Source organism: Haliotis rubra, unplaced genomic scaffold (genome assembly GCF_003918875.1).
Source record: "Haliotis rubra isolate DU_JTF1 unplaced genomic scaffold, ASM391887v1 Scf634, whole genome shotgun sequence".
Taxonomy (NCBI): Eukaryota; Metazoa; Mollusca; class Gastropoda; order Lepetellida; family Haliotidae; genus Haliotis; species Haliotis rubra.
In genome coordinates this window covers 197,484-258,431 of record NW_025767340.1, presented here as the reverse complement: position 1 = coordinate 258,431, position 60,948 = coordinate 197,484, and the positions used below count along the sequence as shown (strand labels likewise).

General features: G+C 41.7%; 1 protein-coding gene across 2 annotated transcripts; it reads right to left on the bottom strand.

The window, feature by feature from the left end:
• Window positions 1-334: 334 nt before the first annotated feature.
• LOC124256673 (solute carrier family 46 member 3-like) lies at window positions 335-27,915 on the bottom strand. Of its 2 annotated transcripts, none has more exons than XM_046690644.1 (2): window positions 27,563-27,915; window positions 335-2,471 (listed from the first exon to the last, which is right to left on the bottom strand). In XM_046690644.1, exon 2 carries the CDS (start codon window positions 2,445-2,447, stop codon window positions 963-965), a length of 1,485 nt encoding a protein of 494 aa, XP_046546600.1. In that variant the 5' UTR covers window positions 2,448-2,471; window positions 27,563-27,915; the 3' UTR covers window positions 335-962. The 2 variants fall into 2 exon arrangements, with proteins under 2 accessions (XP_046546600.1, XP_046546602.1); XM_046690646.1 differs by lacking the exon at window positions 27,563-27,915 and adding an exon at window positions 3,875-4,017.
• Window positions 27,916-60,948: the final 33,033 nt, after the last annotated feature.

Below are 60,948 nucleotides of genomic sequence, written 5' to 3'. Positions count from 1 at the left end.
TACAGAGTGTACACATCCGTCCTTATGTAGTCCAGGTTCCACTGACCTGAGGTCCAGTAATGGTCAGTCCTACATCGATACAAAGTGAGTGTTGTTTGCAGTGTGCGAAACAGCCACTAGCCTGCCAGCCCGTGGCTAGTAAAAATCCAGTCGGTCCAGTAAATCTCACAGTCCTGGCCCGACTGGCTAGTGAATTTTCATGGGGTATGGAGTATTACTGTATGACTTATTTGAGTTATCTGAGAATAAACAAAATATTTCAGAAATTCAGACATCTGATTTCTTATTTGTTTTTAATGGTAATCTTTTGCTTAGTTTCTACATTTATATTTCGGGCTAGTGACTTACTTTGTGGGCTAGCAATATGTTGAAACTATTTCGCACACTGGATCTTTGTTGAGTCATCAAGCAGATGGCAGACCTGATGTGGAGGAGGCTGTACTGTATGTCCTGGTTCTGTATGTAGGGGCAACCCTACCTGCTGTAGGCTTTGTGAGAAGACACATTCTGTACGTATATGTTAGATGTGTCCAAACAATAACACTTAAACATTGCAGGTAGCTTTCTATTTCCCAACAGAATATAAGGCATCCTTGCTACAGATCAGTAAACGTTACAGATACGTTTCATTGCCAAATGAATCTCTTACATGAAGGATTAGCCTTAGTTGGTGGTGTGTGTGTATTTGTTCAGAATGTTATGGGGAACAGCAAATGGTCGGCTGCTGAGGTAACACCAGTAATATGCACATAGCAACATTATTATCGACTTACTTCATCCTGTGTGTGATATTCCTGTGTTTAATGTAGATGATATCGACTTACTTCATCATGTGTGTGATATGCCTGTGTTTAATGTAGATGATATCGAGTTACTTCATCCTGTGTTATATTCCTGTGTTTAATGTAGATGATATCGAGATGGTACTTCAGCGTACATCCTGTGTTTAATGTAGTTGTCGTCTACGGTGTACACGCCGGTAGCGGTTGTGGATGTTGCGGTTCGCTCTCAATTTCATCGACTTCCGGTTTTACCTCATTAATTGAGTTATACGATTTGTCTGTGGATTTCTCTCTCTTGTCTGCAAATGCTAGAAGTAGGTTATATGATCCAGACAGCTGTATTTCCTTATGAAGCCAAATTAGCATTAAGAACAAGATGAAATATATCATAGCTTCTACTAAATAAGCAAAACCCGGAAAGAAGAATACTGAAGCGGCGTAGATATTGGTAAACAGAATCGTTCCTATCAACTTGGAAGCAGTTTCTCCGCTAGCAACAAGTGAGAAAGTTTTACCAAGTTCGTCTTCACTCACATGCTTGCTCATGAGAGACCTAAGGGCTGACGTAATCATCCCAGCCAGTGCTCCTATGACAACTGAAGTATACACCATCCACGTCTCCGAGCAGAACCCCGCCCACACTGACCGGACAAGCTTACAGCCTATACCTATCATCACAATGAACACATCCGGGATCTTCATGATGGTTGACAGAACTGGGAGAAAGAGGAGGAGGCAGACTCCCATCACAGCGTAGTCCAGGGACAATAGATAACCATACCATGACTCTGGCCAGTACAGGGGACTCCTCTGGACAAACAGAACAGTCACGTCCATCTCACCCACCTTACACGTCTGGTTGATGATGGTGGCGATGAACAAGATGACGACGATGCAGCGAGTGTTATCTTTACGTTTCTTGAAAAGGACCATCAGTGAATCCTTGATGCCTGAGATGTTGAATAGTGTGCAGGACTGATGTGGGTCCACCGTGACCTTCACCGACTCCTCCATACAGAAGACGGTGGTGAGCACCGACGCGGCATGGAAGAAGGACACGGCGCAGAGAGTCACCTGGATGTTTGTGGTATCCTGAAGTGTCCCCGACAACAGGGACCCAGCAAACAAGCCGAAGAAGTTCATGGCCAGGAGCTTACCTAGTTTCCTCGTACGTTGATCTTTATCTGTGATATCAGCAGCATAGCTGTTCACAGCCATCGTAATGACAGAGCTTTTGCCAAAGATGCCTTGAACCGAAGCTCCTGTGAGGATGAGGACGACGGAGTAGTCGGGGTACTGGACACTGATGAGGTACAGGATCACAGCGAACACACTTCCAAGACTTGGAATCATCATTGGGATTTTGCGGCCGTATTCGTCACTCCAGGCTCCACAGAACAGCCCTAGAACAATAGCGGGGACGTTGACCAGGATCCGGTAGTACATCAAGTAGGAGGCGGCTCTACTCTGGATCTTGTCCTCGTGTTGGTGGAACAGACGGATCTCGGTACATACCGTGGTGTTCATGTGGAACATGTCTCTACACACTGCCTGAACGATGTACGGCCGGATAGTGGCGTCCAACATGGACTCGCCCGTCTTGTACAGGAAGAAAATGGTTTCCGCCATGAAGGTGGCGAATGTACACCACCCATACGTCATCATTGTGCCACTCTTCTATTTGTATATCTGAAACGTGTAAAGTCAATTAGTTAGTTTTCATCTCAATAAGGCCGTTATACAAATTACAATTATATAATACATAGTTATACATTAGACAGTTATACAATACACAGTTATACAATAGACACATATACAATACACAGTTATACAATATGCAGTTATACAATAGACATAAAATAAACCTGTATATTATACCTCAGTCACATAGCATACAAATCAGGCAACCGGATACGGCGCTTTCTTCCCTGACACAAGTGACCGGGTGGAAGCCTTATCATCAGTCTGTCAAAGCCGTGTCAGCTTCTAAATTTCCTTTTTAAATATCAGAAGGTTGTTCCATCATTAATAGGGTCGGACATATCCATAGTGAAAGCTTGCTGCGCCTTGTTAAACGCCGCACGCCAATAACATGCCCATGGTCAACAGTCTTGAAGAACCGTTGTACATCGGAACACACATAAGAGCGAGACTAATTCTTGCGAATGACAGTTCAACGCATTCTCTTCCCACAGAGGTTACTCCTGTCATATCTTCCTACGTAACCTCTGTTCTAATACGGCCATATTTCCCGGTTCTCTTAAAATCCCCTAGCGGCAAAAGATCGCAAAACGAATTATCTCCCTTCTTTCTATCCAATCAGAACACGTGTTACATCGACTTAGATTCAACTTGACTAACACAAGCAAATGTGAAGCCACAAATATCCCCCATCTGCCGGGGACTTGTGTTGATGTTACACACAAGACGTTTAATGGCTAGCTTGTCCGTTGTCAACGAGGGCGATGGAGACGCCACTGATCCGCCATAACATGACTGAGTTCTGTCTAGAGGAAACGTTTGCGCATCGCGCAGGGGAAGAGGTTTAGTTTTCTCGAAGTATACGGAAATTACCGAGACCTTGCGAATGATCACTTTTGAAACAACGTCGCTGATTGCACAACTAAATCTGATTGTCTCCAATCACGAGTCTTGAACGCTCACACCATGAAAGGGCCGTATTAGAACAGAGGTTACGTAGGAAGATATGACAAGAGTAACCTCTGTGGGAAGAGAATGAGTTCAACGGTAAACGTACTGACAAAGTCCTGCTATCCAACATTACGTTTATCATACTCAGCATTCAGATCATACTCAGCATTCAGATCAAATCTGAAAACGTATCTGTTTCAAAAAGCTGTTTCAAAAAGCCTACCCTACATGTTGAAGTGTATGAAATGAACTTATTTCAATCCTGTGCTGTGTACTTTGAACATTGGGCGCTTCGAGCATGCATTATGCGTGGAGAAATGCGCATTACAAATGGACTATTATTATTATTATTACGTCCAACCACGTGTAGACCACACCACATGTTATGGTGGAGTGGAGATCATGTTGGACCACATGAAACTACGTATGTAACTGGTTACCTTCTTCCACTGGTTAGTGTCACAAGCATCCTAAACTCAACACAAGCTTTCCATCAAACACATTCAACACGGTAGCAACCAAGCTTGTGTTCCTGAAACTGCGAAATGTTCAGATCACCAGGAGGCAACAGACTCCAAGTACTTCTGTCCGTCATGTGACTGTATGCTACACATTAACCGTGTAGACCCATACTGATTATTAGTATTACTGATTGTTGGCGACACAAGTTAGATGTACCAGTGCGACCTTTCCGCCTGTAGTGCTCAGGTCGGATTACGCAAAACATGTGAGATTACACAGATATGACGAAGCAGCTTAATGAACCGTTATTGTTGTACTTACTGTCGTGTTATAAACAAGGAACTCGGCGAACGGATTTTCTACACACAACATGTGTTTTGTTTGATATGACACAGGGAAGATGTATAACCTAGAGTAATCTGCCGGAAGACTTTAATGAATTTGTTTCTAAATACTGAAATCTTGGAAATGAGAATTTCAAATTATTTTTCATTCAAAAATGACTCGTGAGTTATGAAGTGTTTCACAGTTGTCTTAAAGGAATTAAACTTACTGAACCCTCAGAAGTCTCCTTGAACTGCCACGCCCTGGTGTAGTTTAGGCAGGAAGTGGCGATGGGCGATGGTTACTGAATGAGTTTTATCTGACTGTCGCTGTTAAACATCGTGAACAACAGCGGCTGTGTTGCAGACATAAATAACGTCCGCTAGCAATGGGTCCGAAGTGATCGTGCACGTGTTTCACACTTCAATGTAACGGAAGAGCTCCAAATAAACAAATAAAATGTACAAAGTAGGTTTTCGTTTCCTCAGTGTACAACTATACTACATCTATCATGAGTTGCATGTTTCCCACCAGTATTGATCCATCAATTGGCACATCCTCGAGGGTGGTAGTGTGTGTGTGTGCGTGCGTGATATAAGCACCCCACCTCGTTTTTGCGATATATTTTTTAGCAGATGTATAATCTTATTCCATCTGTTTACAGCACAGTCTATATGGGATCCCCATGCCAGTCTCTAGTCAACACATGCACCAAGACATTTATACCCGCGTACAATTTTAGTGATCTATTTTGTGATCACTAAGAATTAGCTCTATATCTGAAGCAATTTTAGTGATCTATTTTGTGATCACTAAGAATTAGTTCTATATCTGAAGCAATTTTACGCGTGTTAACATCATTGCAACAGATAAGGACTGGGAAACCTTCAATCCACAAGTAGAACGGCACACATTATTTTTGTCTAAGCATTTCTGAATCGATTCAATATCAAACTCGAAATTTCCGAAATAAACCATCATCTGCAAACTTACTGCGTTTACATTTAAAGGTAAAAATGTCATTTGTTATAATATTGAAAAGCACGGGACTGATAACACCACCTTGAGAGGTACTATACCCAGTCATTCAGTCAAACCAGAGACGTCTTGACCAGTACGGACTTGAGTAGTACTTTCAGAAAGAAACGAGTGAATCCATATGAACATGTTGCCATTTCACCCCAGAATCTGCAACTTGAAAAGAAGTCCTTTTCTCCAGATTATATGGTAAGCTTTCTCAATCTCGAGGAAGACGCACCACGTGCAGTCTTGACTGCATACATACAGTGTGCTGTTGTCTGGAAACATTCTTGATGTTGGGTACATGGACGTTCCTTCCTAAACCCTGACTGTATTGTTGACAGAGGCCTTAGCCTCTCCAGAAAACATTTCAATTGATTTGTGACTAATCTTTCCATAATTTCTTCAAAGATTTGGTCTGTATGAAGCAGGCATAGATGGATCCTTCCATGCTTGTAGTATTGGAACAATGATGGCATGTTTCCAGGCTTAAGGAATGGTACCAGAAAGCGAACAGATACTTAAAAGATTTTTGAATATTAAAAGAGTACGTAAGTATGGTTTTACGCCGCACTTAGCACTGTTCAAGTAATATCACGACTGGGGGCCACCAGAGAAGAATCGGGCATTTATTTAAACATCTTATAGCATAGGTGATCTGCTCAAGGAGAGGAACTGTTTGTCTTTTATATGACATCTTTGTGTACATTGAAAGAGAACTATTCAAGTCAGAGCTACTGTCCATTGTGGCACCAGAAATATGAGGTAAAACATTGGTTTCATCATCCGCCTCAACCAGATACAGGACAACGGCTATTATCCACAGGTACAGATTTAGGCCAAATGGAAGATAATGGAGTAAATATATTTATATCAGACAGTATCCTCGAATAATTGATTGTGTGACTATTTGAGTGTTTCTTTTACAGTAGATTGATAGGGAATGAAACAATTGAACTTGAACTTGCTATTATGTAGATCGTGTGACATTCCCCCGACATAGTTAAAAAAAACTTTTATAGGATTCATCTTTAATTTTTCTCTCATGTTACTTACCGTAATGAACTTTCTTTTGCTGTCCTTTATTGTTGTCAAAAACCGTTGGGAAAAAATACCGGAATTGTAATTGACCTGAACTGCGCATGTGTGATACTGATGTATTGGCGATAACTGTTCGCTAGCCAGTAGAGTTTCTTCCACATCCAGGTAACGAGAAAGTGACTATGACAAACCCTATTGCATTCTGTTTGTTCGCAATGTTTGCCTTTTCACATTCATCATTCCACTTTATGGATGAAAGTAGATCGCTTACTTGATATTTGAGTTTTGAAGTAATGTTATCATTTGAAATATTTGAAAACCCGACCAGTTTGCATGTTTAATTTTCAACAGGGAACATGTACACTCAAATATCTATGAGGACTGGCCTGAAATTCAGTAAATACTGGGAAGTGATCACTACCTAGAGCATGGTCTTGGACTACATCCCAGTTACATTTAGGGGCTAATGAGGGGGTAGAATTGAAAGGTCCAAGTCAGAAAACACCAATCTTCCTAAATCCAGTCTCAGTTTACCTTCATTTAAAATCACCATCTGTGATTCATCTAACATGTGGTCAACAACTGTTCCATGATAGTCTGTTTCATTAACACACTGTGACTATTAAAACCGCCACAGATGATATAGGGACCAGGCAAATCTCCATTAATTTCATAGAATCGTTTTACATTGGGTTTTCAAGTGTTGTAAACATTATCCACTGTGATAAATTTATTTTCGTCACAGTTTTAGGTAACTTATGCTCTTAAAGAACAAATCCCATTTTACAAATATTGCGCAGCCTCCCCTACCAGTCTTCGTGACATTTGGATTGCTCGTAATACTGGCGTAACTTGACATAACCATTAGTATTAGAATTGCTCTCTGGCCATAGGAATGTCTCCTGCGCACATTATGACGTCTGGGAGTTTGGAAATATTCTGTATAAATTGTTTGAGATTATCACCATGAGGTACCAGACTTTGGGCATTCCAGTGTAAAATAGTAAAGAAGAGAAGAGTTTTATTCAATCAATCAATCTTTATTAAGTACTTAAAAAGGCCACAGGCCTGTAGACATTTACAAATTCTTTTCTATAACAATCTGTTTTCTTAAATTCATAGCGAAAAAGATGTACATTGCCAGATTCTGTAATAATAATAATAATAATTTTCTTCTTTTTTTTTTTTTTACAAAATAAACTTTTTAGGCAACTTAAAACAAACGGTGATGGTGAGTATGATAAACGGCCTCCCATGGATGCCAATGAAAAGTTCTGGAAGCAGTTGTTGTCTGTACCCGGCGACTGTAACCTGGAGGCACCATGGGTCCGTGATTATGACCGTGCAATGCATGAGAAAGTAACTAGGTCGTTTGTCTGTTACATCTCACCAGATTGCCTGAAAAGTGTAATCAAAGAGTCCAAATCTAATACAGCTCCAGGGCCTGATGGCATTCGAAACCGGTATTGGAAACTGTTCCCCTGTGCCAAAACACCATTACTTCACTGCTTCAATTCTCTCGTGGACACAGGTGATGTTCCTCCATGGTTCTTCAAAGGTCGCACAATACTCCTTCCCAAAAAAGGAGACTTGACTGATCCCCAAAACCTCCGCCCTATTACATGTTTGAATACTCAGTATAAAATCTTCACAGGGTGTTTAACAAGTCTCGTGTCATCTTGCTGCTCTTCCAATGATATATTTTACAGAGAGCAGAAGGGGGCGAGAACGGGATGTTGGGGGTGCAAGGATAAACAACTTGTACAAAAAATGATTTTGGAAGAGGCTAAAACATATCACAGCAACCTCTCCATGTGTTGGATTGACTACAAAAAAGCATACGACTCTGTCCCTCACGAATGGATTCTGAAGTCTCTTCATTGTATTGACCTCCCGGAGCCACTACCTGATTAACTCAAGTCTTTAATGAGTGGCTGGTCGACTCAACTTGAAATGTACTCGCAAGGGCAGGTGCAGACTTGGAATCTATTCCACTCAGAAGGGAATTTTCCAGGGGGACTCCTTCAGTCCTTTACTTTTTTGTTTGTCTTTAAATCCTTTGAGCTTTCTGCTAAACAGAGACGAGGGTCCTTGCCAAAGGAGATACCAATTTGAAAGAGCAGGTTCTCCTTGTCGAGTCCTTTTCTAATGATATTGGCATGACATTTGGGCTCGACAAATGTAATCCTCTTCATTTGACACGCGGCAAGGTGATTAATGATGGATCGGTCAAGTTACAGGGGGGAAGAGTTATTGGGCATCTTTTGGAAGATCAGGCCTACACCTATCTTGGAATGCAAGTTCGAGACAAGCCCCAGAATGCCCAAATTCAAGAAAAACTTCGGGCCGAGTATAAATCTCGCTTAAAGAAAATCTGGAGCTCAGAGCTAAATGCTCGAAACAAGGTCAAAGCCACCAATACTTTTGCTGTGTCAGTCCTCTCCTATTCCTTTGGAGTAGTTGATTGGACAAAACAAGACATCCAGAGTCTTGACCGCCTGACCAGAAGGATCATGTCTGATAACAGAGCCTACCACCCTCGTTCCTCTCTTAATCGTTTATACATGCCAATCCATTCTGTAGGTCGGGGTTTGATTAATGTGGAGGCACTTCATGATAGAATTTTATTGTGTACTTTTGCACATATTTATTTATCGGATGATCCTCTGGTGATGCATGTGAAGACTCATGATGAAAACAAGGAATTCCACAGCTATTTTAAGCGTGCCAAGGTTGTTGGACAGAATCTGAAATTTGAGGTTGATTTTGTTGATTGCGTTGTACTGCTGGATGGTACAGCGATGGGAGTAAACCAGGTGAAGTCCTTCACCAAGTCTGCCCAGAGTCGGTCTTTTGTGGAGAAGCTTTCTGAGAAGTCATTGCATCGTGTGTACATGCAGTGTGTGGAACAGAATATCAATACCACCTACTTCTTCGCCTGAATGAAGTCGGCTGGTCTTGTATCCCAAGTACACTGTCGTCAGGCTCCCCATTGTTCTCGGTGCCCTTGGTTTGGTACTTCCTGATCTCTTGGCGCAACTCATGCTACACGTGCTGCTTCCAATGTCTGTGTGGATTATCTTTTCGTGTAAACCTCTTCCCACAGTCCAGACAGGTAGTCACTCCCATCATGATCCAATACAAGTGTCCCGATTACCAGGGTTCAAGCTTTCTTTCATACTGTTGACGTTTCAAGTCAGCTTCCGCTCGTTTCAAGTCAGCTTTTGCCCGATTCACTACAGCTTGCATCTCTGACATATATCGTATTTTCATGCGTTGGGGTGTTGTCTTCTGTCCCTTCTGGGTTGTCACCGTTTTCATTTTAGCTGTTACCTGTCTCTTCTTTGTACTTCAGCGTCGTCTTCTTGGGTGCTTGTGGTTTCTTTCTCTGTCGCGATTTTCTCAACGTGGTCTTTTAAAATATATCTCTAGGGTCAAGTCTAATCTCTGACGCTTTCATCATGAGAGTTAAACTGTTTGTCAGTCTACACTACCGTAGAGTTTATACTGTCTTACACGTGCAGGAGGGAATCTCAGAAGACACTCTTTTCTTCACAACACACTTGTGGCTATGCGTTAAAGAGCGATGGTATGTGTATTTTGATTTGGTCTTACAATACACACAGGTAAATAATCCTTGACGGTCTTCATCGTTGGCTTCCACGGGCAGCAGGCCAGAACATGCGTCACACAGGTAAGACATCTTGAACTGAACTGTAAGCAGTCTCAAAGGACATTGGCGCATGCGCAACAGATCACAAAAGCCTAAGGAGAGAGGGTTGGAGGGGCGGCAGGCTGATATTCATGTATAACCGTGGATACTTGAAAGGAGCCTTCAGAGGAATGGTTTATTCACAAGCTGATCTTGACTTGCTTATTTCTAAGAAGACTTAGGGACGGCAGGCTGGTTGAGAGGATGAGGAGACTATTGTAGACATGAAACACGTTGCTCGCCACTAACATTTCTTATAGACTGCTTCTGTCTCCTTCCCAACAAACCTAGCTCTGTGCTGTCACACTGCTACATGCACTAATCAGTTGTGTTAGTGAACCATGTGTATTTCCAACCATTAAATATCACGCTCGGAACTAAAACAGTATACATACTTTAGTTGACACGGTTAAAGTCAAACTTTTCATCACGTTACATTTAAAAGGAAAAGCTAGAGTGAAATACCATTTAAACATCGGGTTCAACTATCCAAGTCGGGACAGGGCTGAATAATTCAGCGCCTTCTTTACAAATGGTTAAAGGTCACATGCAACCAAAAAATCAAACATAATTAAAACACAATTATCACTTATTCATGACATATAATATACACTGCTGGTTATGAAAAAACATATAACAAAATTATAAGCGTACAATCGCAAATCAAAAGTGCAATATTTCGTACTTGGGTTTACTCCCCAAGAAACGAAGCAGCCGGGATACCGAACCCAGTCAGAGCGGGTGGGTGTGCACTCAAGTGTAACGGCTGGTTCATTAGCAGATGCTCTCACGGCTCATTGTGTGTGTATGTATATGTATAGAGATGTTGGGTTTTGTAAATACATGTTAATTTTTTTGTGTATTACATATTGCAATCAACAGACATCATAACATGTCATGTGTACTAGTATCACACCTGCCTGTCTGTGTAATTACATAATGTGACAGAGACCGAACTCGGGCCATAAATCAATGCGTTTTGTTTATGGTGTATAGCCTGATAGGTGTTAAGTTCAACTTGCATGTGGTCAGTGATCGAAGTTGTGTATTGAATATTGTCATTAGCAGACAGGCAGGCAGACACATAGGTGTCAATAAAAGAGACATTGAATTTTGTTTGTGACAACGACATATCTATATCACAGTTAGAAATTCTGTCAACGCTAAATAATGACATTGCTTTTAAGTATCGAACTGAGAAAGTGACTCGGTTTAGAAGAATGTGTGGTGAAATAGACAAATGAAATTATATATACAGTTAATCTACTACATATAAAAAGCTCGCGCCTGTGAAATATCAACAAAATATTAGAAAAATAGTTCACATCAAAGCCTTCACCCAGTATTCACAGGACAACCCGCTTCCAACCTGCGCGAACCTATTTCACTGCGCATGTGCTATGAGCGCAGCCCAGCTGTTGAATCAGTACCAATCAGTACTGATACAGTACGCCGATGATTTAACAACGGGAACCTCCATTGCCGTGGACCTTACCGTGGACCTATCCTCACCCTTCGTCATCGGCATGAACGTCTACAGTTTGCCCTACAACACCAAAACTGGCGATACAGGCAATGGAGAACTGTTCTGTTCACAGATGAGAGTCGGTACTGCGTATCAACTGCAAATGGCAGAACAGGAATATGGCGACGACGTGGCCAGCGTTACTCAGACCAATGTGTTATGGAAAGAGACTCATGGGGAGGTGCAAGCATCATGGTATAGGATGGAATAGGCCTGAACCAGAGAGTGGGTTCTGTGGTGTTCCAGAACCTTGGTCCAGGGAGAGGAGGCGGCATCACAGCGGTGCGCTACATCGACCAAGCTCTCAGACCCCACGTCATACCACATTTCGCACGTCACCGGAACAACATTTTCCGGCATGATAACGCCCGGGCCCATACTGCAAGAGCTACATGGGAATACCTACAGCAGAACGGTGTCAACATTATGCAGTGGCCAGCCCTTAGTCCTGATTTAAACCCAATTGAACATATTTGGGATGAAATTCAGAAGAGACTGAATAATGTCATACCAAGGCCTAACACGGCCGATTTATTGCGCCAGGCCTTTCTCAGAGTGTCGTTCAAGGTGCCAATGGCCTTCATCAATCGATTGGTGCACTCCATGCATAGACGCTGTGCTGCAGTTATTGCCGCTCGTGGTGGTCACACTAGATACTGAAGTCAAGGGTCTGAATTGACTGCAAACGTTCACGTAATGTCTTGAAATTGTGCTGAGTTATTCATTGATAGTCAAGATATTGTACACAAAAAGTGTTTTTGATCCGCTTATTATGTCCATTTCTGTAATGATTTGATTACAGTGCCTATCTAATTCTGAATTCGTACTGACGTTTTTTTTTTTGCTGCTGAGTATATTACATGTGTTCGGCTTTACGCCAAGATACCTTTTTTCATGCATATAAATGAACTATTTCAATACTATCATATTGCTGTAATCCCTATATTTTAGAGCCATATAGAAGTATTGGACTTATCTTCATATCGAATAATTTAAAGAATGTGTCTAAGGACATTTCACCTAAAGATTTCGCATTTCTACAAACACCGATTAAAACTTTCAAGGCGTGTACTGACGCTTGTTTTGTGTGTTTGGACCAGAAAATGTTATTAGAGAAATATATTTTAGTTTTATTCATTATTCCTTTTGAACATGGTTCTTTGCAAAATATTCAAAATATCATTTTTTTATTCATCATAGTGCACGTTTTAAAAAACGTCTCTGACTCAAGCTCTGACACACAACCATTAACACGGATGTCAAATATTATCGATAATCTTAGAGCCACCAACAGTTGAGCAAATGATGTGTAGTGTATCAGTATATCCCCTTTTTAATTTGTTCCATGAAATCAATTTCAACACATAGTTTCCCGTATGTCACGAGCCAACGAAATTGGACTTAAGTTTGTAAGCAGCCTCAATCTCGAGACAACAGGCGTACAAACTAACACAAACTTTATTGCAGCATCAGAAATGGAGTTGCTTTCACTTGTAGAAATGCTTGCATGTTTTATACCATTATATTATACTGTTTTGCAAACTCAGCGTCAGCAGATGTTTCTTCAAGGTCAAATATTTCCTCCTGCAACGACGGGACAGGAGACAACGTGTCTATCGACGTCGACACGAACGTTTCGCGTTCGACAGGTGGACAGATTTGATTTGGAAAGCGTCATGGTGAGTGAAGCCATGTCCTACACGGGTAGATTAGAGCCAGTGCTGGTTTAAAACAATCTTACAGCAAATCGCTTCATCGACCAAACCTGCGACCTCACCTCCTCTCACCTTTTAACCGCCAGAGGGAGCTGTTTCAACACGACAACTCACGACCCAAAACAGCTCGTGTAACTGCAGGTGCCATTATCTCCATTGCAAACGGCAATGTCCTTCCCTGGCCTTTCAAATAGCATCGCTGAGACAAACTTGATCGACGTGTGTGTAAGCGTCACCATCGCCCCAAACACTGGCAGAACTTGCCCACGCGTTGCAGGAGGAATGGCGAAGAATTTCCAAAGCAAACATCCGACGACTTGTGCAATCCCTTCCAAGGCGGTGTCGAGCAATGGCGGCTGCAAAGTGTGGTGTCACCAGGTACTGACCTGAACGCCCCCGTGTGTGCACACATGTGCAGTGAGTTGACTGAATTAATGCTGGCAAAGACAACAATACATATGGTCATCCGTGGGTCGAATTTACTTGGTCTATGTTCAAGCTTAATCGACTTCTGTACACTTAAATAAGTTTAATACATTTCCATATTTTTGATCTATAAAAATAAACCAAAAGTTTATAAAAAAAATTGATTAGTTTCAGATAGCACAAATGGAATTTCTGAGATACTTCAGTGCAGGGATCCAGTTACAGATGGCAGGATGTCACGTTTAGCTTACTAAATGGCAAATGGTGTTGAGAGCCTTTGATAAACAATCAAGCAGAGGAACAATTCTGCGCAACCGCTGGCTGTTGTTAGATGTTATAGGTACATAGATTATAGGCCCTGTCACAACTCTGGCTGTTGTTAGATGTTATAGGTACATAGATTATAGGCCCTGTCACAATTCTGGCTGTTGTTAGATGTTATAGGTACATAGATTATAGGCCCTGTCACACCGCTGGCTGTTGTTAGATGTTATAGGTACATAGATTATAGGCCCTGTCACAACTCTGGCTGTTGTTAGATGTTATAGGTACATAGATTATAGGCCCTGTCACACCGCTGGCTGTTGTTAGATGTTATAGGTACATAGATTATAGGCCCTGTCACAACTCTGGCTGTTGTTAGATGTTATAGGTACATAGATTATAGGCCCTGTCACAACTCTGGCTGTTGTTAGATGTTATAGGTACATAGATTATAGGCCCTGTCACACCTCTGGCTGTTGTTAGATGTTATAGGTACATAGATTATAGGCCCTGTCACAACTCTGGCTGTTGTTAGATGTTATAGGTACATAGATAGATTACACCTAGATGTTATAGGTACATAGATTATAGGCCCTGTCACAACTCTGGCTGTTGTTAGATGTTATAGGTACATAGATTATAGGCCCTGTCACAACTCTGGCTGTTGTTAGATGTTATAGGTACATAGATTATAGGCCCTGTCACACCTCTGGCTGTTGTTAGATGTTATAGGTACATAGATTATAGGCCCTGTCACACCTCTGGCTGTTGTTAGATGTTATAGGTACATAGATTATAGGCCCTGTCACAATAGGCTGTTGTTAGATGTTATAGGTACATAGATTGGCCCTTTCTGGCTGTTGTTAGATGTTATAGGTACATAGATTATAGGCCCTGTCACAACTCTGGCTGTTGTTAGATGTTATAGGTACATAGATTATAGGCCCTGTCACAACTCTGGCTGTTGTTAGATGTTATAGGTACATAGATTATAGGCCCTGTCACACCGCTGGCTGTTGTTAGATGTTATAGGTACATAGATTATAGGCCCTGTCACACCTCTGGCTGTTGTTAGATGTTATAGGTACATAGATTGTTATAGGCCCTGTCACACCGCTGGCTGTTGTTAGATGTTATAGGTACATAGATTATAGGCCCTGTCACACCTCTGGCTGTTGTTAGATGTTATAGGTACATAGATTATAGGCCCTGTCACACCGCTGGCTGTTGTTAGATGTTATAGGTACATAGATTATAGGCCCTGTCACACCGCTGGCAGTTGTTAGATGTTATAGGTACATAGATTATAGGCCCTGTCACACCTCTGGTTGTTGTTAGATGTTATAGGTACATAGATTATAGGCCCTGTCACACCTCTGGTTGTTGTTAGATGTTATAGGTACATAGATTATAGGCCCTGTCACAATTCTGGCTGTTGTTAGATGTTATAGGTACATAGATTATAGGCCCTGTCACAGTTCTGGCTGTTGTTAGATGTTATAGGTACATAGATTATAGGCCCTGTCACACCGCTGGCTGTTGTTAGATGTTATAGGTACATAGATTATAGGCCCTGTCACACCTCTGGCTGTTGTTAGATGTTATAGGTACATAGATTATAGGCCCTGTCACACCTCTGGCTGTTGTTAGATGTTATAGGTACATAGATTATAGGCCCTGTCACAATTCTGGCTGTTGTTAGATGTTATAGGTACATAGATTATAGGCCCTGTCACAACTCTGGCTGTTGTTAGATGTTATAGGTACATAGATTATAGGCCCTGTCACACCTCTGGCTGTTGTTAGATGTTATAGGTACATAGATTATAGGCCCTGTCACACCGCTGGCTGTTGTTAGATGTTATAGGTACATAAATTATAGGTCGATATGAAATAAAGGCCCTGTCACACCTCTGGCTGTTGTTAGATGTTATAGGTACATAGATTATAGGCCCTGTCACACCGCTGGCTGTTGTTAGATGTTATAGGTACATAGATTGTAGGCCCTGTCACACCTCTGGCTGTTGTTAGATGTTATAGGTACATAGATTATAGGCCCTTTTACACCGCTGGCTGTTGTTAGATGTTATAGGTACATAGATTATAGGCCCTGTCACACCGCTGGCAGTTGTTAGATGTTATAGGTACATAGATTATAGGCCCTGTCACACCTCTGGTTGTTGTTAGATGTTATAGGTACATAGATTATAGGCCCTGTCACAATTCTGGCTGTTGTTAGATGTTATAGGTACATAGATTATAGGCCCTGTCACAGTTCTGGCTGTTGTTAGATGTTATAGGTACATAGATTATAGGCCCTGTCACACCTCTGGCTGTTGTTAGATGTTATAGGTACATAGATTATAGGCCCTGTCACACCGCTGGCTGTTGTTAGATGTTATAGGTACATAGATTATAGGCCCTGTCACAACTCTGGCTGTTGTTAGATGTTATAGGTACATAGATTATAGGCCGATATGGAATAAAGGCCCTGTCACACCTCTGGCTGTTGTTAGATGTTATAGGTACATAGATTATAGGCCCTGTCACAACTCTGGCTGTTGTTAGATGTTATAGGTACATAGATTATAGGCCGATATGGAATAAAGGCCCTGTCACACCTCTGCGTATCCTAATTCCTATGAGTTGCGCATTGACTTTTCTTTCATATGCAGTCGTACGCACCTCATGTGCATCTCAATCGTTTTGTGTAAGTTTTATGTACGCTGGCATACGCACAGCACAGCACAGCACAGCACAGCACAGCCTAGTACACGTGATAGCTTTGGGCATGCACAAAACTATGCTGCGTACGCAGTTCCGCATCGGCCGAGCGCGGTACGAGTCTGATATGTGTTCGTGGGGGATTGGCGATTCATACGCGGTAATACGTATATACTGGACGTGTACATAGCGAACTTGCAGCGCCGGTACAACACACGCTGAACGAACTCCTAGCGAATGCCGACGCATTGCACAAATTAGTACCGTTTGACCTGCGATCGGGCAACGCATTGTACTTTTTGTACTTTTTGACAAACGCACAGATAGCGTACTTGCCGAACATCTAGGGGTACACTCTTGATTTGGTATAAATATGATAGCTCGGGGAGGGGGGGGTGGGGGCATCAGGACGAAAGGTCTGGAACCGCCTTATTTAATAAATCGGGAATACGCTCGGAATACGCTTGGCATTCCTCGGAAGTGCTTCAGGTATACTGTCGGCACATGTTAGGTGCGTCCATCATACGGTCGGCATGAGCATTGCATATGCAGCTATTTGCAACAAGAAAAATAGAGTCCTGCAAATCATACGCACCACATACGCAACGGATGCGCTGAATTCGTTATTTATAGGGTAGATGCAACTGCATCATCACCCTTGGTTCGTCGGGCGGTGGGATAGCCTGGTAGTTAAAGTGTTCGCTCGTCACGCCAAAGATCCGGGTTCGATTCCATACATGGGTACAAAGTGTGTAGCCCATTCCTGGTGTCCCTCGCCGTGATACTGCTGGAATATTGCTTTTAACGGTGTAAAGCTAAACTCACTCACTCACTTGGTTCGTCAGTGTCTGTCTCAGATCGCACGTTTCACTGCAAGCAAATATCTAAACAAGTGGTGCAGAACAATGATGAAAGTGTTAAAACCCAATACACTGCATTTTTAAAAGTAAGCCCCAGTGCCAGGATCACATAGTGAAGACCACAGTTCTGTTCAGAGAGGAGGTTGCATGGGCGTCAGTGACGACACTGCAAAACAAACAGATGTCCTCTAATCTCATAGAATAATTCCACATTACAAGCAGATGTCCTCTAAACTCATGGAATAGTTCCACATTACAAGCAGATGTCCTCTAGACTCATGGAATAGTACTACAATTCAAACAGATGTCCTCTAAACTCATGGAATAGTTCCACATTACAAACAGATGTCCTCTAAACTCATAGAATAGTTCACATTACAAGCAGATGCCCTCTAAACTCATAGAATAGTTCCACATTACAAGCAGGTGTCCTCTAGACTCATGGAATAGTTCCACATTACAAGCAGATGTCCTCTAAACTCATAGAATACTTCCACATTACAAGCAGATGTCCTCTAAACTCATAGAATAATTCCACATTACAAGCAGATGTCCTCTAGACTCATGGAATAGTTCCACATTACAAGCAGATATCCTCTAAACACATGGAATAGTACTACAATTCAAACAGATGTCCTCTAAACTCATAGAATAATTCCACATTACAAGCAGATGTCCTCTAAACTCATAGAATAATTCCACATTACAAGCATATGTCCTCTAGACTCATGGAATAGTTCCACATTACAAGCAGATGTCCTCTAAACCTATGGAATAGTTTCACATTACAAGCAGATGTCCTCTAGACTCATGGAATTGTTTCACATTACAAGCAGATATCCTCTAAACTCATAGAATAGTTCCACATTACAAGCAGATGTCCTCTAAACCTATGGAATAGTTCCACATTACAAGCAGATGTCCTCTAAACCCATGGAATAGTTCCACATTACAAGCAGATGTCCTCTAGACTCATGGAATAGTTCCACATTACAAGCAGATGTCCTCTAAACTCATAGAATAGTTCCACATTACAAACAGATGTCCTCTAAACTCATAGAATAGTTCCACATTACAAGCAGATGTCCTCTAAACCCATGGAATAGTTCCACATAACAAGCAGATGTCCTCTAAACCCATGGAATAGTTCCACATTACAAGAGATGTCCTCTAGACTCATGGAATAGTTCCACATTACAAGCAGATGTCCTCTAAACTCATAGAATAGTTCCACATTACAAGCAGATGTCCTCTAAACTCATAGAATAGTTCCACATTACAAACAGATGTCCTCTAAACTCATAGAATAGTTCACATTACAAGCAGATGTCCTCTAAACTCATAGAATAGTTCCACATTACATGCAGATGTCCTCTAGACTCATAGAATAGTTCCACATTACAAGCAGATGTCCTCTAAACTCATGGAATAGTTCCTCACATTACAAGCAGAGATGTCCTCTAGACTCATGGAATAGTTCCACATTACAAGCAGATGTCCTCTAAACTCATGGAATAGTTCCACATTACAAGCAGATGTCCTCTAAACTCATGGAATAGTTCCACATTACAAGCAGATGTCCTCTAAACTCATGGAATAGTTCCACATTACAAGCAGATGTCCTCTAAACTCATGGAATAATTCCACATTACAAGCAGATGTCCTCTAAACTCATGGAATAGTTCCACATTACAAAGATGTCCTCTAAACATGATGTCCTCTAAACTCATAGAATAATTCACATTACAAACAGATGTCCTCTAAACTCATGGAATAGTTCCACATTACAATAGATGTCCTCTAAACTCATGGAATAGATTTCCACATTACAAAGCAGATGTCCTCTAAACTCATAGGAATAATTCCACAAAATTTCCACATTACAAGCAGATGTCCTCTAAACCCATGGAATAATTCCGAATTACAAGCAGATGTCCTCTAAACTCATGGAATAATTCACAATTCCTCGGGATTGCTTCAGGTATACTGTCGGCACATGTTAGGTGCGTCCATCATACGGTCGGCATGAGAGTCATTGCATATGCAGCTATTTGCAACAAGAAAAATAGAGTCCTGCAAATCATACGCACCACATACGCAACGGATGCGCTGAATTCGTTATTTATAGGGGTAGATGCAACTGCATCATCACCCTTGGTTCGTCGGGCGGTGGGATAGCCTAGTAGTTAAAGTGTTCGCTCGTCACGCCAAAGATCGGGTTCGATTCCATACATGGGTACAAAGTGTGTAGCCCATTCCTGGTGTCCCTCGCCGTGATACTGCTGGAATATTACTATAAGCGGTGTAAAGCTAAACTCACTCACTCACTTGGTTCGTCAGTGTCTGTCTCAGATCGCACGATTCACTGCAAAGCAAATATCTAAACAAGTGGTGCAGAACAATGATGAAAGTGTTAAAACCCAATACACTGCATTTTTTAAAAGTAAGCCCCAGTGCTGTCAGGATCACATAGCGAAGACCACAGTTCTGTTCAGAGGGAGGTTGCATGGGTGTCAGTGACGACACTGCAAAACAAACTGATGTCCTCTAATCTCATAGAATAATTCCACATTACAAGCAGATGTCCTCTAAACTCATGGAATAATTCCACATTACAAGCAGATGTCCTCTAAACTCATGGAATAATTCCACATTACAAGCAGATGTCCTCTAGATTCATGGAATAATTCCACATTACAAAGCAGATGTCCTCTAAACTCATAGAATAGTTCTACATTACAAGCAGATGTCCTAATAATTCCACATTACAAGCAGATGTCCTCTAGACTCATGGAATAGTTCCACATTACAAGCAGATGTCCTCTTAGATGTCCTCTGTCCTCTAAAACTCATGGAATAGTTTCACATTACAAGCAGATGTCCTCTAGACTCATGGAATAGTTCCACATTACAAGCAGATGTCCTCTAAACTCATAGAATAGTTCCACATTACAAGCAGATGTCCTCTAAAACTAATAGTTCCCACTTACATAGCAATCATAGAATAGTTCCACATTACAAACAGATGTCCTCTAAACTCATAGAATAGTTCACATTACAAACAGATGTCCTCTAAACTCATAGAATAGTTCAAATTACATGGAGATGTTCTCTAGACTCATAGAATAGTTCCACATTACAAGCAGGTGTCCTCTAGACTCATGGAATAGTTCCACATTACAAGCAGATGTCCTCTAAACTCATAGAATACTTCCACATTACAAGCAGATGTCCTCTAGACTCATGGAATAATTCCACATTACAAGCAGATGTCCTCTTAACTCATAGAATAATTCCACATTACAAGCAGATGTCCTCTAGACTCATGGAATAGTTCCACATTACAAGCAGATGTCCTCTAAACTCATAGAATAATTCCACATTACAAGCAGATGTCCTCTAGACTCATGGAATAGTTCCACATTACAAGCAGATGTCCTCTAAACTCATGGAATAGTACTACAATTCAAACAGATGTCCTCTAAACTCATAGAATAATTCCACATTACAAGCAGATGTCCTCTAGACTCATGGAATAGTTCCACATTACAAGCAGATGTCCTCTAAACCTATGGAATAGTTCCACATTACAAGCAGATGTCCTCTAGACTCATGGAATAGTTCCACATTACAAGCAGGTGTCCTCTAAACTCATGGAATTGTTTCACATTACAAGCAGATATTCTCTAGACTCATGGAATATTTTCACATTACAAGCAGATGTCCTCTAGACTCATGGAATAGTTCCACATTACAAGCAGATGTCCTCTAAACTCATAGAATAGTTCCACATTACAAACAGATGTCCTCTAAACTCATAGAATAGTTCACATTACAAACAGATGTCCTCTAAACTCATAGAATAGTTCAAATTACATGGAGATGTTCTCTAGACTCATAGAATAGTTCCACATTACATGCAGATGTCCTCTAAACTCAAAGAATAGTTCCACATTACAAACAGATGTCCTCTAAACTCATAGAATAGTTCCACATTACAACCAGATGTCCTCTAAACTCATGGAATAGTTCCACATTACAAGCAGATGTCCTCTGGACTCATGGAATAGTTCCACATTACAAGCATATGTCCTCTAAACTCATGGAATAGTTCCTCATTACAAGATGATGTCCTCTAGACTCATGGAATAGTTCCACATTACATGCAGATGTCCTCTAAACTCATGGAATAATTCCACATTACAAGCAGATGTCCTCTAAACCAATGGAATAGTTCCACATAACAAGCAGATGTCCTCTAGACTCATGGAATAGTTCCACATTACAAGCAGATGTCCTCTAAACTCATAGAATATTTCCACATTACAAGCAGATGTCCTCTAAACTCATTGAATAGTTCCACATTACAAACAGATGTCCTCTAAACTCATAGAATAATTCCACATTACAAGCAGATGTCCTCTAAACTCATAGAATAGTTCCACATTACAAACAGATGTCCTCTAAACTCATAGAATAGTTCACATTACATGGAGATGTCCTCTAGACTCATAGAATAGTTCCACATTACAAGCAGATGTCCTCTAAACTCATGGAATAATTCCACATTACAAGCAGATGTCCTCTAAACTCATAGAATAGTTCCACAATTACAAACAGATGTCCTCTAAACTCATAGAATAGTTCACATTACATGGAGATGTCCTCTAGACTCATAGAATAGTTCCACATTACAAGCAGATGTCCTCTAAAGTCATGGAATAATTCCACATTACAAGCAGATGTCCTCTAAACTCATAGAATAGTTCCACAATTACAAACAGATGTCCTCTAAACTCATAGAATAGTTCAAATTACATGGAGATGTCCTCTAGACTCATAGAATAGTTCCACATTACAAACACATGTCCTCTAAACTCATAGAATAGTTCCACATTACAAGAAGATGTCCTCTAAACCCATAGAATAATTCCGAATTACAAGCAGATGTCCTCTAAACTCATAGAATAGTTCACATTACAAACAGATGTCATCTAAACTCATTGAATAGTTCTGCATTAGAAACTGATGTCCTCTAAACTCAAAGAATAATTCTACATTACAATCAGATGTCCTCTTAACTCATAGAATAGTTCACATTACAAACAGATGTCCTCTAAACTCATAGAATAGTTCTACATTAGAAACTGATGTCTTCTAAACTCATAGAATAGTTCCACATTACAAGCATATGTCCTCTCAACTCATAGAATAGTTCTGCATTAGAAACGGATGTCCTCTAGACTCAAAAAATAGTTCCACATTACAAGCAGATGTCCTCTAAACTCATAGAATAGTTCACATTACATGGAGATGTCCTCTAGACTCATAGAATAGTTCCACATTACAAGCAGATGTCCTCTAAACTCATGGAATAATTCCACATTACAAGCAGATGTCCTCTAAACTCATAGAATAGTTCCACAATTACAAACAGATGTCCTCTAAACTCATAGAATAGTTCACATTACATGGAGATGTCCTCTAGACTCATAGAATAGTTCCACATTACAAGCAGATGTCCTCTAAAGTCATGGAATAATTCCACATTACAACATGGAATAATTCCACATTACAAGCAGATGTCCTCTAAACTCATAGAATAGTTCCACAATTACAAACAGATGTCCTCTAAACTCATAGAATAGTTCAAATTACATGGAGATGTCCTCTAGACTCATAGAATAGTTCCACATTACAAACACATGTCCTCTAAACTCATAGAATAGTTCCACATTACAAGAAGATGTCCTCTAAACCCATAGAATAATTCCGAATTACAAGCAGATGTCCTCTAAACTCATAGAATAGTTCACATTACAAACAGATGTCATCTAAACTCATTGAATAGTTCTGCATTAGAAACTGATGTCCTCTAAACTCAAAGAATAATTCCACATTACAATCAGATGTCCTCTAAACTCATAGAATAGTTCACATTACAAACAGATGTCCTCTAAACTCATAGAATAGTTCTACATTAGAAACTGATGTCTTCTAAACTCATAGAATAGTTCCACATTACAAGCATATGTCCTCTCAACTCATAGAATAGTTCTGCATTAGAAACGGATGTCCTCTAGACTCATAGAATAGTTCCACATTACAAGCAGATGTCCTCTAGACTCATAGAATAGTTCCGCCCCGTTACCAGACGCTATCGTGTTTACTGCTCAGGTAGTTACTTACTGTTACTGCTCACTGTGGTGATTGTGAATCTATTAATTCAGTTCCAGAACCTAATGTTAGCCCATCATTTACAGGCAGCAGGTGGTTAGTTGCCTACATTGTACCGAGCACCATGCTTTGACACTGTTTCTCAAAATTTAATTAGATCTCTGTGTAAAGTGAGACAGTTGTTAATTCACGATCGGCTATCCATTGGCTAATTTCCAGCGTAGATCATCAATTTATCTTCGACCGGTTGCTCTGTCCTGTAGAGTGCGGGGGACGTGCCAGGCTGGTTCAACTGATTCGGTTCTCGGCCAACGTGTCCTATGTTAGATATTTGTTTGGGTTTTTTTTATTCAGAACATCTGGTGTTATCACGGGTTTTCACCTTTTCCACAGCAACTTGGTACGTAATGTAATCTGGTTAATTTGGTGGATTGTCGAGACTGGTTGCCCTCTGGCTTTGACGTTTTCTGTGATAGGAAACAGTGGAAACAGTGTCATCAATTCCTGTTTGGACGGTGGCCAACTGACGTGTCTGAGGAGGCAGACATATGAACAATCCACGGGCCAGTGTGTCTCACAACAACCACCGTCATAGAACCTGGGCTCTGCATTGTTGCAGTAGTGTCCGTCACGCTCAGTAGAAGTCCTCAAAGACTGACCAGTGACAACACCTCTAAGTGCTTCTTGAGTAACCTTCTGACGGCGTGTGTCGTTCAATATACCAAGGTCGTCGATCTGTTGGACACTGCTATGGTACGCACTTTCCAAAAGTTCAGGCAAGTCACTCACTTATAACTCGTCATGGATCCTGGACTTTAGATGTGGAAGGAAATACTACAAATGATGATGGGTCGTGTTGGTAGAACCATTCTTTATCAAGGCAAAATCACCACATCTCCATCATGACTCCGTGGCAATATTTTAACTGAAGCAGCGTGTAAATCACAAATCCACAAAGTAGAATTAATAGCATGTGATCAGGCCTTTCGTCATTCCTGGAATCGCCCAATTACAACGTCGACAAATGACTAATGGTGACTTCGGGGAAATATAGTAGAGTTTCACTATCAGTTCATTTACTGGCGTGTTCCCCAAGTGTTCCCCCTTTCTGTGACAAGGAATATAGAGTACACCACCACGATCAGTTCATTTACTGGCGTGTTCCCCAAGTGTTCCCCTTTTCTGTCCCAAAGGAATATAGAGTACACCACCACGATCAGTTCATTTACTGGCGTGTTCCCCAAGTGTTCCCCTTTTCTGTCCTAAAGGAATATAGAGTACACCACTACGATCAGTTCATTTACTGGCGTGTTCCCCAAGTGTTCCCCTTTTCTGTCCCAAAGGAATATAGAGTACACCACCACGATCAGTTCATTTACTGGCGTGTTCCCCAAGTGTTCCCCTTTCTGTCCCAAAGGAATATAGAGTACACCAGCACGATCAGTTCATTTACTGGCGTGTTCCCCAAGTGTTCTCCCTTTCTGTGACAAGGAATATAGAGTACACCACCACGATCAGTTCATTTACTGGCGTGTTCCCCAAGTGTTCCCCTTTTCTGTCCCAAAGGAATATAGAGTACACCACCACGATCAGTTCATTTACTGGCGTGTTCCCCAAGTGTTCCCCTTTTCTGTCCCAAAGGAATATAGAGTACACCACCACAATCAGTTCATTTACTGGCGTGTTCCCCAATTGGCATTGTTTTATCAGTCCGACATATAAAGTTGTTTATATTTCAACATATTCTGTAAGGCGATAATAGATCAACAGGTTGTTTGTTTTTTTCTAGGACAATAACCACAATTGGCTGTGGAATGAGACATATTTCCATGTTTAGCTAAATGTGCCCCTCTGGTGGTAGACGATATCGCAATGCCCATCATCACAAGAATTTCCTGTGCACGATTCTGACAATATCATATCGTGTTCTTGTATCACTATAAATGATGCCAAGTGTTAGACTGGGCGGATATATTGTCCCCCGGTGGCAACTGTCACATACCAGGGAAAGTTACTCGTTCACCTCAACATTTCTTTTAAGGAATCATTTTTCTGCCTTCTCATTTACGCCAGTTGTGGTACCACCATCATTTGTTTCTCACTTAATACACAGCTCATAAATCCTAAGCTAAAAAAATAATGGAATGTATTGAATATACTCTGTCATCGCGAGGACGCAACAGCAAATCAACCATCTGTTGATGGAAAAAGATTTCTTCAAGTGCCTCTGCGTCCATTCAATCAATAATGAAAAAGCTGAGGTGTGAACTTTCTTCCCACAATACATTCTCAAGAAATTGATGGCCCGTCCTGCTTGGCTACTCCTGGGGCCGGGTGACCACGGTGGAGAAAAGGTCATCCCAGACTGGCATATGTGATACATGTGAATGTGAATGAGTGAGTGTTGTTGTATGGGTCATATAGCTCATATAATCAGCTGTGCCCAATAATGACGGGGATGATGCATCAGTGGATCAGGTTTCACATTGTTTCAGGTTAACACGCCCAGGGGGTAGTTAGACTGTGACTATAAGTTCATTTTTTTCTTGAGAGAAAATCAATTTAAGAAATACAAATAGAACCTATATACATGACATCCAGGGATGACATAAGTAAACCATCTTTATACATGACATCCAGGGATGACATAAGTCAACCATCTATATGCACGACATCCAGGGATGACATAAGTCAACCATCTATATGCACGACATCCAGGGATGACATAAGTCAACCATCTATATACAAGGCATCCAGGGATGACATAAGTCAACCATCTATATGCACGACATCCAGGGATGACATAAGTCAACCATCTATATACAAGGCATCCAGGGATGACATAAGTCAACCATCTATATGCACGACATCCAGGGATGACATAAGTCAACCATCTATATGCACGACATCCAGGGATGACATAAGTCAACCATCTATATGCACGGCTTCCAGTAATGACATAAGTCAACAATCTATATACACGACATCCAGGGATGACATAAGTCAACCTTCTATATGCACGACATCCAGGGATGATATAAGTCAACCTTCTATATGCACGACATCCAGGGATGACATAAGTCAACCATCTATATGCACGACATCCAGGGATGACATAAGTCAACCATCTATATACAAGGCATCCAGGGATGACATAAGTCAACCATCTATATACACGGCATCCAGTAATGACATAAGTCAACCATCTATTTACACGGCATCCACTGATGACATAAGTCAACCATCTATATGCACGACATCCAGGGATGACATAAGTCAACCATCTATATACAAGACATCCAGGGATGACATAGGTCAACCATCTCTATACATGACATCAAGGTATGACATAAGTCAACCATCGATATACACGACATCAAGGTATGACATAAGTCAACCATCTATATGAGGGACTGAGGGACTTGTCTGTTGTGTGGCGTGTATATAATAAACCAATATACCTAGGGTGTGCTGTGATTTGTTTGTTTTGCCAATTTTACAATTTACTCAAACAATAACCATCACGTGAATGACCATGTATATCGTCTCTCTCTCTCTCTCTCTCTCTCTCTCTCTCTCTCTCTCTCTCTCTCTCTCTCTCTTGACAAAACTCATAAAACTGGGTTCATATGAAAAAATATAAATACTCTTCTCGAATTTTGTTTCGGTAACAGCCGGAACTTTGACCACTTAAAAACAAAACAAAAAGGGCTGACTACATTGTTTTCAGAGACTTTTCTCAGAAGGGAAACTGCAATCATGCGTTGGCTTAGGGGTCCTTGGACCCCGGCGTTCCAAGTTTTTTCTCTTGGACTTGAAAGTTCTGCCACTTCCCCAGGTTAAAGCAGCGTGTGAACAATGACCAGTTTAAAACTTACCTGTTATTTCCACACTGAAGTACTGCTACACTTTATCCGGAACTGTCTCCAAGACTTTGCTGGCAACTGCTCGTAAGCGCATTCTCCCCAAGAATGGTATACATATAGTGTTTGCCAATAGTCTTCCAACTTTTAACGTAGGCGAAAGTTCTCCAAACCAGAGCACAAGGGCAGACTACGTCCAATAAAGGCCCACACACACATGGTTTCAAATCGTCTCGATTATCGACCCGTTCTTTGGTGTGCTGAGTGCGCATCACGCTCAAGTTTGTGTTTCGACGAAACGGTAGTGATTCAGAAACCTGTTCTTGTCGGTGCGATGCTCTTAGTTGAGCACACAGTGAGGATGGCAGCCCTGGCCTGTTCTGCCTGCACATCAAACCACCATAGAGCATTCAGTCAAATGGCATATTTAGGTATATATTTATCACAAATGAGCAAACAAATACATATCATTCCATTGAAAATACCGAGCCGTGATGGAAAAATACTTTTACAAATGATTATGCAAATGTATGCATATATTTATTACAAATGGTTACATATTGCCATTCGACTTGCCACAACTTATCGGCCGAACTTCAACTGCAATAACTATTTGAAACACTGAGCACAGGTATTGATTAATAGTATCATGCATATGCAACAAAAGTATTTTATGTTCAGACATTTTACGAACAGGGACATCTGCATGCATAATGCATATTTCACACACGGGCCCGCCAGACCATTTAGTGGTAGATCGAAAGGGGTGTGAATTGACCGATATGATATTGCAACCTGACGGAGGCGTTAGCGGCAATAGTGTTGCATAATTACATTTCTGTGAATTTTGAAATTAGTTGTCGGGTGAATGAACTATGGGATGTTTTTTTGGTATTTGTTTTGTTGTATTTTATGTTTTGTTTTGTAGTATTTTTTTATGTTAGCACTAGTTGGTTATGGGGGATTATAGGAGACCTAGAAGGCCAGTTTTTATAAGGAACATACCCAAGGCTTTGAATTCTTTCGTGTTAATTAGTGGGCTTTGAATTCTTGGAGCACCATTCGTGTTATTTAGTGGGCTTAGGACTGTTGGTAGTGTTAGGTGTGAGTTAGTGAACTCTGGAGCACCATTCTGTGTTGTTGGTAGTGTTAGGTGTGAGTTAGTGAACTCTGGAGCACCATTCTGTGTTGTTGGTAATGTTAGGTGTGTGGTAGTTAGTGAACTCTGGAGCACCATTCTGTGTTGTTGGTAGTGTTAGGTGTGAGTTAGTGAACTCTGGAGCACCATTCTGTGTTGTTGGTAGTGTGAGGTGTGTGGTAGTTAGTGAACTCTGGAGCACAATTCTGTGTTGTTGGTAGTGTTAGGTGTGAGTTAGTGAACTCTGGAGCACCATTCTGTGTTGTCGGTAGTGTTAGGTGTGTGAGGTACTGAACTCTGGAGCACCATTCTGTGTTGTTGGTAGTGTGAGGTGTGAGTTAGTGAACTCTGGAGCACCATTCTGTGTTGTCGGTAGTGTGTGCAGTGTAGTAGACGGGCGTTTCTGTTTCGTTGCAGTGTGTGCAATGTAAACAATAAACAGCAGTGGTCCTAGGGCCGACCCACGGGGCACCCCTGCTTGTAAATATACTCTCCCAAAAAAGAAACGCATATAGGAATTTCAAGTGTATTTTTATGTATATTTTGAAACATCTTGTAGGCTTTATGAGTCAATGAAATAGCGAAATTGCACACCGGGAATGCAGACTTATCCGTCTTTGGCACCAACTCGAGGAAAGTCAGTTTGAGTGTCACATGGAGACGTGTGGAGGCGCTGAAGTCAATACCTCGTGTGACCACCGTGGGCATCCAGAACTGCACGGCATCGCCTCGGCATCGAACGAATAAGTCTCAGAATCTCGTGTTGCCCAATCGCAGCCCACTCTGCCTGTAGTGTCTGGGTCTGAGGGTTACGGCGTCGCACCCGTCTGTCCAGGGCATCCCACAGATGTTCGATCGGGTTTAAGTCCGGTGATCTTGAGGGCCAGGGGAGCACATTGATGTTGTGGTTCGGGAGGAAGTCTCTAGTGTGGTGTGCTGTGTGGGGCCTGGCATTGTCCTGTTGAAACAACTCCCTCTGGCGATCAATGATTGGAAGGAGGTGTGGGCGTAGGATTTCGTCACAGTACCGTTGAGCTGTCAGGTTGCCCTGGATCATCACTAAATCACTTCTCCTACGGCAGGTGATCTCTCCCCACATCATAAAACTGCCCCGGCCGAATCTGTCCACCTGGTGAACGCAAGCGTCGGCGAAACGTTCACATCGACGTCTGTACACCCGCATTCTTCCATCGCGTCGTTCCAATAGAAATCGTGATTCATCACTGAACCAGACTCTACGCCAATTCGGTAGGTTCCAGGCCTGAACGTTGGTGCACCATTGAACTCGATGTCGACGATGTTGTTGTCGACGCACAGGGCCAAAATAAGGTCTTCTGGCATGTAAACCAGCCTCTCTCAACCTGTTCCTGACGGTCTGTGCAGAAAGCCTCCTCAATCCGGGTATTTGTCGAGCGGTACTGGTCGCCGTAGCTGTTCGATGACGCAGGTGATGTACCCGGATGTAGCGATCCTGCGCCGCAGTGTTCGCTCGAGGTCGCCCACTACGAGGGGCATCTGCTACCGAATTCTGCCGGCGATATCTCTCCCACAGCCGTGAAATGGTGCTTTGGTGAACATTCATGCGTCGGGCAACTGCACGTTGAGACTGGCCAGATTCAAGCAAACCAATGGCGATATGACGGTTGGCTTCACTTAGACGTGGCATTTTGCGTTCGTCAACAATATTCCAAATACAGTGAATAATCGACAGACAGCGATCAACCTTTTATACCCATCATTGAGACTATCTGATCCCTAACTTTCACGTGCATTGCATGTGAATTGTGTATTCTGTGACACTACACGCGCAGAAATTGAAACTCATGCTGTTAAATACGGGTATTTTACGGATGGTGCGTTTTGTTGTGATGTTTCAAAACATAAACACCATAGGACTCATAAACAGAGCAAAACCTTTCGTAAAATGAATCACTTTTTTATTCATTGCTACATGAAATTGCTATTTTCATGATGCCTTTCTTTTTTGGGAGAGTATAGTTTGATTCTGAACTATAAGCATATGAATCAATGGCTACTTTTTAAACTCTGTTTTCCAAATAATCACCTTGGATACCATAAGCGTTAAGTTTATGGATGATGCCTTTATGTCATACTCTATCAAAAACTATGGTTACATCGAAGAAAATGACTCTACCTTCGACTAATTATATAATGCACTAGCGATAAAATTCTATAGGCATGTGAGGTGATATGATGCTTAGTCGCCTGGCATAAATCCCGACTGTAGATTGGTTAGAAGCTTATTTTCCCAGAAAAAATGTGAACACATGTTTGAAAATACACTTTTCAAAACCTTTCGCTAGCAACTCGTAAGTGCGACAGGTCTATAGTTTGAACATTCCTGTACATCACCTTTTTATGAAGTTTCGTAATTTCTTGTTTCCAGGCTGTCGGAAAACATGCATTTTGGAGAAATAAGTTAAATAACCTGGTCAGCTAGTCGCTGTTACTTTTAGAAGTTTGTTTCCTATACCACCTGGCTCCACAGACAGAAGAATATCACAAACTTCATGTAGATTTACATCCACAGACTGTAATCACAGACTGTAATCACAGACTGTAATCTTTCATTTAACTTTACACGGTCCAATAACCTCTGACTGATCAACGAAACATCCATTCGGGACATTGGTTATATCTTCCATGTCATGAAAATGGTAATTGATACAATTGCCGTTAACGAAGAATTTTCGATGTGTTTGTTTACATACTTGTTAACCATTCGCCACCACATCATAGTACCATTGGACTATTCTTTATTTGATCTACTTTTAATTTTTTAGCTGTTTCGGCTTTTTTGATGATATTACTTTATTCCTGCATTGTCTAAATTGTCCCAAACTGCGAGTCTATTTTTTTTTCAATATTATGAATACGATTCCGTTTTCTTGTTAGAGAACGAATCTCATTATTCATTATCAACCACAGGGGATCTTTTTTCCTGAGGTTGGCTGTCCTATTCGGTATATTATTATCGAAAATATCTTTAATTTTACAAGTAAAATCTTTAGTGATAGTATAAATATCGTCACATGAAAATAGACTTTCAGAGTCTATGGTATTAATATCGTGACTTATACCATCTACATCTATCAAAGATTAATTGTATATTTTTCGCTTAAAAGTGTGATTTTGGGGTATCACTTCTTTTATATTAACAAAGATCTGGCAGTAATCACTACACGTGGGTTCTAATACGCCTGAAAGTCTTACATTGTCTACACTGGACAAGAACATCAAATCGATCAGATCAGATCGAGTTTTAGAATATGGGGCAATTCTTGTAGGTTCTGTAATTATTTGCTTCAAATCAGACATTGTTTGTCTAGATTGATATCGCAAGTAACAACTGTAAACATACCAAGATCAGTTGCAATGTCTATCGACTCATCAATTAAGTTCCAATAGTAGACACGTTTATCAGCACGATACAAAGTAGCAATGAAGTATGTGCAGGTTTTGCAGGTGACCTGTATTCTTAAGCGTAGACCCGTGAAGATCCGGGGTAGAATAGGTCTTCAGCAACCCATGCTTGTCTCAACCCGTGAAGATCCGGGGTAGAATAGGCCTTCAGCAACCCATGCTTGTCTCAACCCGTGAAGATCCGGCGTAGAATAGGTCTTCAGCAACCCATGCTTGTCACAAAAGGCGACTAACGGGATCGGGTGGTCAGGCTCGCTGACTTGGTTGACACATGTCATCGGTTCCCACTTGCGCAGATCGATGCTCACGCTGTTGATCACTGGATTGTCTGGTCTAGACTCGATTATTTACAGACCGCCACCATATAGCTGGAATATTGCTGAGTGCGGCGTAAAACTGAACTCACTCACTCACTCACTTAAGCGCAGACATTATCTTTAACATAAACCACAACGCCACCACGGCGTGCTCTGTGTTTTCTAAATGGTGACATTGAAGTCACGTGATGTTCAGACATGTAGATTATATTGTGATGGGTAGGAGTCGCAGTAAGTGCACACACACAGGCTATCTATGGGCATATATCGCACCTCACTCTGAGAGGAATCCGCCGAGAAACTGACATTAGCATTTTTCGGTATAAATCCCATCATTGCTCGTAATCTGTTGTTGGCAGGTGTGTATTTTCTCGAAGATCTGTAAAGAGATCGTCTCCCATTTATTTAAACTTCAAAATATTAATTCATATCAACCACTGCTTCAGCTCTGCAGACGTATTATAAAAAATGTTCCGTAACTGTTCTTTTGATGTGTTGTTAGTCAATCATTTGGTCTCTGAAGCACTTCAGACTTCGGGGATATTCGTAGTTGGTGTTTTTATGTACGTGCTAAATGGGTGTGAGTGAGTGAATTACAATTTATCCGTCGCCTCAGCACTATTTCAGCCATTTAGCTGCAAGACCAAGTTGACACAAACACACAAATGCACCATTAAACTATACACACTCAAAAGCCAGCTTTCATATACACGTTTAAAAATCACAATGTTTTTCACAAGTAAGAACACCGGCTGTTACAATATTATTTACAATTTATAGAAAGGGTTATGACGAAAGATGACAACTCAAATGGGTAAAACCTTTTAGGTGTGATAACTGCAAAGTCTACACAGCCAAGCGAAGTATGTTTGACGGGGAGTCAGTCATAACATGGGACGGGGAGTCAGTTATAACATGGGACGGGGAGTCAGTCATAACATGGGACGGGGAGTCAGTCATAACATGGGACGGGGAGTCAGTCATAACATGGGACGGGGAGTCAGTTATAACATGGGACGGGGAGTCAGTCATAACATGGGACGGGGAGTCAGTCATAACATGGGACGGGGAGTCAGTCATAACATGGGACGGGGAGTCAGTTATAACATGGGACGGGGAGTCAGTCATAACATGGGACGGGGAGTCAGTCATAACATGGGACGGGGAGTCAGTTATAACATGGGACGGGGAGTCAGTCATAACATGGGACGGGGAGTCAGTCATAACATTGGACGGGGAGTGTCAGTCATAACATGGGACGGGGAGTCAGTCATAACATGGGACAGTCATAACATGGGACTGGGAGTCAGTTATAACATGGGACGGGGAGTCAGTTATAACATGGGACGGGAAGTCAGTCATAACATGGGACGGGGAGTCAGTCAGTCATAACATGGGACGGGGAGTCAGCTATAACATGGGACGGGGAGTCAGTCATAACATGGGACGGGAGTCAGTCATAACATGGGACGGGGAGTCAGTTATAACATGGGACGGGGAGTCAGTCATAACATGGGACGGGGAGTCAGTCATAACATGGGACGGGGAGTCAGTCATAACATGGGACAGTCATAACATGGGACGGGGAGTCAGTTATAACATGGGACGGGGAGTCAGTCATAACATGGGACGGGGAGTCAGTCATAACATGGGACGGGGAGTCAGTTATAACATGGGACGGGAGTCAAGTCAAAGATATTTATTGTACTTAAGGCCTCCGGCCCATATACAAGTAATACAAGTACATATACAGCACATGTTACAGACATTTTACAAAGAAATTACAGTTCAGATAAGATATTGCTTCTAAGGAAAACAGCATGTTTTACATAAAGCGCAAGATTACGTATTACATTTTCATTTTTGGAAGATAGAATGGAAGCAAAAGCAGATTTAGGATATTTTAACAGGTAATTATTTGGGATATATTTTTTTCTTAAATCAGCATAATGTGGGCATACAAAAGCGAAGTGAATTTCATCTTCTATAGCCGAGTTACATAATGGACATATCCTTAAACGTCTCTCTATTGAAAATCGTCTGCCCTTATTTACTGATAAGTCTAACAAGCCCAATCGAAAATTGACAAGTGTGCGTCTGATATTTCTAGATGTCAATACAGATAGATATAGTTCTGGTTGAATTAAGCTCTTATGTGATCTGTACAACTGGTATCTTGAACTATTGTCTAGACAGGAATGCCATTCTTGATAATACATGCTAACAGATTGTTCTCGAAATTGCTTAAGAAATAGATTGATATTACCAACTGTTTGATTTAGCCACACAAATCCAAAGCCATGAGAAAATAAAAGAGTTCTAATATGAGACGCCCATGTTGTCTTACCCCTATCATCTAAATGTACAAGCATGTTATAAGCTAGTTTGGGGATTCTTTGTTCGTGCATTCCAAGGATCTTTAACCAATATTTTAAACATCTGATTTGTGAATTTATATATATCGGATATCTACCACATTCTCCATAAACCATACAAGTTGGTGCTGCTTGCGCTACATTTAAAAACCTTTTTACATGCTAAAAGGTGTAGTTTCTCTAGACATTCATGACGTTGAAATCCCCAAATTTCAGACCCATAAAGCATAATCGGTTGGATTTGTGCATCAAACAATTTAAAATATATTTTCGGGGTTAAAATTCCAAAATTCTGGGAAACGGACATAACATTAATAAGAGCCTTCTTAGCACGTGATTTCAGGTATATAACACTCTTTTTAGAGTTCATGGTATGGGAAAACAATAGCCCGAGGTAGGTATACTGATTAACAATAGATACATTTTTGCCACTCAAGAACCATTTTTCTTTAGAGGCGACAGGCCCACCTCTTCTAAAGATAACTATGTTTGTTTTTTCAAAATTAACAAATAATTTCCATTCATTTGTATAACGTTCCAAAATATTCAGTTGGTTTTGTAGACCGACGATAGTATCTGACACTAAAATTACATCATCGGCAAAAAAGGAGGATAAAAATTTCAATCATATCTGGAAACATTTGCACACCATGTTTACCTGCATTAGAAATATCATAATACAGTTCGCTTATAAAGAATGAAAACAATACAGGGCTTAAAATACACCCTTGCCGAACTCCCATGGGACAGTCGAAAAAATCAGTGAGATCATCACCACAACGAACACATGATTTAATATTCAAGTACATAGATTTTAAAATAGAATACATTTTCCCTTGTAAACCAGACTTCCGTAAGCAGTGCCATAATTTACAACGATCCACAGAGTCAAAAGCTTTCTTAAAGTCAACAAATGCTACATAAAGTTTGTGTTTATTACGTGATAGACACTTTTGTATTATTGCATATAGTGTAAAGATATGGTCAGTAGTTGAATAATCTTTTCTAAAAGCTGCCTGACATTCAGGAATTAAGTTTCTTAGATTTGACCAGTTTGAGATTCTGTTGTTTAAAACAGTTGTAAATATTTTCCCAATAACACTCATTAAAGATATGCCTCTGTAATTATCTGGATTGTCTTGAGCCCCCTTTTTATGTATAGGGACGATAATTGAACGAGACCAGCTTTCTGGAAACGAACCACTTTCAAATACAGTATTAAAACACTTATGGAGGAAGGGCATTAACTCGATTTGAGAACATTTAATCATTTCGATTATAATATTGTCGGGACCAGCTGCTTTTCCGCTCTTTAAGTTATTTATAGCATTCTTTATCTCATCTACTGAAATTTGTGTTTCCAAAATCATTTGATCAACAGTGTCATAGTCATTCGAAGAGATAATATCATCGTCGAAGGAATAACCATCGCTTGAAAAAACAGCATCATTAGAAAAAACTGTCTTGAAATGTGTCATCCATTCACATTTTGAAATATTACTTTTAGGATTTGATCTCTTTCTAAATGAACGAATTTGTTTCCAGAACATAGCAGGATTGTGAATAGAATCATTCAATCTGTTCAATCTTTGATTACGGAGGTTAGATTTGAATTTTCTACATGAAGCTTTGTATTTGTTTCTCATTTTACAAAAATAATTTCTGTTTCTCTCTGAGCGTCTACACCGAAAACTTCTAAGTGCTTTGCGCGCGTCTCGTCGCGCAGATTTACACTCGTCACTTAAGGGTGTTTTATAGTTTTGCTTAAACGGCTTAGTCTTTTTCTCATATACAATCTGCTGAATCTAATATGACATGGACAAATTCATCTAAAGCTCCGTTTAGATCGAACTCAAGTTTCGATAAGAGACGGTCGTTATAAAATGAAGTCTTACTTTTCAAGTTATCTAAAAATATTTCGCAACAGGCGTCGTTCCAAACAATCTTTTCTTTATAATCATCAATATGGTTTGTATCACTTGAGTTTTTCATATTTGGAAATTGACATGTCAGTTCTAATGGTAAATGATCAGAGTCTACTCTGTCTCCAATATTCAACAAGTTAATAAATTGGAAAAAGTCTGGTGAACCAATAAAATAGTCATTGACACTTGATCCCTGTTGCCCATGAAACGTATATTCCCCTTGTGAGTCTCCATACACTCTACCGTTCGCTATGAACAGGTTGAAGGTATAGCATAAATCTAATAACAGATTACCAAAATTATTAACAACAGTGTCGTGAGAATTACGATCATCAATAGGATAGTGGTCATCATCAGCGCTCGCTTGGAATATATGATTCCTATTATCATCATCAAGACTAGGAGACACATTGTTCTGTTTACCTGTACGGGCATTCAGATCACCACAGATAACAGTGTGACATTCAGCACAGTCATGGAGATTCGCTAGCAGATATTGCTCCAGTTGTTCAATATTACATTTGTGATTCATATACTTATAGTACGCTGAACCAATAGGAGGAATATAAGTGCACATCAAATTCATATCTTTGTCAAGTGAAAACAATTCCTTTGAGAATTTGATACAAATGAAATTATCAATATCAGATGTTTATTGTCTATAATTATTCCTAAGCGAATGGTGGATGCAAACGCAAACACCTCCTGAGAGTCTACCGTGATCTGACAATTTGATAGCAGGGCTATAAAACATGTCATAGCCATCCAACCAACTGTAAGAGATATCGGTTACAAAAGTCTCAATCAAACATATGACGTGAAATTTACGAAGATAATCGATAAAACTGATATCATCAATCTTTTCAGTCAACCCATTTATGTTCCAGCACAAAAAAGTCTGTTTTCTCACTGTCAGTTTCAATCCGAGTAGGCGAAAGACGATTATCACCGGTGTCAGTGCTAAGAGGACCCTGTGATATAAAGTCCGGGCCTTGGCCGCCGTCCTATTCAGATACAGTACTTGCAAGTGGTTGACGGTCGTCACGATCAGTACGTGGCTGACGTCTACTTTGTGTAATCCTCATATGGGGGCGAGACTGAGTGTGCGCACGTTCACTCGGTACCACTACAAGTTCACCGTTCTTGAAGTAACCAAACTGGCCAGTTTCTTTCAGATCATGAAGTTGTTTACGTTGGCGTGTAGTCAGATCACTGGAGATACCGTATCCATTTTCCTTCAGCACTGACCTTGCTTTCAGTGCTCTAACTTTGTCATCTGACATTTGTACCTTGACAATTATCGGGCGTGGCTTAGTTGAATCGGCACGCTTACGCCCAAGGCGATGGGCTCTAATAACGTCAATTGGTTGCCACGTTTTAAACGTTAGGTACTTCGCGAATAGGTTGAGAATAGTTTCCTTGCATGCCATCGATTTCTCCCCTTCGGCTTCCGGTACACCATATATGATGACGTTGTCTCGACGGCTGAAAGATTCCAGCTTATCTAGCTCAGCGTCTATCATGGTCAAATGTTCATCAAATCCATTTACCCTTTCATCTATGGCGTCAAGATCAGAATACATGATGCCATACTCATGTTTGGAGGCGGCGATATCTGATTTGATATCTGACACTGACTTCTCTAGTTGATCACATCTCGATCCGATTGATATCATCTCAGTTTTCAAGGCGGTGATCTGTGATGATAAATCTGATTTGACGTCACGTATTTCAGCTATTAAGCAATCTCTCACTTCTTTTAAAGTAAGAGGGCCGGGGTTGGTTTCAATGTCATTTGCACACATCAGAATATGTTTCACAACACCCACGGGCGGCACGTTACCACCAAGAAAGCACAACCCACGTGCAAATGAAGCATGGTACATAGCCAAAACTGGGTCACAGTTGACAGTAGTGACGTCACATGATGTACACAGGTAAATGTTTTCTTTCGGCACAAATCGTTCAAAATTGACATTTTCAAGTGTATCTATCAAGAGATATGATGAGGTAAGATGCACAGCGATGAGAAATGTACAACTTATCAGCCTGAAGTGGACATCTGTCCCTGACACGAATGGTGAGTACTCACTCTCTTGTTTGTGCAACGTCACTTGTCGTGTTCCCTTCAGATGAGTGAAACTGCCGATTCTGGCTCGATAAACATCAATCGAAACCATTTCGTCCTCCAAATGTGTAAACTATACCATATATCACTTCACCGTCCAACGATAGATCCCTGGGGAGCTCTCTTAATCCATATTTTATAGAAAGAAACTTCCCTCAATGGAAAACATGTTGTCACCAGAAAGGGACGTAACTCCTTCCATGAGTCAGTCATAACATGGGACGGGGAGTCAGTCATAACATGGGACGGGGAGTCAGTCATAACATGGGACGGGGAGTCAGTTATAACATGGGACGGGGAGTCAGTCATAACATGGGACGGGGAGTCAGTTATAACATGGGACGGGGAGTCAGTTATAACATGGGACGGGGAGTCAGTTATAACATGGGACGTTACTCCTCCTCTGTGTTAAGCAGATATTCTTGAGTAAACCCACAGTGCCCGGTACGATATCGACGCAAGACGACCTCATCACGTCTTGACTGACAACCCAAGTAGCTATTAACGAACGTTGGTTAAAATTGATGATGTTTATTCTTACCTGGGCGCCCTACCTTTCCAAGGTCCAGAGTTTATCTTTGGACCGGTGAAAATCACTGTACGGGATATGCAGGGCGATAACGGTTTGTTAAGAGCAGCCTCTGCAGCAGCATCGGCTTTTGTGTTACCTGCTATGCCTGATTGATAGATGTAAGAACTGTGGGGAAATGGTAAATCCTTGTTTGAGATAAAGCCGTCAGGAGCCCTTCCCTTGCTCTTTGTATCAGTACTTCCCTGAAGCGGGTTATGGCTGTATAAGTCGCCCGTGATTAGCAGGGATTCGGGAGTGGGTTTTTTATTTTCTGTTTTGGTTTTTTATTTTAACGTTTTTATTTCCCAGTACATGTTTACATGACATTAGGGCCTTAGTCGGTGTTACATTGACCATTCTTTCTTTGCAGATATTACATATAGATAAGTAGGCATAACTACATAATACATAAGTAGGCATCGGTACATAATGTTGTTTCGTATTGTATATGAATTACAACTTGTGTATGTTTGACTACCTTCGGCAACATGCAAGATATAAGTCATTTAACATTACCCATTATTTCTCAACAGATGTTTACATATACATAAGTATACAAAGTACAGTGTATGAAAACGTCTGCTGCATGTTTCACTGTTTCTAATCACCTGCAAGGCATAAATCATTTTTACACTAAAGTGTACTCTTTAAGGTTTCCAGTTAAATATTGAGCTACAAGTCTGGAAAGAGCGCGTGGAAAGAGGACAAAAATGTAAAATTTGGACTGATTGTTGTTTGTAAAGGCGATAAATTTGCATGCTTGGTAGTAACTTAATATTTCTTTTTGGATGCTTTTAAAATTAGGTTTTCTCCCTTTTCTGCTCAGATTGTAAACATTTTGTTTAACCATGAGACAAATGGCATTAAGTGGATTACTATTTCTCCCCTTGAAACCAAAAATAATATTTTCTGGTGTTAAATCAATGTATCCTTCAGACAACTTTTGTAACCATTTAGCCATCTCTTTCCACACTTTGCTTGAATGGGTACAATCGCATAATAAGTGTATAACACTCTCAGGCACCTGTTTACACAACGAACACATAGGTGAATCAATGTAACCAATCTTACGCAAGTGATTATTAGTTGTCAAAATATTCTCAGTTATCTTGTACTGAAACCATTTTAGATTGACGCTTTGAGTACATCGATTAGCCATCAAATTTATGCTTTCCCATTCCTTCTGTTGGAGATGTTTATTCAATATTTCTTCCCATTTTAATTGGCCGTTTGTTTTATTGAAGCAAAATTGACATAGTGTTTTATAGAACTGTTTGCTACTAACTATTTTGGAGATGTTCTAAGGTAAAGTAGGGTAGGCAAACATGTTCTCCACATGTTTAAAAGTGAAATTCCTCTTTTTTATATATCCAATGATTGCTCTTTTAAGTCCTTGGTATTAAAGAATATCAACGTCTATATCATATTTGTAATTCAGTTCTTCCAAAGACAGTTTATTACCGTCCACATTTACTATATTTCTCAAGAATGTTATTCCCTTTACTTCCAAGTTCCTGTGATAGACTGTTTTGCCACCGATCAAATATTGTTATTGTGTTAAAGTGATTGATTTAGGACCTCTGTATTATTAACTTCATTTTGATAACAAATTGTTAGATAGTCAGCCCATGCCTCCATATTCTCCCTCCAGAATCTATTTAAAACATTGGGTACCATACATTTGTTAATATAAACTCCATCAGCGAACAACAGTTTCTGAATGTTTGGAATACATAGTGTGGCATTTGCTATGTATGTAGAATTGTCACATAACAGTCTTTTAATCCATGAACGTTTTTGGGATTTTATAATATTTTTTACTATTGTAATATTGAAACCTCCATATTCAACAATGGTAGTAGTAACTTTTCTATTAATGTTATCTTTCTTGCCCTGCCAAATAAAGTTAAAGCATTTCTTCTGACAGATTGAATCATATCATCTGGTGGACTTGGTATAGCTGAGAAGAGATGATTTAATTTTGACAGTAGTAGTGATTTCAGCACAACAGTTCTTCCCATAGGTGTTAACAATCTTAATTCCCAAGGTTTCATCTGTTTCTTAATCTTCCCTAGCTTATCAGAACAATTAAGGTATACTATAGATTCTAGATCAACATCAAATTTGATATCTAGTAGATTAAACTGTGATTGTTACCAATCTAGATTATACTCCTTGAAAAGCTTGTACCTTGAACTTTTTTTGGATCCCATCCATATTAGTCTTCTCTTGTCTCCAAAAGAATGTTAAAAAATTCCGTAGGGAACCAATCAGGTCCTGGTGATGTTTCATTTTTCATTGTTTTTAGTGTCATCAGACATTCTTCATACGTTATTTTACCTTCTAGATTTGATGATTCCTTTGGAGATAATTTTGGAACATCTGTCTCGGAAAACAGATTCTCTAGATCAATTTCTGTGCATTCTTCCCTGGAGTATGACGTTTGGTAAAACCGTTTTGTTCCTTCTAGAATATCACTTTGCTTATTTATTACAGAGCCATCGTTTCTTACAAGTTTTGAAATTGACTTGTTTAAAACTTCCTTGACTCAAGGTGCAGAAAGTATTTGCTTGGTGTTTCTCCATGCCCATCCAGGTCGCTTTTGATCTAATAAAAAGTCCTTAGGTTTTCTCCTTATTTATTGTTTCTAATTCTATTTTTATTTCATTTAAGTTATTCAATATATTCTCCTTTTCAATCATATTTTTTCTCTGTATCTAGTTTAATTTCTAATTCTTGTAATTTATCCTCAAGTTCTGTTTCTTGTTTATTTCTCTTGTTCTTCTTTGTTGATGAGTAATATATAGTCATACCTCTAATTTCAAGTAGCAACATTTCCCACAATAACTGGTCATTTAGTTCATACTTCAAACCTTCCTCTTCCTGGTAAGAGATTTCATATTTCTGTAAAGAAGCTCTTATTGTTTCCTTAACCATTCTAATGTATTCTGCATCGTGCAATAATGAATTATAAAATTTCAAAAACCCTTTACCTCTTTCCAGTTGTGCCGAATTGATTGTAACAGATATTATTGAGTGGTCAGAATTAATACTTGGAATAATATCTGTGTCCGAGACTGAGTGCATTAGATTATGAGAGATCAAAAAGAAATCTAAACGAGATTGCTTTAAAAGAGTTGGTTGTCGCAAAGTAAAACGTCTTTCGTTAGGGTGAATCTCGGGAGTTGGTCATATACGGTCTGAAGGACGGATAGGCGAAAAGTTGAAATAGGAGGAGGATGCCCGGATGATACAAACAACAACAGTGTGAAGGATGGTGGAGCAGGGTTCTGGAGGATGGTGTTCAGTGGAGCAGGGTTCTGGAGGATGGTGTTCAGTAGAGCAGGGTTCTGAAGGATGGTGTTCAGTAGAGCAGGGTTGTGAAGGATGGTGTTCAGTAGAGCAGGGTTCTGGAGGATGGTGTTCAGTGGAGCATAGTCCTAGAGGATGGTGTTCAGTAGAGCAGGGTTGTGAAGGATGGTGTTCAGTAGAGCAGGGTTGTGAAGGATGGTGTTCAGTAGAGCAGGGTTCTGGACGATGGTGTTCAGTGGAGCAGGGTTGTGAAGGATGGTGTTCAGTAGAGCAGGGTTGTGAAGGATGGTGTTCAGTAGAGCAGGGTTCTGAAGAATGGTGTTCAGTGGAGCAGGGTTCTGAAGGATGGTGTTCAGTGGAGCAGGGTTCTGGAGGATGGTGTTCAGTGGAGCAGGGTTCTGGAGGATGGTGTTCAGTGGAGCAGGGTTCTGAAGGATGGTGTTCAGTAGAGCAGGGTTCTGAAGGATGGTGTTCAGTGGAGCAGGGTTGTGAAGGATGGTGTTCAGTGGAGCAGGGTTGGTGTTCAGTGGAGCAGGGTTCTCAAGGATGGTGTTCAGTGGAGCAGGGTTCTGAAGGATGGTGTTCAGTGGAGCAGGGTTCTGGAGGATGGTGTTCAGTGGAGCAGGGTTCTGAAGGATGGTGTTCAGTGGAGCAGGGTTCTGAAGGATGGTGTTCAGTAGAGCAGGGTTGTGAAGGATGGTGTCAGTGGAGCAGGGTTCTGAGGGATGGTGTTCAGTGGAGCAGGGTTCTGAAGGATGGGGTGTTCAGTGGAGCAGGGTTCTGAAGGATGGTGTTCAGTGGAGCAGGGTTCTGGAGGATGGTGTTCAGTGGAGCAGGGGTCTGGAGGATGGTGTTCAGTAGAGCAGGGTCCAGTGAGCAGGGGTTCTGGAGGATGGTGTTCAGTAGAGCAGGGTTCTGAAGGATGGTGTTCAGTGGAGCAGGGTTCAGGGTGGTGTGTGGAGCAGGGTCCTGAAGGATGGTGTTCAGTGGAGCAGGGTTCTGGAGGATGGTGTTCAGTAGAGCAGTTCTGAGCAGGGTTCTGGAGCAGGGTTCTGGAGGATGGTGTTCAGTGGAGCATAGTCCTAGAGGATGGTGTTCAGTGAGCAGGGTGTTCAGTGGGTTGTGAAGCAGGGTTGAGCAGGGTTCTGGATGGTGTTCAGTTGTGAGGATGGGTTCAGTGAGGGTTGTGATGGTGTTCAGTAGAGCAGGGTTCTGAAGGATGGTGTTCAGTGGAGCAGGGTTCTGAAGGATGGTGTTCAGTGGAGCAGGGTTCTGGAGGATGGTGTTCAGTGGAGCAGGGTTCTGGAGGATGGTGTTCAGTGGAGCAGGGTTCTGAAGGATGGTGTTCAGTGGAGCAGGGTTCTGAAGGATGGTGTTCAGTGGAGCAGGGTTCTGAAGGATGGTGTTCAGTGGAGCAGGGTTCTGAAGGATGGTGTTCAGTGGAGCAGGGTTCTCAAGGATGGTGTTCAGTGGAGCAGGGTTCTCAAGGGTGGTGTTCAGTGGAGCAGGGTTCTGGAGGATGGTGTTCAGTGGAGCAGGGTTCTGAAGGATGGTGTTCAGTGGAGCAGGGTTCTGAAGGATGGTGTTCAGTGGAGCAGGGTTGTGAAGGATGGTGTTCAGTGGAGCAGGGTTCTCAAGGGTGGTGGTCAGTGGAGCAGGGTCCTAGAGGATGGTGTTCAGTGGAGCAGGGTTGTGAAGGATGGTGTTCAGTGGAGCAGGGTTCTGAAGGATGGTGTTCAGTGGAGCAGGGTTCTGAAGGATGGTGTTCAGTGGAGCAGGGTTCTGGAGGATGGTGTTCAGTGGAGCAGGGGTCTGGAGGATGGTGTTCAGTAGAGCAGGGTTGTGAAGGATGGTGTTCAGTAGAGCAGGGTTCTGGAGGATGGTGTTCAGTAGAGCAGGGTTCTGAAGGATGGTGTTCAGTGGAGCAGGGTTCTGGAGGATGGTGTTCAGTGGAGCAGGGTCCTGAAGGATGGTGTTCAGTGGAGCAGGGTTCTGGAGGATGGTGTTCAGTAGAGCAGGGTTCTGGAGGATGGTGTTCAGTGGAGCAGGGTTCTGGAGGATGGTGTTCAGTGGAGCAGTGTCCTGGAGGATGGTGTTCAGTGGAGCAGGGTTCTGGAGGATGGTGTTCAGTAGAGCAGGGTTCTGGAGGATGGTGTTCAGTAGTGCAGGGTTCTGGAGGATGGTGTTCAGTGGAGCAGGGTTGTGAAGGATGGTGTTCAGTGGAGCAGGGTTCTGGAGGATGGTGTTCAGTAGAGCAGGGTTCTGGAGGATGGTGTTCAGTGGAGCAGGGTTGTGAAGGATGGTGTTCAGTGGAGCAGGGTTCTGAAGGATGATGTTCAGTGGAGCAGGGTTTCAAGCATATTGCGGATGGGGTACACCAGTTTATATAAAGAAACATGTTCATATGGTAATGAGATAACAATAACAAAGGAGGGATAAGAAATGACTGCAATGATAACACAGCATGAAAGAGCATGTTGAACTACGATAGCATGATGATGTGATGATAGCAACACACGTTATTTGTTATATACTGTTATCGTATCTCACCATGTAACTTTCTATCATGCTTTGGTATCTAGCAATCAAGAAGTTGACTATCCATAGAACTTGGGTTTCCTTCATCTTTACAAACCGCGAAGGTCGGGTTAGAATTGATCTTCAGTAACCCATGCTTGTTTTAAGCGACTAACGGAATCGGGTGGTCAGGCTCACTGACTGGGTTGACACATGTCATCGTATCCCAATTGCGTAGATCGATGCTCATGCTGTTGATCCCTATATTGTCTGGTCCAGACTCGATTATTTACAGACCGCCGCCATATAGCTGGAATATTTCGGCGTAAAACTAAACTCACTCACTCATCTTTACTTCTAACAGTGACAATAACGTCCATTAACAAACTCAGCACTCATTGCAACAAAGAAATTAACTATCCATTGAACTTGGTTTTCCTTCAGAAGATTTATGTTTGATTATTTTCAGTGAGAGAGTAAGACCTGCTTATAAGTGATACCTGATACCTGATATCTAATACCTGATGTGTGCTTGTGTTGAGCTATCGGATGGGGGAAACCAGTTATTTGATGGGCATGAGGAAGTTAGTGAGTAAACATGGACTGCTCCGTCATGGGCGACAGCGTCTTATTGTACAGTGACGTATAATGTACGCTATTACACCGTCATGGGTGACAGCGTCTTATTGTACAGTGACGTATAATGTACGCTATTACACCGTTATGGGTGACAGCGTCTTATTGTACAGTGACGTATAATGTACGCTATTACAACGCCATGGGTGACAGCGTCTTATTGTACAGTGACGTATAATGTACTATATTACACCGTTATGGGTGACATCGTCTTATTGTACAGTGACGTATAATGTACGATATTACACCGTTTTGGGTGACAGCGTCTTATTGTACAGTGACGTATAATGTACGCTATTACACCGTCATGGGTGACATCGTCTTATTGTACAGTGACGTATAATGTACGCTATTACACCGTTATGGGTGACAGCGTCTTATTGTACAGTGACGTATAATGTACGCTATTACACCGTCATGGGTGACATCGTCTTATTGTACAGTGACGTATAATGTACGCTATTACACCGTTATGGGTGACAGCGTCTTGTTGTACAGTGACGTATAATGTACGATATTACACCGTTATGGGTGACAGCGTCTTATTGTACAGTGACGTATAATGTACGCTATTACAACGTCATGGGTGACATCGTCTTATTGTACAGTGACGTATAATGTACGCTATTACACCGTTATGGGTGACAGCGTCTTGTTGTACAGTGACGTATAATGTACGATATTACACCGTTATGGGTGACAGCGTCTTATTGTACAGTGACGTATAATGTACGATATTACACCGTTATGGGTGACAGCGTCTTATTGTACAGTGACGTATAATGTACGCTATTACACCGTTATGGGTGACAGCGTCCTATTCTACAGTGACGTATAATGTACGCTATTACACCGTTATGGGTGACAGCGTCTTATTGTACAGTGACGTATAATGTACGATATTACACCGTTATGGGTGACAGCGTCTTATTGTACAGTGACGTATAATGTACGCTATTACACCGTCATGGGTGACATCGTCTTGTTGTACAGTGACGTATAATGTACGATATTACACCGTTATGGGTGACATCGTCTTATTGTACAGTGACGTATAATGTACGCTATTACACCGTTATGGGTGACATCGTCTTATTGTACAGTGACGTATAATGTACGCTATTACACCGTTATGGGTGACATCGTCTTATTGTACAGTGACGTATAATGTACGCTATTACACCGTTATGGGTGACAGCGTCTTGTTGTACAGTGACGTATCAATGTACGCTATTACACCGTTATGGGTGACAGCGTCTAATTGCACAGTGACGTATAATGTACGCTATTACACCGTTATGGGTGACAGCGTCTTATTGTACAGTGACGTATAATGTACGCTATTACACCGTCATGGGTGACATCGTCTTATTGTACAGTGACATATAATGTACGCTATTACACCGTTATGGGTGACAGCGTCCTATTCTACAGTGACGTATAATGTACGCTATTACACCGTTATGGGTGACATCGTCTTATTGTACAGTGACGTATAATGTACGATATTACACCGTTATGGGTGACAGCGTCTTATTGTACAGTGACGTATAATGTACGCTATTACACCGTTATGGGTGACAGCGTCCTATTCTACAGTGACGTATAATGTACGCTATTACACCGTTATGGGTGACAGCGTCTTATTGCACAGTGACGTATAATGTACGCTATTACACCGTTATGGGTGACAGCGTCTTATTGTACAGTGACGTATAATGTACGCTATTACACCGTCATGGGTGACATCGTCTTGTTGTACAGTGACGTATAATGTACGCTATTACACCGTTATGGGTGACATCGTCTTATTGTACAGTGACGTATAATGTACGCTATTACACCGTTATGGGTGACATCGTCTTATTGTACAGTGACGTATAATGTACGCTATTACACCGTTATGGGTGACAGCGTCCTATTCTACAGTGACGTATAATGTACGCTATTACACCGTTATGGGTGACAGCGTCTTATTGTACAGTGACGTATAATGTACGATATTACACCGTTATGGGTGACAGCGTCTTATTGTACAGTGACGTATAATGTACGCTATTACACCGTTATGGGTGACAGCGTCCTATTCTACAGTGACGTATAATGTACGCTATTACACCGTTATGGGTGACATCGTCTTATTGTACAGTGACGTATAATGTACGCTATTACACCGTTATGGGTGACATCGTCTTATTGTACAGTGACGTATAATGTACGCTATTACACCGTTATGGGTGACAGCGTCTTGTTGTACAGTGACGTATCAATGTACGCTATTACACCGTTATGGGTGACAGCGTCTAATTGCACAGTGACGTATAATGTACGCTATTACACCGTTATGGGTGACAGCGTCTTATTGTACAGTGACGTATAATGTACGCTATTACACCGTCATGGGTGACATCGTCTTATTGTACAGTGACGTATAATGTACGCTATTACACCGTTATGGGTGACAGCGTCCCATATTCTACAGTGACGTATAATGTACGCTATTACACCGTTATGGGTGACAGCGTCTTATTGTACAGTGACGTATAATGTACGATATTACACCGTTATGGGTGACAGCGTCTTATTGTACAGTGACGTATAATGTACGCTATTACACCGTTATGGGTGACAGCGTCCTATTCTACAGTGACGTATAATGTACGCTATTACACCGTTATGGGTGACAGCGTCTTATTGTACAGTGACGTATAATGTACGCTATTACACCGTCATGGGTGACATCGTCTTGTTGTACAGTGACGTATAATGTACGCTATTACACCGTTATGGGTGACATCGTCTTATTGTACAGTGACGTATAATGTACGCTATTACACCGTTATGGGTGACATCGTCTTATTGTACAGTGACGTATAATGTACGCTATTACACCGTTATGGGTGACAGCGTCTTATTGTACAGTGACGTATAATGTACGCTATTACACCGTTATGGGTGACAGCGTCTTGTTGTACAGTGACGTATCAATGTACGCTATTACACCGTTATGGGTGACAGCGTCTTGTTGTACAGTGACGTATCAATGTACGCTATTACACCGTTATGGGTGACAGCGTCTAATTGCACAGTGACGTATAATGTACGCTATTACACCGTTATGGGTGACAGCGTCCTATTCTACAGTGACGTATAATGTACGCTATTACACCGTTATGGGTGACAGCGTCCTATTCTACAGTGACGTATAATGTACGCTATTACACCGTTATGGGTGACAGCGTCTTATTGCACAGTGACGTATAATGTACGCTATTACACCGTTATGGGTGACAGCGTCTTATTGTACAGTGACGTATAATGTACGCTATTACACCGTCATGGGTGACATCGTCTTGTTGTACAGTGACGTATAATGTACGCTATTACACCGTTATGGGTGACATCGTCTTATTGTACAGTGACGTATAATGTACGCTATTACACCGTTATGGGTGACATCGTCTTATTCTACAGTGACGTATAATGTACGCTATTACACCGTTATGGGTGACAGCGTCCTATTCTACAGTGACGTATAATGTACGCTATTACACCGTTATGGGTGACAGCGTCTTATTGTACAGTGACGTATAATGTACGATATTACACCGTTATGGGTGACAGCGTCTTATTGTACAGTGACGTATAATGTACGCTATTACACCGTTATGGGTGACAGCGTCCTATTCTACAGTGACGTATAATGTACGCTATTACACCGTTATGGGTGACATCGTCTTATTGTACAGTGACGTATAATGTACGCTATTACACCGTTATGGGTGACATCGTCTTATTGTACAGTGACGTATAATGTACGCTATTACACCGTTATGGGTGACAGCGTCTTGTTGTACAGTGACGTATCAATGTACGCTATTACACCGTTATGGGTGACAGCGTCTAATTGCACAGTGACGTATAATGTACGCTATTACACCGTTATGGGTGACAGCGTCTTATTGTACAGTGACGTATAATGTACGCTATTACACCGTCATGGGTGACATCGTCTTATTGTACAGTGACGTATAATGTACGCTATTACACCGTTATGGGTGACAGCGTCCTATTCTACAGTGACGTATAATGTACGCTATTACACCGTTATGGGTGACAGCGTCTTATTGTACAGTGACGTATAATGTACGATATTACACCGTTATGGGTGACAGCGTCTTATTGTACAGTGACGTATAATGTACGCTATTACACCGTTATGGGTGACAGCGTCCTATTCTACAGTGACGTATAATGTACGCTATTACACCGTTATGGGTGACAGCGTCTTATTGTACAGTGACGTATAATGTACGCTATTACACCGTCATGGGTGACATCGTCTTGTTGTACAGTGACGTATAATGTACGCTATTACACCGTTATGGGTGACATCGTCTTATTGTACAGTGACGTATAATGTACGCTATTACACCGTTATGGGTGACATCGTCTTATTGTACAGTGACGTATAATGTACGCTATTACACCGTTATGGGTGACAGCGTCTTATTGTACAGTGACGTATAATGTACGCTATTACACCGTTATGGGTGACAGCGTCTTGTTGTACAGTGACGTATCAATGTACGCTATTACACCGTTATGGGTGACAGCGTCTAATTGCACAGTGACGTATAATGTACGCTATTACACCGTTATGGGTGACAGCGTCTTATTGTACAGTGACGTATAATGTACGCTATTACACCGTCATGGGTGACATCGTCTTATTGTACAGTGACGTATAATGTACGCTATTACACCGTTATGGGTGACAGCGTCCTATTCTACAGTGACGTATAATGTACGCTATTACACCGTTATGGGTGACAGCGTCTTATTGTACAGTGACGTATAATGTACGATATTACACCGTTATGGGTGACAGCGTCTTATTGTACAGTGACGTATAATGTACGCTATTACACCGTTATGGGTGACAGCGTCCTATTCTACAGTGACGTATAATGTACGCTATTACACCGTTATGGGTGACAGCGTCTTATTGTACAGTGACGTATAATGTACGCTATTACACCGTCATGGGTGACATCGTCTTGTTGTACAGTGACGTATAATGTACGCTATTACACCGTTATGGGTGACATCGTCTTATTGTACAGTGACGTATAATGTACGCTATTACACCGTTATGGGTGACATCGTCTTATTGTACAGTGACGTATAATGTACGCTATTACACCGTTATGGGTGACAGCGTCCTATTCTACAGTGACGTATAATGTACGCTATTACACCGTTATGGGTGACAGCGTCTTATTGTACAGTGACGTATAATGTACGATATTACACCGTTATGGGTGACAGCGTCTTATTGTACAGTGACGTATAATGTACGCTATTACACCGTCATGGGTGACATCGTCTTGTTGTACAGTGACGTATAATGTACGATATTACACCGTTATGGGTGACATCGTCTTATTGTACAGTGACGTATAATGTACGCTATTACACCGTTATGGGTGACATCGTCTTATTGTACAGTGACGTATAATGTACGCTATTACACCGTTATGGGTGACATCGTCTTATTGTACAGTGACGTATAATGTACGCTATTACACCGTTATGGGTGACAGCGTCTTGTTGTACAGTGACGTATCAATGTACGCTATTACACCGTTATGGGTGACAGCGTCTAATTGCACAGTGACGTATAATGTACGCTATTACACCGTTATGGGTGACAGCGTCTTATTGTACAGTGACGTATAATGTACGCTATTACACCGTCATGGGTGACATCGTCTTATTGTACAGTGACGTATAATGTACGCTATTACACCGTTATGGGTGACATCGTCCTATTCTACAGTGACGTATAATGTACGCTATTACACCGTTATGGGTGACAGCGTCTTATTGTACAGTGACGTATAATGTACGATATTACACCGTTATGGGTGACAGCGTCTTATTGTACAGTGACGTATAATGTACGATATTACACCGTTATGGGTGACAGCGTCCTATTCTACAGTGACGTATAATGTACGCTATTACACCGTTATGGGTGACAGCGTCTTATTGTACAGTGACGTATAATGTACGCTATTACACCGTCATGGGTGACATCGTCTTGTTGTACAGTGACGTATAATGTACGCTATTACACCGTTATGGGTGACATCGTCTTATTGTACAGTGACGTATAATGTACGCTATTACACCGTTATGGGTGACATCGTCTTGTTGTACAGTGACGTATAATGTACGCTATTACACCGTTATGGGTGACAGCGTCCTATTCTACAGTGACGTATAATGTACGCTATTACACCGTTATGGGTGACAGCGTCTTATTGTACAGTGACGTATAATGTACGCTATTACACCGTTATGGGTGACCGCGTCTTATTGTACAGTGACGTATAATGTACGCTTTTACACCGTTATGGGTGACAGCGTCTTATTGTACAGTGACGTATAATGTACGCTATTACACCGTTATGGGTGACAGCGTCTTATTGTACATTGACGTATAATGTACGATATTACACCGTTATGGGTGACAGCGTCTTATTGTACAGTGACGTATAATGTACGATATTACACCGTTATGGGTGACATCGTCTTATTGTACAGTGACGTATAATGTACGCTATTACACCGTTATGGGTGACAGCGTCTTATTGTACAGTGACGTATAATGTACGCTATTACACCGTTATGGGTGACAGCGTCTTATTGTACAGTGACGTATAATGTACGATATTACACCGTTATCAAACCGAAGTCACTACATCGTATATTGTAACACCGTTGTGAAGAATTTAATCAATGTTCATCCTAAACTGAAATCCACAAAACTCAAAGTTGGTGTCTTGAATGCCCAGTCTGCCAGAAACAAAGTACTAGAAATTTTCGACTTAATCATTGACTATAACTTGGACATCTTATTTCTGACAGAGACCTGGCTACAAGAGACCGGTGATGAAACCAAGTGCACTGAAATGACTCCAGATGGATACAAATTTCGTCATATACCAAGGTCACATGGTATTGGAGGAGGTGTTGCAGTGTGTTTCAAACATGAAGTAGCACTTGAAGTAATGAAACCTAAGTGTACATATCCTTCATTTGAGATGCTCCTCACCAAGGTGAGCTGTGGTAAAAGAACTGTGAGGCTGTTGTGCCTGTATAACTGATGTAACTTTTGCCTCAGAATTTTCAGATTTGTGTCAAATTTTGGATCTCAAAAAAGAGGGTATCGTTATGGTCGGTGACTTTAATGTCCACTATGACATCAGCAAGAACCCCCTGACGAAGAAGATAATAAAAGTACTTGAGTCCCACGTCCTGAAGCAGTGTGTTGAAGGTGTGACACATCGATCTGGTCACATCTTAGACTGGATTGTAACAAAAGAAAGGGGCCATGTGGAATGCATCAACGTGGACGACATGCAGATTTCAGACCATTTTGTAATCACGTTTGAGCTTGATTTTGCAAGGTCACCCTCATCAAAGAAATACATCAAGATGCGAAACCTGAGAAATATAAACTATGAAGCTTTTAAGAATGATTTCATGAAATCTGCCATTGTTACCAATCCTCCTAGTGATGTTGATGATATGTCTAACTGCCTCTGTGACTCGCTCTCAGAATGTCTTAACATTCATGCACCTCTGGAGATGAAGCAAATCCCTAAACGGGATGGTTCCTGGTACTCATCAGATGTAAAGGAGGCCAAGGCTCAGCGACGTGTGGCAGAACGGCGCTGGAGGTCTTCACGTCTTGAGGTGCACAGACAGATGTACAGAGTAACTAGAAACCATGTTAATGTGTTAATCAGGAAATCGAAAATAGCATTTGTCAACAAAAGTATTGAACAAAATGCTCAGAATCCTAAAATGTTATTTTCAATTCTGAATCATCATCTTGGAAAATCAAAGGACACTGTACTCCCAAAAGATGACGAAAGTCGTCTAGCTGAAAACTTCTCCAGTTTTTTCACTGAGAAGATTGACAAGATTAGGACAAACCTTGGACCACCAGATTATAAATCGTCTACGCCATATTCTGGAACCAGTTTTGATAGTTTTCACCCGGTGAGTGAAGAGTATCTGCGCAAATTAATCCTGGAATCTAAACCCACATCATGTGAAACTGATCCTGTGCCAACTAAGTTTTTGTACAAGATCATTGATGTTGTGTTACCTGCTTTTCTACAGCTGGTAAACGTTTCATTGGAATCAGGAACTGTACCCAAGTGCTTCAAGTCTGCAGTGATCAAACCGCTGATCAAGAAACCTTCACTTGATCCCCAACAGCTTCAAAGCTACAGACCAATATCGAACCTTCCATTCCTATCCAAAATTCTGGAGAAGATAGTGAAACGTCAGATTGAGGTGCATCTGACTGAACATGGACTGATGGACCAGTTCCAGTCTGCCTACAGGTCATCCCATAGCACAGAGACGGCACTCAACTGTGTCGTGGATAACTTGAAGTGGTCTGTAGATGAAGGTAACTTGGGAATGCTTGTTCTCTTAGACTTGTCTTCCGCCTTTGATACTGTGGATCATAAACTTCTGACAGATCGGTTGGAAAAGGATTACGGTATCCATGGGACTGCCCTCAAGTGGTGTGTTTCATATCTAGAGGACAGAACCCAGTCTGTATGTGTACAGAACACCATGTCACCTGCTACTATATTGAAGTGTGGAGTACCCCAAGGCTCTGTCCTTGGGCCACTCCTGTTCACCCTTTATACCAAACCACTCGGCTCTCTAATCCGTGACCAGCATATCGCCCATCATTTTTACGCTGACGACACACAGCTCATGGATAACTTCACCAGTGACCCCCAGAGTCAGACTAAGGTCTGTGCCAGGATGGAGTCGTGTGTGAAAGATGTTAAATACTGGATGTCTAAGAACATGCTACAGCTAAATAGCGCAAAAACTGAACTCATGATTACTGCTTCTAAATCCAGATTGCAGAAATGTGGTATCGATCATCTTCAGATCGATGATGTAGAAATTCCTGTTTCTCATTGCGTTAAAAACCTAGGTGTGTTTTTAGATGAGAATCTATCCACGGAGAAGCATATTAACCACCTATCAAAGATCTGCCACCACCACCTCAGGAACATTGGTTCTATCCGTCACCTCCTTACTAGAAACACCACTGCCACACTGATGAGATCCCTAGTATTGTCGCGGTTAGACTACTGCAATAGTCTCTTGATTGGTATTACCAGTGACCAACTTCACAGACTGCAGAAACTGCAGAACACCGCCGCCAGGATTATCACGCGCACAAAACTATCAGGTCATATCCAGCCTGCATTGAAGTCTCTCCACTGGTCGAGAATTAGGGAAAGTTTAAGATTTTAACTCTAACTTACCAAGTACTAAATGGAACTGCTCCACTCTATCTCCAAGCCCTTGTCTCACCCTACGTCCCACTGAGGAATCTCAGATCTGCTGATCAATCACTTCTTGTTGTGCCTCCATATAAACTCAAAACTTTTGGACATAGATCCTTCAAACATTCGGCTGCTTGCCTGTGGAACTCTCTCCCTACAGACATCAAATCTGCTCCAACTCTCTCAAGTTTCAAATCTCATCTAAAGACATTTCTTTTCTTCGCTACTGACTGTCTTGTGTTTGCGCTTAGAGCATGGCCAAGTGTTGTGGAGTCAAGCGCATTACAGTGTCGAGGAGGAACTAGAGCATCTCACAGCAGTGTCGAGGAGGAACTCAAGAGCATCTCACTGCAGTGTCGAGGAGGAACTAGAGCATCTCACAGTAGTGTCGAGGAGGAACTAGAGCATCTCACAGTAGTGTCGAGGAGGAACTAGAGCATCTCACTGCAGTGTCGAGGAGGAACTAGAGCATCTAGAGAATCTCACAGTAGTGTCGAGGAGGAACTAGAGCATCTCACAGCAGTGTCGAGGAGGAACTCTCAGAGCATCTCACAGTCGTGTCGAGGAGGAACTAGAGCATCTCACAGTTGTGTCGAGGAGGAACTAGAGCATCTCACGGCAGTGTCAGGAGAAGGAACTAGAGCATCTCACAGCAGTGTCGAGGAGGAACTAGAGCATCTCACTCACAGTGTCGAGTGTCGAGGAGGAGGAACTAGAGCATCTCACAGTGTCAAGAGTGTCTCAGAAGGAACTAGAGCATCTCACAGTAGTGTCAAGGAAGGAACTAGAGCATCTCACAGCAGTGTCGAGGAGGAACTAGAGCATCTCACAGCAGTGTCAGGAGGAACTAGTGACAGTAGTGTCGAGGAGGAACTAGAGCATCTCACAGCAGTGTCGAGGAGGAACTAGAGCATCTCACAGTAGTGTCGAGGAGGAACTAGAGCATCTCACAGTAGTGTCGAGGAGGAACTAGAGCATCTCACGGCAGTGTCAAGAAGGAACTAGAGCATCTCACAGTAGTGTCGAGGAGGAACTAGAGCATCTCACAGTAGTGTCGAGGAGGAACTAGAGCATCTCACAGTAGTGTCGAGGAGGAACTAGAGCATCTCACAGTAGTGTCGAGGAGGAACTAGAGCATCTCACAGCAGTGTCAAGAAGGAACTAGAGCATCTCACAGTAGTGTCGAGAGAGGAACTAGAGCATCTCACAGTAGTGTCGAGGAGGAACTAGAGCATCTCACAGCAGTGTCAAGAAGGAACTAGAGAGCATCATCTCACAGCAGTGTCAAGAAGGAAGGAACTAGAGCATCTCACAGCAGTGTCGAGGAGGAACTAGAGCATCTCACTGCAGTGTCGAGGAGGAACTAGAGCATCTCACAGCAGTGTCGAGAAGGAACTAGAGCATCTCACAGTAGTGTCGAGGAGGAACTAGAGCATCTCACAGCAGTGTCGAGGAGGAACTAGAGCATCTCACAGCAGTGTCGAGGAGGAACTAGAGCATCTCACAGCAGTGTCGAGGAGGAACTAGAGCATCTCACAGCAGTGTCGAGGAGGAACTAGAGCATCTCACAGCAGTGTCGAGGAGGAACTAGAGCATCTCACGGCAGTGTCTCAAGTGTCGAGGAACTAGAGCATCTCACAGTAGTGTCGTAGAGCATCTCACAGCAGTGTCAAGGAGGAACTAGAGCATCTCACAGTAGTGTCGAGGAGGAACTAGAGCATCTCACAGTAGTGTCGAGGAGGAACTAGAGCATCTCACAGTAGTGTCGAGGAGGAACTAGAGCATCTCACAGTAGTGTCGAGGGAACTAGAGCATCTCACAGTAGTGTCGAGAAGGAACTAGAGCATCTCACAGTAGTGTCGAGGAGGAACTAGAGCATCTCACGGCAGTGTCAAGAAGGAACTAGAGCATCTCACAGTAGTGTCGAGGAGGAACTAGAGCATCTCACAGTAGTGTCGAGGAGGAACTAGAGCATCTCACAGTAGTGTCGAGGAGGAACTAGAGCATCTCACAGTAGTGTCAAGAGGAGGAACATCTCACAGTAGTGTCGAGGAGGAACTAGAGCATCTCACAGCAGTGTCGAGGAGGAACTAGAGCATCTCACAGTAGTGTCGAGGAGGAACTAGAGCATCTCACAGTAGTGTCGAGGAGGAACTAGAGCATCTCACAGCAGTGTCGAGGAGGAACTAGAGCATCTCACAGTGTCGAGGAGGAACTAGAGCATCTCACAGCAGTGTCGAGGAAGGAACTAGAGCATCTCACAGTAGTGTCGAGGAGGAACTAGAGCATCTCACAGTAGTGTCAAGAAGGAACTAGAGCATCTCACGGCAGTGTCGAGGAGGAACTAGAGCATCTCACAGCAGTGTCGAGGAGGAACTAGAGCATCTCACAGCAGTGTCAAGAAGGAACTAGAGCATCTCACAGTAGTGTCGAGGAGGAACTAGAGCATCTCACAGTAGTGTCGAGGAGGAACTAGAGCATCTCACAGTAGTGTCGAGGAGGAACTAGAGCATCTCACAGTAGTGTCGAGGAGGAACTAGAGCATCTCACAGCAGTGTCAAGAAGGAACTAGAGCATCTCACAGTCTGCTCTTCAGTGTGTCGAGGAGGAACTAGAGCATCTCACAGGTAGTGTCGAGGAGGAACTAGAGCATCTCACAGTAGTGTCGAGGAGGAACTAGAGCATCTCACAGTAGTGTCGAGGAGGAACTAGAGCATCTCACAGCAGTGTCGAGGAGGAACTAGAGCATCTCACAGCAGTAGTGTCGAGGAGGAACTAGAGCATCTCACAGTAGTGTCGAGGAGGAACTAGAGCATCTCACAGTAGTGTCAAGAGGAGGAACTAGGAATATCTCACAGTAGTGTCAAGGAGGAACTAGAGCATCTCACAGTAGTGTCGAGGAGGAACTAGAGCATCTCACAGCAGTGTCAAGAAGGAACTAGAGCATCTCACAGTAGTGTCGAGGAGGAACTAGAGCATCTCACAGCAGTGTCGAGGAAGGAACTATCTCACAGTAGTGTCAGTGTCAAGAAGGAACTAGAGCATCTCACGGTAGTGTCGAGGAGGAACTAGAGCATCATCTCACAGTAGTGTCGAGGAGGAACTAGAGCATCTCACTGCAGTGTCGAGGAGGAACTAGAGCATCTCACAGTAGTGTCGAGGAGGAACTAGAGCATCTCACGGCAGTGTCAAGAAAGAACTAGAACATCTCACAGTAGTGTCGAGGAGGAACTAGAGCATCTCACGGCAGTGTCAAGAAGGAACTAGAGCATCTCACAGTAGTGTCGAGGAGGAACTAGAGCATCTCACGGCAGTGTCAAGAAGGAACTAGAGCATCTCACAGCAGTGTCGAGGAGGAACTAGAGCATCTCACGGCAGTGTCAGCCACTAGGCGCACCGCATAGTCACAGTACTTTGTCCAAGTTCACTGCACGTTGCTGTACCCGCAACTAGGTGTTTGCACGTATTCATGTGGCCACCATCTGGTCATATATCAACGGATTTGTGAGTTCTTTTAAGTGGACAGGGTTGTGTACTGTACACTAGGGTTTGTGACAACACTGAAAGAGTCTGCACACAAAGTTGACTCCAAGGTTTTTACACCCTGTCACAGGTGGGCTCGATCCCAGCACCTCAGCCTCGCTGGATCACTAGCCTGGCGCCTTAGCCAGCTCGCCCACCACGCCCTGGTGTCATTTTGACATTACATAACAGTGAGTCAGTTACGTCATTGTATGTAAGACAACCTTCATGTTGACACTTACACCACATTGTATCAGTTGTATGACAGTGTGTCAGCTACATCATTGTATGTAAGACAACCTTCATGTTGACACTTACACCACATTGTATCAGTTGTATGACAGTGTGTCAGCTACATCATTGTATGTAAGACAACCTTCATGTTGACACTTACACCACATTGTATCAGTTGTATGACAGTGAGTCAGCTACATCATTGTATGTAAGACAACCTTCATGTTGACACTTACACCACATTGTATCAGTTGTATGACAGTGTGTCAGCTACATCATTGTATGTAAGACAACCTTCATGTTGACACTTACACCACATTGTATCAGTTGTATGACAGTGTGTCAGCTACATCATTGTATGTAAGACAACCTTCATGTTGACACTTGCACCACATTGTATCAGTTGTATGACAGTGTGTCAGCTACATCATTGTATGTAAGATAACCTTCATGTTGACACTTACACCACATTGTATCAGTTGTATGACAGTGTGTCAGCTACATCATTATATGTAAGACAACCTTCATGTTGACACTTACACCACATTGTATCAGTTGTATGACAGTGTGTCAGCTACATCATTGTATGTAAGACAACCTTCATGTTGACACTTACACCACATTGTATCAGTTGTATGACAGTGTGTCAGCTACATCATTGTATGTAAGACAACCTTCATGTTGACACTTACACCACATTGTATCAGTTGTTTGACAGTGTGTCAGTGGAATGCTGACCTTTGACCTGCCAGTGATTGTATTGGGTTAACCAGGCATCGCGATGACAGATGTTCTTGGAGTCGAACACACCAATCCGACCCGTACAGGCTTTCATTGTAAATGGCACGTATTCAGCGAGAAGGTAGAAAAAGATTTATTTATATCAGGGTGAGAATTACTCGCGTATTTGAAACAAAATATATCTTAAACGTTCATGGCATTCCACCCCGTTGTTATTGATTATATACATAAGTCACGAACATGGCTCCAAAACGCACCACTCTACAACGTGGGAGTATGGGAGTGATCTATAGACAAAAGCTCCCATCGATCCCTTGATCTGTGAGTTCTGTATAGTAATCGGTTCATTAGCCTCTGACCTCCTAGATACACAACGGCAGCAATGAATAAATGAATGTGCTAGTACAAGTATTGATCAACCACTCATACTCAATACTACAGATGCTTCTTTATCAATTGACTTTAACCAACAGCTCAGAGCTTTTGGAAAACAAACCCGCCTTAAACGAACTTTTAAGATCCGCATTTAATCAAAAGAAACTTTAGAAGGGTCTCCGCGATGGGGAACTGTCTGTTCTGAGGTTGGTTTTGCTCTACCCTATTTGAATGAACATATGATAGATTGGCAATTCATTTTCTCGACATTAGCAGATCAGAATAGAGAGATCTTTTGAAAATGGCTGTCTATTTTTTTTATGTTTTGATTTGAAAGGTATCTATGCAACCTTCACTGAACGTGAGCCGTTAGGTCAGAATCAACTTAACAATGTAAAACAGAGACCACGAGTAAGCGCCTTCTTCCCTTTACATGAGCACTGCCTTGATCCAGATATTCCTGTTTATAATGCAGTATCGATATATATAAACGTTTACTTGAAATTTATTCTGAATCTGATTATATCTTAAATTAAAATATGTTCTGTCAGTGAGTGAAATGAGTACCTTTCTAAATCCACCAAGTGTACATTTGGAAAACTAGGTTTTATGGATAGTCAACTTCTATATTGCAATGAATGCGACGTTTCGGTGTAGGTAAGCAAGTGATACAACAATTTGAAACAAGGAGAATATATACATTGCTGCATAGTGAGTATATACAATTAACAAGGTTGATGTACATTGGCTATCTGATTAGCGATTTCA

Excerpts from the sequence above, each read along its gene's own strand:
- LOC124256673 (XM_046690644.1), bottom strand. The coding sequence starts at position 2,447 with ATGATGACGTATGGGTGGTGTACATTCGCCACCTTCATGGCGGAAACC.